Genomic DNA, 70,026 nt, shown 5'->3' with positions numbered 1-70,026 from the left:
CCATTGGCTGACCTTTCTCAGTTTGTCCAACCTATGGCTGTTTTAGCAAAAAAATAATAATAAAAAAGTCTATTAAAGTCAAAGTGCAATGTACAGAGTTGCTGTGATGGACGTCGCACTTGGCCAGTGCAGCACACTGACTGACCACAGTTGACTCCAGGCCACTTAGCTCTCCCAGATCCAATTCCAAGATTCAAGGGAAGAATCCTCCTGCACATTTTGTTGTATATAAATCTGAAATTTATGTGGAAAAGGAGAGGGCGTTTGGAGCAGCACAGCGCAAACATCCATCAGTTCACTCTTTCATTGTCGTTTCCACCAGAGACCCCAAGTGAAGTAACACTCACTTTTGCTTACAGTAACAATCACCATGCCCTGTTCATCCTTGCAATAACAAAGAATTATGACACGTCCGTCTGCGGTTTAAAATGAATTCGACCCCTCTGAACGCCAGGGTTTTTTGCAACTGGAGTAATTTTGTGATCCCTGTCATCTTCGCAATCCCCGTAAGAAGGCGTACCAAGAATTGTCACGGTTCTGCACCCAAGGTAAATACCTGCGCGGTGATTCCCGTAAAGAACAAAGAGGGCTGAAGAAAAGCCGAATCGAGCACTTTCTCTGCGCCGAGCCCACATCGGACACGGCTCTGGGGTGAAGCGGCCTTGACTGGATCGGCAACACCTGCTCCTTAACGCTCCTGGCAAGTCATTCTGCACCTCAGGTAAGAGGAACTCTGGCACCCGCCCCGCAATGCAGGTTAACCCTCTGAGGTGTAAAAAATCTCAATTACGTTGATTAGAACGCTCTTAACTGAACATTCTGCTGCAGATGTCACAATCACTGCTGGTGATGGCACGGCAATGGGGTTCTAGAACACTGTGCATTGTGGGTGGGTGGGGAGGGGGTGCATCACCGGGTGCATCGCCTGGTTCAATGCATTGCCCTGCTGGGAAGGAAGGATGGAGGCCTATTAGAAAGCAGGAGGAAGAAGGCATTGCTCTATGGTGCATACGTATAAAGTAATGCCGCACTGTGAACTGGCAACCGCCTTGACTGAGCTCCCCCCACCACAGTGTGTGACTTGCTACAAATGAGTTCAGTAACCATTACACTGAAATGACGTGTTAGTGGAGGTTGTAACGGATTACCATTGAAAGGCTGCATATAACTCAACCAAGGCTCTCAATAATTAGTTCTGATTTCTGTCATATTGCAGTCATATTGTAGTAGTTTGGTTTTTGTAGGATTCTCATAATTATACAGACATGGGGTTGTCGGGTGGCTCATCCTGGTAAGGGACTGTTCTATGGCATGGATGGGCTGAACAGTCTGGTATTAAATTCGGACAGTGGCCTACAGCGCCCCAGGGTGGCGCATAATTGGGTGCTGGCCTCACCCAGGCAGAGAGGGCGGCTGTGTCTCAGCATGCTCCAGCAATGGCAGCCGGTCGATTGAGACTAGCGACCTCTGCTGGACGATTGAGTGATTACGGTTCAGCTGTTGAGCTACATATGAAGTTTATCCCTGTGACTCGTGTCTGTGTCTGCAGTGCAGATTACAGCATTCAACAAAAAGACAATAAATAAATCTGCTGATCATATCACGCTCATCTTTAGGTCTGTTCAAGACCACTGTGGGGGGATGGAGGGGGGGGGGGGTCAGGGGTGTGGGACTGTTTTCCAAGGATATATAGTCACATATATTCACAGGACAGATCAATAAATAAACCGCAAATTCAGTTGTGCAGCTGATTTTAGCTCTAACTCAGGCAGAGTTTTAAAAATGTCACTGTTGTAAAACAAATCAATGGGAAACACCACGGTTTAATTAACGTGAAGTGCTGTTACATCTGATGTTAGCATTGTTTTAGGGACTCTGATTGGTTGATTGTGATTTTGTTGCATGGGATTCATTGAAGCTTGGGGGCCTTAGCGTTCCTGGTTTAGTGATTGCCTGTCCAGGACCAGCTGGAGTTGCCAATTTATAACGCTTAATCCATGCCTGAATGGATTCCTTGTTGCTTGTGTATTAATTTACAGTGGCCTCCAAATGTAATGCCATAATTATACATTTTTTAGAGCTCAAGAATGGCAGCATTCATTATTTTTTGTTTATTTTGTGTTTTGCTCACATAAATTCTGAAAATGAATAGCATGGCATGTGAGCTTGATGAGATTTGGCTCCAAGCATGAGAACAGACAGGCTCTGGAAATTAGTTCTGACAGGGAATTTTAATCCATTTTCAGTACAGCCATTTTGGTTTGTGCATGTTGATTAAAACTAAAAAGCCCTAAAACTGAAGGCTGTAGTTTCTACTAAAGAGACCGAAAAGGAAAACTACTACAAAATGGAGTAGGTCAGGCTTACACTGCAAGAACATAAAGCTCTGCTACAACTACCCTGTACAAAGGGAAATATAGTTATACACAGGGTATTTGTCTAAAAATGCTGACCTGATCGTTAGCCATAATGTGCCCCCTTTGAAAATGGAATGGGAGACCCTAGTTCAAATTTCTTTCTCAAACTCTGTAAAAAAAAATAGTTGTAATAAATTTCAAAATTTTTTAAACATAACAAAAAACATTTTCCCCTAAAGCTCCAGGGCCCTTTTGTAGCCATCTGAATCAGCATTGTGTGGGAGAAAAGGAAGGACAATCCTAGAATTATACTATGACACTGCATTATGTACAAGAGCGTTAATTTAATTTGCTGATTTTAATGCTGGTCAGCGCTAAGAAATGTCCGGGCAATTAGTTTTCCCCGACCGACAGCTCGGTTCTATTTGTATTTATCTCAGCGGAGCGGCCATTGCCAGGCTGTTTGTTTATTTGTTACTCTATCGACGGCAAAGCTGAAACAGTAAGATGGGTTTAATGGCACAATTAGCCGTTACTTTCTCACTGCGCTGACAGCAGGCCTCGTTCAGTGGCTCTTTCAGCCCTGCTTCTCTCCGACGTTTCCAGCGGTGGGGATTATTTTTAAACCGGCCCCTGAGTGCAGCGCCTGGCCCGGGACTGCATCCTTGGCACCGGGGGGGGCAGGCGTGCCGCCCTGTCGATCTTCGCCAGTGGCCGCGCGCGTCAGCGCCAGGGGCGAGAGCCCCGACCCAAGTCAAACACGCGAGGAACCGACCGCGTCTCCTTCAATTAAGGCTGTTTGGTTTAACGGTCGACCCCCCCCCCCCCCCCCGAGCCCACCCCCCCCCCCCCCCCGCCGAGATCCCGCACCAATATACTGTATATATTTTTTTTTTCCCGCTGCGTCAATAAACGCAAGGGCCTCTGCCGGTGGCCAAGTGGACAGGGCGCCCCCTAGGGGTCGGAGGGATTAGCGCGTATTTACTACTGAGAATGCAAAGCATGGCGTTCCTGTCACATAGCACACGTCCGATCTGCCGGATCTGGGCCGGGTCTGCGTCGATTCTGGCCAAAATCAGCACAGATCCGGCCTGGAGTTGTTTGCTATCTGGCTCTCCTGCTGGAACAGCAGTCACAGGAGCCCCCCCCCTCCCCCCCCCTTTCCCCAACGCACACACACACACGCAAGAGGTGGCAAAATTAAACACACTTTCAGCTCCATACATCTCATATGCAGCTAATACGGTTTTAGCTGTTTAAACAGTACGGTTGTTCATTCATTTGAATCGCACCTGCATCCCAAGTGGCTCATAAAATCCGCAGAATCCGTTTATTCAGCTGGGCCTTTTCACCGGAGCCTCCCAGGTAATACAGCGTTCACCTGAAACACTGGCCCCCCACCCCCCCCTCGCCACCCCCCCTCCCCCCCAAAACCTTGTGCTCACGGCAACTCGATTGTTCATCCGGGGAGTGGGGGCGAGTACGTGTTGAATTTTTTCACACGTTTTTTTGTTTTTCCTGTTTATAGCGGCTTCTTAAAGACTGCGTTCAGTTCAATTCGATTCGATTCAATGCCCGCGGGGCGATCCCTCGTTCCCTCTTCTCCTGGTTTTAAATGAGCTGGCTGCGGCACTTCATCCTTCCATTTCCTCTCTCCGACGGTCAGGTTCAGAGAAACAGATGAGATGACGAGGGGCCAGTCTCCTGGGCCCATGTGGACAGGAAAGGGGGACGGGATTCGGGATTTTGTCGGAGGACCCATGTGATATCTCTCTTCCACAGGTCCCTCTCGCTGCTGACCTTAATAAGCTGCAATGTCTACATTTGGATAACACAGAAAACCTGGAGGACTTGGGAAGGAATTAGAAAATATTAATAAGAACCTAAATAACTGCAAAGCGTAATTTATCGAACGATCCAGATTTACTGTCAACACCGACCCCAGCTGTGCCACGTTTACGTTTAAATGGAAAAAGGAAAATGAAATAAAAATAAAACGTATGCGCGTAAATTCTGCTGGCCTGTGTACGGCGGAGTATTGCTGATGTGACGATGTGGTGTGTTGAGCTAAACGCCGCTGGTTTTATAACCTCGCGAACGCGAGCCAACTCTCCAGAATGCGAGTATTGTTCACATTCTCGATGTATGGAGAGTTGTGACCAGCCAGTGAAACAGAATACTGTGACTGTATCAGCGCGTAAGCAGCTATACAATGCACAAGTAGCCCCGGACAGAAAATTTGGGGGATGGTTTGGGTCCAAATTATACTCGCAGAGAAAAGAAAACAGTTGATTTGTTCCTTGTCTCTTTATTTTTTTTTTTTAGGGGTGAGAAGGTAGGGGTGGCCGGGGGGGGGGGGGGGGGTTGGGGTTACAGAGGGAGGGAGGGAGGTGGGCTCAGGCAGACTGACTCCCGGGCACTTTGTCTGAAATATTTAGGAAATTATCGATTCCATCTAAACTAAACCGGTGTCCGCGCTTCTGCGAGCGTAAATATCGCGCGTTGGCCCGGGACGCTAGCGCCGCTGCTCGCCGGGCCTAAGTGCCATCTGGCCGCTGCCAAAACAAACAGGAATAATGAGGAGCAGCTCCCGGTGAGGGAGAGACCGCCCCCCCCCCCCCCCCCCCCCCCCCCCCCCCCCCCCAAAAAAAAGCCCCGGGGCTCGCCAGGACGCGCACACACTGGCGGGGCTGTCCGGCCGGCCTAAAAAGAGCGACTGTTCCCTCGCCCTCTGCCCGAGCAGTGGCAGGGTGGGGGTGGGGGGGGGGGGTGGGGGGGGGGGGTCGGTGGGGTGGCAGGGGCGTGGGGGACAGCAGGAGAGGTGTAGCCGCGTCCCAACAAGCAGATGTTGTATTTGAACATCGGCTCACGGGAGCGAAACTGAGGAAGTAACAAGTGAAGATTTATTGGCAGACGGTTTATTCGTTATTTTATTTTTGTTTTTAAAAAAGGGGGCTTCGGCCGAGGGAGCGTTTGCATAACGTATATTTTAAAAATGGAGGCCGGTCTTTACCACACACATATCAGGTCGCAGCTCACAGGTGAGCCTCACTGACTGTGGATCACGGAGTCGCCGGTTCAAGCCCAGCTAGCAACGACAAACATTCTTTAGCCCGTTTTTCACGGCAGGAGCTGCGGGCTGAACGCTTTTCACGCGGCGTCGCCACGGAAACGGTCGCGGCGGGACCCGACCACGTCGCATCAGATCCGCGTAACGCCACCGCGTACGCCGCGGGAACATCAGCTGCTTTGAGCAGACTTTCACTAGCGCTGCTGTCGCTAACTCCCCCCCCCCCCAGTCTAAATACACCGCTAGCGCTGTCGCTAACCCCCCCCCCCCCCCCCCAGTCTAAATATGCAGCTGATCGTTTTACGCCGGCACGCGTGTGCAGCGCGGTACGGTGTGTGTCCAACGCGCTTCGCCCCGCTGTTAGTTTTAGGGCGAGAGGCGCGCGAGCGCTAACGTTGAAATGTTTTCGCAGGCCGTCGCTCGAATTACACCGTTTCTCCCGGGCGCCGGGGGCCGTCTCTGAGAATAATAACAAGCACTTCACAATTATCATTCAATCTGCTCGCAGCTCAGGATTCATGTTTACCTTTCTGGAAAAATGCCACACACTATTTCTTTTTTTTTATATTCATATATAAATGGAAAGTGTATATTTTTCGTGTTCCAAGAGCCCAAAAAAAAAAAGAAAAAGGCTTACAATATTACTGATTTATACTCCGAAGTCTCATTATGAGCAACTAAACACTTTGGCTGGGGTTTCGCGTTACCTTGGAACAACCCGGCGTATTTTAAGCCTCTGCTAAAGATCCAGCTGCGTAGCTCACGGTTACTGTGTGAAGACGCTGTCAAAGCCCTCCTGTGTTTTTCTGCAATCGGCGGTGTGGCCGTCTCCCCCCCCAACCCTAACCCCACCCCCCCACCCCCGCCCTCCCCTTCGAGTGCGGTGAGGGAGTGTGAGACTGCTGTCTGGGGGGAAGAAAAAAAAAAGTCATCCCACAAACTCGGGGAGAAGGGGGGAGGTGGGGGGTTTGGTGGGGGGATATGGGGGGGTATGGGGAGGTTGCGGAGGGTGAGGAAGTCAGCTGTGTTATGTACAGCCACACACACTTCGGCAGATTAGTTTCCCTTGCTGACAGAGAGCAGCGGCAGCTCACGGCACGCTAAACAAACCGCTGGCCCGTCCTGCGTGCGCACTCCAATGGAGACGGAGAACTATGAATACCAGAGGGGGGGGTTTATCTGCAAGGCCTCTTGGGAGGGGGGCGGTGGTTTGGGGGGGGGGGAGAGACGGGAGATTACCCCTTAATTCCCGTGGAGACCGGGAGGATTCGGGGGGAGCTGGCGGCCTCCTCTCCTATTATTCGGCTGCACAAACGGCACTCGCTCCGTCCCGAGAGAAGTGCGGGCGGCGGCCTGGTCTGACGGTTGGGGAACTGGGAACTCAAAATGGGGGGCTGTGGGTTTGATTCCTGGCCGGAGCTCTAGGGAGCCAGGTGCGTTACCTGCGTGACTTGTTCAATGGAACATCCGGCTGTACCACGGATACTCAAATCCGGTCCTCGAATCCAAATCCAGCCCTGGTTTTCCTTTCCCCCGAAGGTAATTAACTGAACAATTAGTGCTACTGATTGGCCGCTGATGCCTCTTTTCCACCAACACGAACCTAGTTCTGGTTCTGGGCTGGTGCTAGTCCCGGTCCACAGTTGGTTCAAGTGTCTTCAGTGTCTTCACACCTGACTCCCAGGTAAAGGGAGGGTGGAAAACCAGCAGTTCTTGGACCTTCGAGGGCCGTGATTTGAGTAACGGGGGGGCTATACCAATAGGATTGTACGTGAGAATGTGCAAGAGACGCTCTCGGATAAGAGCAGCTGCTAAATGTCAAAGCGTGATGTAACGGACGAGTGCACCTTGACTCCCCGGGGCTCGAACCCTTGCCGTTTTAAATGTTGGGTCCAAAAACGGTCCTCCCCTTCCTCATATCACGTTGAAATATAACTGCCTTCACAGCTCTTTTTAATTGTTGAGACACGCTGTGCTATTTCCCCTTATCTCTGGCTGATTTGCCCCTGCAACTTCTCCGGTATGAGAAGCACCGCCTCAAACCGGCCCCTCTTGCCCCCCCCCCCCCTCGCGAATAGCGATTTATGGGTCATTATCAACACGATCGCAATCTCATCGAGGATGAATGTGTTGTCGTGCTGGAGTTTTTTTTTTTTTTTACTGGTGCTCTCATGCAAATGTCCAGACATTCCCAAGTCATGAGGAATGGAGGAGGAATGCTCCTTAAATTTATCTAACTGTCTCAACTAAAACATGAAGCGGTGTGACAGCACACACAGAGTACAGCCACCTGTTGGACACTCTCCACATCAGTACCCCCCCCCCCCCCCGTTTGATGGGGATCTGGATACAGTGCAAGATGTCTACATTGAGCTCGCATCTCTACGGCGGCCATTTTGGCTCTGCTTTGCTGAGCTGCTGCAAGGGTGGTCATTTTCACCTCGCTGCCCGGCTCGTGCAGTGTTCGTCTTCCCACAATGCCTCTGTTTTTTTTTTTTTTCTCACCAGAGTGTGCAGGGCCTGGGTCAGCCTTCTCACCACAGGTGTGTAAAAGAAGACCCCAGTCCGCAGGCTTATTTTGGGTTTCGGGAGGTGAGCTGCTATTTTTAGGTCGAAAAGTTCAACGTTGTGCCACATTTATTCGGCAGCGGGGAGAATCTCGCAAGGCCGCAGATTGAAAGAACGTTCAGGGCTGAGCTGAGGAGGCCCCACAGTGCATAGATTGTCCGTTAAGCACTGTAAGGAGAGTCTGTTTCACTTCATTTTATTTATAATCGTAAAGCCCTCTCTATCCAAGGCTCTCCCTGTATTTAAATAATCCGCGGGTCTCTGACTGTGAGTGTGTGCATGTCTGTCTATGCTGTTTGTGTCACGAGAAATGCTTTTTTTTTTTTTTTTTTTTTTTGGTTAAATGCAAACATGGACACAATCAAAAATGTTTATAAACTCTCAGAAGCAATTTCCCGTGCTCTGTTTATGAGTAAATGCATGCATGTGGACAACCTTTTTTAGATTAAATGCAATTAAAAGTTTTGTTTTTTTTTCAGTTGATAGAGATTTAGAGTCAGCTGGCCTTAAATCGTGGCATTGTATAGCACTGAATGACATCCATGTGTTTGTACAGACCTGGAACTGACTGGGATTAACTGTGTCAGTGGCCACACATATAGCCGTCTTAGTATAGAGCACATCGAGGTGTCTTTCAGATGGTTCATTTTACACTATTCAGCTTAAAATGTGACCATGGAGGGAGGGAAGAATTCGTCCTCCTTTCTATTTTACCAACAGTGGAACGGCGACAGCACTTTTCCCCCCGATGAAACCAGACTTTCCCCTCTTATCCCATTAGGTTAGGGTAATATGTAATATCTTCTCCTAACAGCGTTGTCTGCAGACAACTCCATCTTGAGACGTTTTGCATGTGTTTTTTTTCTTTTCTTTTTCCACGATTATGGGCTGGATTTTGCCACAGGATCTGGTGTCTAGGAGCGTCCGTGTCATTAATGCCATGTGGAGCTGACTAATCACACTTGGTTGTATCTAGCAGGATTTTTTCAAACATCTCCCCATACCATCCATAACAATGGCTCCTCCCCCTAACCACCTCTCCCACACATACACACACACACACACACACACGCACGCACGCACACACACACACACTCACCCACACACACGCACACGCACCCACACACACACCCACACACACACACACACACACACACGCACGCACCCACACACACGCACACACACACACACATACACGCACACGCACCCACACACACACACACACACGCACACACGTACGCACGCACACAAACAGACGGTTCTGTTTTTCCTTAAGAGTCAGAAAGTTGCATTAAAGTCGGCCTGCGGAGTGGGAAGTCCACCGGAGGGGTCTGTTGTATTTAGGATCAGCTGTTCTTTTCCTGGTTATTATTGCAGAGCAAGTGCAGCCTGTGAAGGGGGGGGGGGGGGTCGCAGAGGGAGGGAGGGAAGGAGGGAGGGGTGGATGGATGGATGGATGGAATCCAGGAAAAACCCACTGGAATGCGGCATGATAAATCTCAGGTGGCAGTGTGACCCCAGAGGGCAGGAGTGCTCAGAAACCGAACCGCCAAAACAAAAAACACAAACAGCGTCAGGTGTGATGATATGGCATCCAGGGGCATCCAGGGGCATCCAGGGGCCTGAGCCTTCTAGACATGACAGGACAGAGTGTAGCACGGTGGGTAAGGAACTGGGCTTGTAACCGAAAGGTCGCAGGTTCGATTCCCGGGTAAGGACACTGCCGTTGTACCCTTGAGCAAGGTGCTTAACCTGCATTGCTTCAGTATATATCCAGCTGTATAAATGGATACAATGTAAAATGCTATGTAAAAAAGTTGTGTACGTTGCTCTGGATAAGAGCATCTGCTAAATGCCTGTAATGTAATGTAATGTAATGATCGCATGACCCATTACACTCATGGGGCTGTACGTCCTTAGCGCTGAAACCAGCCAGGCCTTAGGCCACAGTCTGCAGGTCTGGAAGGCCGCAGGACTTCAGCTCAGGAGAGTACATAGCTCAGGAGGTTGTCTGGCAGTCGGAGGGTTGCCGGTTCGATCCCCCACCCAGGGCGTGTCGAAGTGTCCCTGAGCAAGACACCTCACCCCTAATTGCTCCCCAACGAGCTGATTGGTACCTTGCATGGAAGCCTTTCACCGTTGGTGTGTGAGTGTGTGTGTGTGTGTGAATTGGTGAATGAGAGGCAACAATTGTAAAGCGCTTTGGATAAAAGCGCTATATAAATGCAGTCCATTTACCATTCAGAGTAATCCTTGGATAAATAACAATAGTGACTGCACTGCTAAACCTAGTGTGACTTTGCATAAGGCAGAACGAACGCCACTCAGAATGCCTTACGATCTCCTTGCGATCGGCCAGCATGCAGCGCTGCCTCTCGTGTTGATAAATCCTGAGATGCTCTTTTCAACAGTCGCAACGTCTAAACACAGCGTTCAGCTCCACGCGTGTCATTTGTGGGGGAAAAAAAAAACAAAAAAAACGCTGCCCCTGTTCCAGCTCTTCCACAAAAGTCACTTCAGTTGGAACGATTGACTTCCCGCTTTTCTGTGGCATTCAAAAACACTTAATCCTACGGGCTGTGGTATGACTGCTTGTTTTATGCTATAATGTAATGAACTACGAGATTATTTGCGTCTGCCTATTTTCTACTTCTTCACCCTTAGATTTACTGTGGGAAAGTCACTATCGCACAGATCAGCATTACTGCAATTTCGAAGAGGATTCGTCCAGTAACTTCACTCCCTGTTGGATGTGTTCCTTTAACCTGTGCTCGCCATTATTTTCAGGTTTCAACTTTGTGCCATATATTTCTTGGAAAGGAAAAGAAGTGGAAAGGAAAATACCACTTTTTCCTGGGTGGTCCAGGGTCGCTTGAGCATCTGTCACTTAATTAATCTGTGTAATTATCGCTGCCTCGCTGCAGTGTCAAGAGACACATGAATGCACTTGCCATCCGATCTCCGGGGATAACAATGGCGGCAAACACACAAGATTGGCTTTTTGTCAGGTTCTCACTTTAAATATACATCCTTAGAAAGACAAACATCCTCAGCCTTAAAATGAAGCCAGTAAATTATGTTACCTGAGTAATTCAGTGGAAGTACTGTAATACATTAAAATGTCAAAATGCCAGGAGAAAGTCCTTTTTCTTGTTTGGGGGAGTATTTTGGTGCGAATTCTTTGCATAGTCAGAGGACTAAGTTTGATTTTAAAAGGCCGTGTTTCAGGTACAAGCAACTTATTTGAGCGCATAGTACAGAATCCAGATGCTGACAAAAAGTAAAATTAGTTTGATTGTCTGGATCTGCCTCCAGTCTAGCTTAATTAAAAGGATATTTATAAAAATAATGTATAGTAACCTCTCTTCTTTTAAATTTTACTGTTGATTTTTCAAATTAAGAATTTATTAATTTATTTAAAATGTCATATTATGGTTAAGCCAAGCATCATCTATATAATTAAATAAATAAATTGCTTACATATAAAATCTGAATCGAAATTGTGTAGGACAATGCATTTATTATACAGTATGTCGTAGAACATAAGTAATACTGAACGTTACAGGTGGAACTTGTCTGATAGAAGAGCTAACTTTTTTACGATGAACAATTCAATAAAAATCTGCCTTTCTAGGAGAATGAGATATTATTATTATTGTTATTGTTATTATTATTAGAAATAGTTAAATTAAGCGTCAGGAAGATTGAAATAAAGGCTAATGCACATTTTATGCTGTAGGCGATTTGCCAGTGAAGCAAGGGCGACCTCATGTGATTAGATTTAAAGTAACCCCCTGATGCGTTTATCAGAGCGGCGGGATTTTTTAATGAATCGCTCGTCTAGTTTATGTTGAGATTTTTTTAAAGTATTATTATTATTATTTATTATTATGTACACTTAGTGTTTTTCCTTTTTTTAACAAAGTGAGCATAGTTAACTACGATTTAAGATAATTATTTTGCCACCTCTAACACTTAGTACATTGTTCCGTTTTATACGCGGCTCTGAATGAATAAATATTAGGGAGGCATTTCCAAACTTAAAAAATGCATCTTTATTTTTTTTAAACACATGTCCGTGAATACGTTTGTTTCACTTGCGAAATGGAACAGTTAATAAAATCCGTTTCCTTTTCGGAGACATTCAATTGTTACACCAGAAAACACTTCCGTTGTAACCAAAAAAATAATCCGATTTAGAAGCGTTTGAGTGTAATTCCAGTAGCTTTATGTAGTACTTCGCTAGATTGCAACGTTTGATTTAAAATTTGTTTTACGCGGTAACGTACTTTTTCTAATCATGTTTAAACGTATTTACCTCCCTTCATTTCAGTGCATTTATTTGTAAGCGTGTAGGTAGCTGTACGCATAATTTATTACAAATTTGTGTTAGCTAGCCCGTTAACATTTGATTTATTTAGCTAATTTATCCTAGCAACTAGCTAGCATAATTTGAAAACTAATGAATAACTGGTGACGTAGCAAGCGGATTGAGGTTTTTATACGTGTAGAATAATCATTGAACAGCCAGGGTCCAAATTAATTACTGTCGTGTTTGCATGTTTCTAGGTACAGTTCTGTGTAGTTTGCTACCAGATACACGAGTAAGCCACGTTAGAGAAGTCGAAGAGGCTGACTAAAGTCATGGAGCCGGCGTGCCGCAAAGATAAACAAAAACAGAAGGACACTCCGAACAGAGGGGACAGAGCCAAACAGAAATCTGCTCAACAGGAGCTGAAACAGCGACAACGAGCAGAGGTGTGGGCAGATGCATCCAACCGTCTAACAATTACTCCGTGCACACGATTCACTTTTCATTAGCAAACTAACCGATCGGCTAACATTAGCTATGGCCACACTTATTGGATCTGTATAACGCTGCTGACTATTCAGCCCCATCAGTTGCATTGGCTGCACTGTAAGTCGTTCTGGGCAAGAGCATCTGCTAAATCTATATGAAGAAGTTCTTCCGTATTTCTTAAACATATCTTATCACAGTGCAGATACAGCGTGTTGCCTTGTGCAATGCCATTGGACATGTCATTTTCCATTTATGGTATGGTTTCCGTTACCAGTATCCGTTTGTGAACAGTGAAATTGTTGGCATCTCTCAAGGAATATTAAAAGCCCTGGTGTGTGAATATTTGAACATTTTATTCTTTATGGTATACAGTACTATTTCTGACATAATGTGCCTGTAAGAAGCATTGAAATAGTAATTAAGAACAATTAACTGCTTGACACAGTTCAGAGAGTGCAACAATTGTGATTGGATTTAAAACAAGCATACACATGGGTTGCCCAGGACCGAGTGACATTCCCTGTTTAATGCTTTATAGCAGCTAGCTGTCGATGGGATAGCCTGTTGTTTATGAGGCCATAACTACTGTGGTATGCTTGTGTACAAGCACACCTCTATACACACAACTTAAGTCTTCATCTCTGTGAGTTATAAACCTCGCTGGTTTTTTTTTTTGTTTGTTTGTTTGTTTTTTTTTTCCAGATTTATGCCCTGAATAAAGTGATGACAGAGCTGGAGCAGCAGCAGTTCGAGGCTTTCTGCAAGCAGATGCAGCCCCAGGCAGAATGAAGCTGCTTCCAGGAGCTCTGTCTTCATTCACAGGCTGTGACATCATCACAGACAGGTGAAAGCAGCTGCCCTGTATTTTGCCTGTACTGGATACTAGTGTCCTTCACGCGTGTATTCGGAAAATAAAGCTGTTCCGTGTTTCTGTTACACTCACCTAAAATGACCGTCACATCCGTTAGGTTACTGAGGGTCCTAAATGCCTTTGGTTGTGTATTTTCAGCTGTCGTAGACATCACTACATCATCAACTCTTAATCTGTGGGGATACAAAGAAACTTTTTGTACGTTAAATGGTTGTATGCAACACAGATACTGGATTTCCACAGGCCATACGACAGGTGTTCCTACTGTTAAAGAGAATGTCAAAACTGTATTTTTGTGAAATCATACAGTTTCTGTTCAACGTAGGCTACATCCAGCAATAAGAAATGAATAGCCCACTGTTTTATAGTTGAAGGCCATGAGAAAAAGTGCATCTTTCTTATTGTTGGAGTTACTGTTTGTTTTATTCGTGTTAAAACCTCAAAGACAGATATAAATATATTAACATACAAAGTAAGCAATTTCACACTGTGTAGTATACTACTACTGATATTGCTTGAAAGTATTAGGGTCACCCTCCAGGGCAATGCAAACATCAGCATTAGTGTGTGTGTGTGTGCGCGTGTGTTATCGCAGTGTTATGATCCTCTGTTTGTGTCAAGATGGTCTCGGGTGCACAGCCGTGTAATATCCTAGTGTTTACATTCATACGCATTTGGTGTGTTTAGCCGAGAGTGGAACGATTGCCTCCGTTTCGCTGAACCGTCACCATACGCTGCATTCCTGCTCTCCGTGGCTGTTGTGTTATATTGTTGTTTGTTGCTTTTTCAAAATTGTATTTGTCACCTGAATGAATGTATTGAATGTATCACACATTTTACATGTGACATGCACTCTATGACCAAAAGTATCTGAATGCCCCTGGGGCTGTTTTTCATAGTTTGGCCATGTAGTGTGTATGTGGACACAAAAGGTTGAAATTTTTAAGAGCTGTAGAATTTTTTTTTGTTTGTTTTTTATTTTCACTTTTATCATTTTAAAGTTATATTCTGGAAAATTCCTGCTTCTAAAAATAATTTTCAGTCAAAGGTCTGACCAGACAGTGATGATTTTTTTTTTTAAATCCACGACAGCTGTGTGTAAATTTTGTGGCGGATTGTGATATTTTTCCTAAAGAGCAATAAAAAAACAATGCGTACACATGATGTTATGAAACTTTACTCTTTTTCTTTTATTGAACCACGATGGTGCTTTTTGGTGGCTCGTGATACATTTTTGTAAGAGAATTACTCTGTCATGGTTTACTTTTCCACAGCCTGATATGCAGAAGAAAACCCAGTGTCATTCAGTGTAACTTCTGAAAATCAGTAAGAGTAATATATGGTATAGCCTACATTTCAGGCAGTCGAAATATTGATCTCTAAACAATTTTGTTTATGGATAATGGACAGATAATAGATAATTTCAAAAACATTTATAGCTGCATCAAATATTATTTGTGGCGTAAATGTATGAATCTTGTTTAACAACACTTTATTGCAGTTTGTGCTGAGTCATAAAATATGAATGCATATTGTAGCACTCGAGTGAACATAATATTTTTCTCAATATATTTGAAGTTTTTTACTTGATCCTGGAGAAATCCCTGTGAATAACATGTGAGTAACTTTTGCATGCCAGTCCTTATTAAATCTCTGATCTATGATATTTAAATGAATTCCTTGTGGTCGGTGTTTAAGGAGATGCTGACTCTTGCACGGCATTTGTACTCTGAGGATACATTTTTTTTAATTCATTGTGTGAAACCGCATTGTGCGAGTTCCAGTGTGGTCTCGCAAGATATGAGGCGCGATTGCCAAAGCCGTGGCATTTTGACTCGCTTGCCAAGTGTCCTCCTGCCCTCCTCGTTTCCCCTTCAGACTTCGGTTAGTGGCCGGGCTGTGTTGTGGAGAATTTTCACTCTATTCTCGCGATCTAGCGACTCTTTCTCGGCCGCGCGGCTGTCCGAAGGCATTAATCTTGTTCTCTGGAAACTCGCATTTTTCATCGCGGCCGTAATTCACGAGGCGCGGGAGTGCTCGCTCGCGGGAGCGTGTTAGCTCGGCTTTGTGCTCGACTCTCGCGAAACGAAAGCGATGTGGAAGCGTTTCTGGGAATCTGTTCACAGGAGTAGAGTAAAAAAAAATAAAAAAAATAAAAAACAGAATGTACACCTATGTAAATGCTTTGCTCAGGTGATCCCCTCTCATGCAATTTTATAGAAAAAATTAGCCTATATAGCACAGCACACAGTATTTATTTATTGTATTTTTTTTTTGGCTGGTTCAGATATGGTACATCAAGAAACCAGTAAGAGGAGAGTGCACATTGTGTGCAAAGACTTCAGTTGAGTCTTCTGGTGCTGACGAAGATACTTTTTTTGTGGAGGCCTGTGAGAACACTTCTCCATTGACGCTCAGTTAACCATAACCTGCCCTATTGAGGTACAGAATGTAAAAGTCAATGAAAGTCAGTGAAAGTCAATGTTAATATTTTGTTAATATTTTTGTAGCCTACAAAACAGAGGCTGCAGATGTTGAAATGCAGACGGGGCAGGCCAGGTGCCCTTTTTCTTAAGAGAGGACACTGTGCACGCTGCACTGTAATGGCTGTCATCTTCGGCTGGAACATTTCTGAAATACACATTTTGGAGGTGAAGTGGGATGATTTTCAGATGCTGAGGTCTTGGGAGTGGGTGAGTGTGCTTGCGGCACCGAAGGTGCTCATCTCGAGCCCCGGTCCTTTCTGCCTCTCAGATCCCAGCTCTTAAGACTCCAGAGCTTTTATTTTACAAAACCCCATTTTGATGCAAACAACTGTCCTTGTTTCCTGGTATTACTAAGCACACAGTGCATGCTAATACGTACTGGTGGCCTGCGTGTGATGTGGAAGGTCACGTTAAGAAGGCCCAGAAGCACGGTCTGAAAGCAAACATCCAGACTGAAGTTTCGAAATGAATTGAAGTGAAGAAATATTTATTTTCCCATGTGGGGAATCATTTCACAACTCGTCCTTCCTCTCTCATTTTGAGCCTGGAAAAGTGATGTTCTGGAAACCCTATACATTGAACACAATACTCTCAGAAGCTATGCTTTCTTTCATTGTGTTGGCTTTGCTAGCTTTTTAGCTAAAGCACAAATGTGTGTTATCAGAGTGTGCCTAACCTTGAGTTGGTGCTTCAAATATTTTGACCAATATGTCTTTCTTTCAGTAATTGAGATAATGTAGATTATATTATTTAGGTTTGCTAATCTGGGAACATTCTACTTTTTTAGAAGTTAGTTATTAAAGTAAGCATTACTTTCCCAAACAGTGTGAGCTGTTAAACACATCTGAGTTGTCCTTAAATAGAGCAGCAGGACTGTTTGTACTTAGGTCTTTGAAAAAGCCCTTCTCTTCACTTGAACACATAACGCCGATTAGAATTTCTAACGTCAGAACGACCCACATATACAAGCGATATAATACACAAGAAGCCCTTCTGAGGTTCACAACACGGTCAATGGGATATCCAAAAATGAGAAAGCGGAGCAGTTCTTTGGAGTGTGACTCACTTCAGTTCAAAAACGTTTATTAAACAAAAGATGCTGATGCGTTTCAGACACTAAGTCCTTCAGCAGAGCAATCGGAGCATGGAATAGTGCTTTTTTTTGTGTGGAAATCCACTTTATAGCCCCTGCTGCAGACTGAAGATAACAGTGCTTTGGGTCTTCCCTGTGAAATCATCAGTGAAGAGGAGTACACACTTGACAGTCTGTAAGGAAATAGCTTCTATATAAAGGAAGGGGAAAAAAAATTTCCCCAATGCAACCTACTTCTCTTCTCCTTAGATAATTTTCAGCATCAAAATAATATCAAATTATAAGCTACTGCCACCTATAGACACACTGTATTTTTGGTGGTGACCTCATTTGCATTTGAATATATGGAGCAATTAACTTGTATAACAAATGCCCCAACTACCTCCTATCATAACACTGGCTTAAGTACAAGTTTAAACCATTCATCAATCAAGAATATAACCTAAGGGGCAGAACAGAGCTGCACTATTGCCGGCTGTGATTGGTTGGGAAGGGGATGCTGATGCAGTCTTGTGCTTGGTCGAGATGCTGATGCAGGCTGTGATTGGTAGGGAAGGGGATGCTGATGTAGTCTTGCGATTGGTTAGGAAGGGACAACTACAGTCAGCACATTTTCAGCCTTTCTTTATCCATTTCCAAGTAATATTATTTTTAACTACCTTATTCATAGCTGCATGTCACACAGTAAGACACACTGTAAGGATGTGCATAAAACATTCAGCCACCAATCAGATGTATGTTTATTTGTTTATTCTGTCATCCTCCTTACACCATGACAAACTCAGTAAGTTAAGGTCCATGTCTTCAGTTAGTAACATAAGTTGGAGAACACTGCGTATTGTGTAGCTGTTGTATACGTAAGGTCTTTATACATTTAGTAATTTTTAAAATACGCGTTTGTTAAACCTTAATTGCAGTGTAGAGGTAGTGGTCAGTGTACACACAAAAACAAGGGTCCAGTGGTATATTTAGGAGCATGTGTATACGACGAATGGGAATATTCAAAAGTAGTTAATTCCTTACTTGGTACTGTTTTCTGTGGAAGCTTAGCTAGCATTCAACATTTGATCTATTTATCATTCATTCAGCCTAATGTATGCACTGAAGCAATTCACAGTGCATACCTTGCTAAAAGCTACACAGCAGCATCCCTGCTGGGATTCAGACCTAACACCCCCTGGTTACAAGTCCTTTTCCCAAACCCCTGCTCCGCACTGCCACCCTTAACAAGACAAGCGTGGGGATACTGTTCACATCTTGCCACGAGTTCCGACGCTGCAGATTGGCTGGAACAAAGCACAGGCTATACATGTCCTTTATGACATCATCTATTACGGGTGCATTGTGACGCGTGGTTTAAGCGGCAGCTCATGCAGGGCTGGGTCTCTGGCTCCGCCCCCCTCAGGCCCCACCCCACCCCCACCCCCCCCTCAGGCCTGCACTGTGACAGAGCTTCCGGTCACTCTCACCCCAAACCAGCCATCCCAGTACTTGGAGTCCTGACCCCCGTGCTCAAAGGAAATGAAGCGGAGACCTGGTCCGTAGTCTGAGAACGTGTGCGTCACCTTGGAGAGAAAAATAAAGGGGGGGGGGGGGGGGGGGGGGGGGGAGCTGGCCATGATTGCAAAATAGACGACACTGGAGAAACTCCAGTGTCAGCACATCACATCACATTGCCTAATTTCCCAACCCAGATTTGCACAGAAACCAGGGACACTGCTAGGAATGTTCCAGTGGTGCCAATTATTCTGTCACCAGCGCCCCAGATTTGAGTAGCCACCAGTTATATTGGACTTTTTCTGTTTTCTTCTTTTCCCTGATTACAAGGTCACAGGGTTTTTACGCAAAGACATTAACTATACTTAAGAGCAGGGGTTAAATTGGGGGTGGACATGGGTGGACGGTGTCCACCCACCTTTGGTAAATAAATAAATAATTTTTGGCCGGCAGTTTTGCAAATAACTATGACTATCCAGTCCATTTTTCGTTGGCTCCAGGCCATGTGTTCCCTCTAGCCAGTTACGCGCTCAACCAATCAAAAATCCGAAAGAAAAAAAAAATCAGTTAAAAATTTATTCACCAAGTAGTCTACACTTAACAAACAAGATACACCAGTCTATTATCTACCATGTTGGCTTTCAGAATAGCCAGCAAAAACAAAACCTGCACTTCAATTTTGTTTACAATCTACACATTGCAGATATTTGCCATGAATACGAGTGCGGAGAAAGAAGTGCATGTATCCACGAATAATGTTGCTAATCACTGAAAATTAATTAAAACAGTTTGAGATCAATGATTAGTTTAAAGGAAAGTTTTGTGCCTCACCAGTTTAAGAAAGATGGATAAAGGAGGAAGAAAGTGAGGACAAGAGGAGGATGACTGATTATTTTTGTGGGTAAAAAAAATTCTAAGCATTAATGACACTAAATAAACTTGAAATATATTATGTAAAAGCTTGCATCAATAGTATACATTCTTTTTAAAACATTGTTTTCCTTAATACAATTATGTGCACAATACATTGAAGATACAACTATTTTGAGCTGAGACATTCATTGGTTTGTACCCTTTTCACCCACCTCCCACCGGATCTCAGGGTCCACCCACCTCCCAAATCCCAATTTAACCCCTGCTTAAGAGTGATGAAAGAGAATCACTTTTGTACTGAGGTAGAGTAAGAAAGTCAGACACCAACACTGAACTGGATTAATGTGTGTTGCTCAGACTCAGCTCATGCCTGTTGTATAAGTAAGTGGCTACATTCCTCTGTGCCGTTTCCTAGACTCAGTCTTTGGCGTAGCTAGCAGGTCCCAAGCCAGGTCTGCATAGTCTCCCTGTGCAAATTGCAGATTGCAGGCTTTTACTGGGTTTACCATGATGTCGTGCATTGTTTTGCGAGTGTACAGTGCTTGCATGTGAGAAACGGACGCCCAGACTGGCAGGCACAGAGCTACCTGTTTCCAAGAGCAGTCGTCATTGTCAGGGTCCAGGGTCACAGGATCGGGTTTAAAATCCTGGAGGACCTCTTGATTTTCATCCAAGAGACGGACGTCCAGCTGATAGGTACATCCGCAGTCTGACCGGCCACAGTACCTGTATACACATGCACGCACGCACACACACACGCATATGCACACACACACACACACGCGCACACACCACGCACACACGTGCACACACACACACACACACACTGCTCATGGGTGTGGATTCAGAGAAGCCACACATTTGGAATCAGGGTGATGAATGGGGCCTGTGTGGCTGTGCATGTGCTTGGCCATGTCATGTGACAGTGCTGGGGGAGGTCAAAGGTCAGAGTCTCACCAGTCCTCCACAGTGACAGCTGGCTGTGCGTCCAGAGCGTCCGGCAGCAAGCCCTCAGCCAGGAGATCCACCACCTGCTTCTTCATACACAGCCTGGGGAAGAGACCACAGCTTTCAGATACACCGGTGTACAAACGCTAGCACAAAGGCACATTCACAGACAAACACATACATACACACATTCACATACAAGCACAAACACACAAGCACATTCACATACAAACATATACACACACACACACACACACACATTCATATACAAACACACACACACACATTCACATACAAACATATATACACACACACACACACATTCATATACAAACACACACACACACATTCACATACAAACATGTGGACACACGCGCGCGCACACACATTCATATACAAACACACACACACATTCACATACACACACACACACATTCATATACAAACACACACACACATTCACATACACACACACACACACATTCACATACAAACATGTGGACACACGCGCGCGCACACACTTACTCAAGTTCTCTCTCAGGCACCCGCTGAGCACTCACAGCTCTTTCCTAAACATCCGTTAGCTCTGACTCATCTGTCTCGCCTGTCGTTCATCTCCACCTCTTCAAACCCGGAACCTTTCGCTGATCATCATCATCATCATCATCATCATCACCCATCCCCTCCCCCGGGTTCGTCCCCTCTCCACTCCGCCCCGTCTCTCACTCGAAGGAGGTGGCGAAGTATTTGGACACGGCCTCGTCGCAGAAGGCGTAGCCGCAGTCCCCCGGCATCTCCTCCACCCGCCATTCGCTGCCGCCGTTCTCCGTCAGCTCCCAGAATTCCAGCTGCTCTGCAGGAAGCACAGGAAGCAAGCTCACGGTAAACGAGGCTCTGAGGTTATCTGAGAATCCCACGGTTTTCAGGAAGTTGTGTTTTGTAGCTATTATACTGCCGTTGAAGGGCACCCTCAGGCTCTTGGGGAAATTTATATTTAATTTGATATGCGTGTATTAACGGTGAATGATATGTCTTCCTGGAAAGATTGTTTTCTATTTTTTAGAGTATCGCACCCCAAGGGAATGCGACTTGTCAAGTCTAGCAAATGGCCTGTTCCTGGTTAATTGACATGTTTGTTGAGCCCAGGCCAATTTTTTTCAAAGGTTTCGTTGTCTCGCTGAACAACTGCCTTTCATTTATGTACTTCAGTGAGTGACTCAAAGTGACAAGGAACATCTTTCTGGGAGTAATTGAGGTGCATTGTGCTGGATTTGTCTTTTCAGAATCATTTAGCAATGCACTATTTATATTTATATATTGTGATAGTTCTCACTCAATTGCAATCATGCAGAACTTATGCCACAAATAATGGCATAAGGAAGAAAACAGAGAAGGAAGAAAGAAAAATGATTCAGCACGTGAGATTTTGATCGTAATTAATGTTTTGTAAACATAATTAGCCTGCCTTACCTTCTCCGCAATTGTTTTTGAGAAGGTTTGTGGCCATTGTTGAATTGGACAGTGTACCTCCACCTGTGTACATATACAGAAACACACAGACAAACCACACTGCAGACTGAGCCTCACAGCTTTCATATTAATGAGCACATAGTGATCTCAGAGCAAAATGAGCCAAAAAAAAAAAAAAAAACTGAGCTGTGCAGAGATTATTAACCTGACAACCCAGTTTACAGCAATGTGATCATGTGACACTGCTTCATTTGCATAAGATAGGCAGGGCTGGGCTGATGGTGTTTACAGAGCCCACTGGAGTACCCCGCTGTGCAGGTGTGGGAAGGGGGGCTCCAGGTGCCTGAGCACCTGACCCTTTTGCCCCAAGTGCCCGATGTGTCCCTTTGATTTCATTAAAAAAAAAGGTAACATTTGTATTGTTGTAGTTGCTGTCATTAATACTCATTCATTCATTTGGGTGAACTATTTTCTGTACAATCACTGGGTGTCGTGAAACAGTTGTTCTAGGCCGGTGTTCCCTCTCCTCTCTGTGAGCAACTGCCCCTCGAAAGGTCTCAGCACGTCCCTGCCGCTGTGGCGTTAAAGACACAGTACAGTAATGAGAGCACAATTTCTCAGCCAATGTACTCTAGCAAGATCTATATATTACTCTGTCCATCCAGTGCATTTGCATTTTGATTATTCAGAAAACGTTTACCTGTGATGTTCCTATTGCTATCAGTAGTGCTGGCAGTAGTCCTCGTTCACAGTGGCAGTAAGGTAAGCATCTCCAGTTTCAGTTAAATTATTTAGTCACTGCTGCTGTGCAGTGGGAATCCAGGTGCAAAAATGGCTGGTGATTAGAACTGTGCCAGAGGCACCAATGTTGGTAGACTTCCCTACCACTGCACCGATCTTCGCACGGACATTAGAGGAAGACGATGGTTTGGATGCGCACGGGTCTCAATGTAACAAAATGGACACTGCACATTGCTGGACACTGCAGGGTGGGGGCCCCACCCATCTCCCCCCCCCCCCCCCCCCCCCACCCCAGCCCAACTAAGGCTGCATTCAATGCACCCCCTCTCCCTGCCCAATAACATCAATACCTGAAACTGAGCCAGCCACATCGCCAGGGTCCAGTTGTCCACCCACCCCAAATACCAGTGCAGTTCACTGGACTAAACTGACTATGGTTGCCTCTCCTAACACTAGTTTTTTGTTGTTGTTGTTTGTTTTTTTCTACAGTCGAATAATGAAATGAAACACAAACATGTCACTTTCAAAGAACTGACTTCCGCATTGTATGACAAAAAAAAAGTGTGTACGAGGCACAAGCCATAGCTGTAAGAAGTAAACAAGGGTTCCTGTACGGGTGCCAGATTCACCGCACTCTGCGAGATTCTGAAAGGCTCAGCCCTGCAGCTTCCTGCACCAAGGCTCGGTCATCAGCGATGTTTACTCTCCTCCGAGCTCGTTCTGTGAGCCGGCAGAATGTGCTGACTCATCTACTGTAAGGACAGGCAGAAACAACAGGACACACAGCGAGAGCAGACCTGTGTTTTGACTTCGCAGAGAACATCAGACGGGAGAGAGAGAAAAAAAGTAACAGAAATTTTCACTTACAGACTCTGCAGCTGCTGCTCTCTCTCTCTTTTCCGGAGTGCTGTTCCTGTGCCTCGCTCTCGTTCTCGCTCTCTCTCTCTCAGGGTAGTCTGGGTCCTGTGACGCCTCCTCTTTGAACACACTGCACACCCCTTTGCACTCTGCGATATATATATATATATAGAGCATGCGCACACGCGCGGACACACACACACACACACACACACACACACACACAGACAGCAGTGTCGTCAATACACTGATATATAGCTGACTCGCACTCAAAGCAGATCTGCTCAGTAAAGAGATCATGGAGCAGCTTCTCTTTCTTTCTTTCTTTCTTTCTTTCTCTCTCTCTCTCTTTCTCTCTCTCTCTCTATCTCTCTCTTTCTCTCTTTCACCCTCTCCAGAAAACCTGGTGATGGCCAATCAGTTGGTTGTCCTCTACCCTCTTTGCCTCTCTTTCCTCTGTTTCACACCCAGTTTGTCAATGACAACAACCTCATCCTCTGTGTTCCCAAAATGAATCATTTGCTTCACACATGAAGTTACACTTTGGCACTTTCTATTTCCAAACTCACAGACCAGTTGTGATTTTCAGTTTTAGTATTTACATATTCTGCACACTTAATGCCATATAATTAAACATTTTTTTATTTTGGAAAACAAATGATCAAAATAAAATAAAAACTTCAGCAGTGAACAATATTAATGTTCTCTAGTTGGAAATCGGAAGAAATTCATAATCATCAGTCACAGCTTTGAATCAATGAATCAAACTAAAAATAAATAAAAATACAACAGCAATCTTCAAGTAAATTTAGGAAAGAATATGAAAATAATTCCAGGTATACAGTTTAGTGTTAAATCGGCTCTGATGGTGTAAATTTCATTTTCATTACCTCTACCAGACTCATATAAACCCTGGTAGAGCGTAATATATAATCAACAATTTATTCTGTATATTCCTAAAAATCCGCTAAACATCAGAAGAAAAAAAAACAGATGTAAATGCACTTTGTGTGTACAATAGTGTTACGAACCGGCTGTCTAGGGGTGCGGTAAATGGGGTGTGCAACATTAAATAGAAAAAAAAGTGAATGTTCGGGGCAGGGAAAGAATGGTGAATTCCAAGACAAGAATAGCAATTCACATAAAAAGTACAATGAAAAAGTCTTTACTTAATAATCGTGATGACAAGTGACAGTTGTGCAGATAGTGACAAGCTATAAACAGTATGTGCAATATTTACACAGACATACGCACACACATACTACCAAAAGCATTCCTCTACTCAGCATCTCCAGTGATCGCAAGTGTGATAAACTGTTCAAGAAAAAACTGCAACCATCAATCATAATAAGCAGACATTTAGACATTGATTACCCATATAAATAGTAAATCTGGGATAACAATTTTATTATAACTTTTAACCCCTATAGTAAAATGATTAGTATACAGCATTTTAAGTAAGTAGGTTATATATGATTGGCTTTATATGTTTTTATTCATTTTGTTTTCAATTTAGTCTGCTTGACACAGTACATTTTCAAGTGATATATGGGAAACAATATGCATCATTTTTGACAATGTATTCATATGACTGATCTAATGAATATTGATCCCCTGTTCCGCATACTTATATCTGTCTGCATCTGTTTGGATACTCAGAAGTCTTGAGTAGGCACCAGAAACTAAAAGTAAATACCAGATGTAAGAATGATGCAATTGATAATGATTTCATGATTTCAAATGATGATTTCAATTGCTTATTTCAGCTGCTCTGTGGCCTAGATGTTATGTGCAGTTGGCGAAGGTAGTTGACTATGTAACTTGGCGTTACCACACTTTCAGCATTGGTCTTGCTGTGAGTCATGGTTTCTAGGCAGCGATGCAACATTTCAGTGCTGCGTTCAAATGGCGTCGGTCAAAGTGACACCATTTTAATGCGGACACCGACCAGACACTTTGTCCCTGGCCTAAATGTGACTGTTGTCAGCAGGCACACAAGGAGTTTGAGGTACATTTTTGTATAATAGCCTGACAATCTAGAGAGATTGCACTTCAGAAACAGGGACAGCGGCTGCATCCAGGGTTACTGGTCAGCCAGGGAAACTGCCATTTTGGAATGTTCTTGGTGCTACAAGTATTGTAAGAGCTGTGCAGCGTCCACTGTAGGCTCTTGCCTTCTGTTTCAAAAGTGACCAGCATCTACTATCTTGCAAGGTGGACAACCGGCAAAACAGCCGATGACTGACAGAAGAGTTGCTGCCTTGCTGCCTGCCCTGGGTGTAAAACTTTTCAGTAATGTTACTGACACTGCCACGCTAACCTCCGCACCATGCTAAACCGTGTAGATTGCGATTAAGGTGCATCATTTGGGGGAATTCACCATTTTGCTAGTTCCTTCCACTAGTTCATTGGCTCTTCCACACACTTGCTGCCCACGTGTTCTTTTCTGCGGGAACGCCTTGTGTATATCTTAACCAATTAGAGGCGACTGTGCCTTGTGTGCGAATAGAAAAACTGCATTAATATGTAAATATATTGTTTATATTTATAATATGTAAATATCGGAAGTGGTCCGTGCCTCCTGCTGTCGTCACAGGTTGAGATACTGTTAGGTAGAGACACAGTTAGTCAGGAGTACAGCACTGTGATAACGTTCGTTGGCTTGTGTGTCGAAAGGTTACAGTCGTCGTGTTGATTAAAAGACGTCTAGTTTTGGATTGCTGTTATGTGATTTGAGATGACCAGTGATATTTCCAGGGATTCAATAAGAGGTAGTCTAACGTTCTTCTCAAACTATTTTTTCCTACTCGGAGAGTAAGCAGAGGTTGTAGCTAGACTGACGTTAGATAGCCGTAGTTGTAAAATGAGGTTAATGCTAGCATATCGTTTCCATCCATAAAACAGTGAGATTTTAATTTCTTTGTAGAAAAGTGACTTGGTCTGTAGCTATGTAGCAAGTTTAGCTAACTCTGTGTGTTCGTTTAACCAAAGCTAGCTGTCTGCATAACCTAACGTTAGCTAGGTAGTCTAGCTACCATACAAGTTAGCAGGCTATCTAGTCTAGCAAGCTTTTGGCTTGTTAGCTAGCTGGCCATGACATCTTTTCATTAAACTAGTCGACGTTAGCTTCGCCCGGTTTCAGAAATAGCTTGAAACTTGTTTGGGAAGTGTAAATTGTCTTGCTTTTTTGCTACTTTGGTGTATCGTTTCTGTGAAATAACGTCGTAGTTTACGGAATATCCAACGTTCACGACTGTAGTCTAACGTTAGACTACCGGTTTGGTTGAAAATGCAGAAATGGACTCAATGCACTGACAATCACTGTTAAATTTAACTTGCTAGCGCTGACAAGTTGGTTGGTAGCTAGTCTACCTAATGTTGGTCTTCCTCGAAGTCCTTCATCATCGAGAGACTAGCTATCATTAGCCAATTTGCGGTCTGTTATTTTGTCCTGTGGGCAGTTTGTCTAGCTATCGCAAAAGTGCGAAACTGAGTTCGTTTAATTGTGACTGCAGTAATGGGTAACATTAAATGTGTGTAATTAACTTCATCCTTTCCATTCCACCTGTTTTTAGAAATGGACGCGTCATCTTCCTATACATTCGGTTCAGAGGTAAGCGACATGATTTAATCTGGTTACTACAAAACGTTAGCAGGCTAGATAACATTAGGTTAATCTAGCGAAGTTAATTTATGTGTTGTTAATCTCAACAGTTCATTGGTTAGCTAATGTTAATCACCAAAAATGGAGAGCAAGAACATCGGGGTTAACGTCACTTTAAAACTCCTAGACTAAGCACAGTTAAGTTGACTTTGGTATTTATCGAGTTTATCGAGTTGTTTGTTGCTATTATTAGGGAGGACAATCGAAAAAATTATTTCCGGAAATTAGCATAAGTATTGTGATTAAAATACCAGTTTAGCCTTAAATTAACGTATTGTGAACAGCGATCGTACATATATGGAATATTAATGTGATATATTGGCTGTTTTGTGGCCTTTTAGCTCGCACTTTCCCAAAATTCCATCAATGATAAGATCGGGACTCAGACGGCACCGAAAACCGATAGATTTCACTTAACATTCGACTGTTTACATTTATGGGGTTCTGAACGAGTGACATCATAATAACTCTTACTGGTTGATTTTACGCGGTCATTTATGGCAGTTGGTTCTCTCAGAATTCTGACTGAGAGCCAGGTCAGTATTTTCACTGGACACTTGATACATCCCGACTTATAACTTCAAAGTCCCAAGTCATTTGTGAATGGTTTAAATGGATTTTGAAAGTAGACACTTCATGCTACAAGCATGCTAAGGGATTTGAGTGTGCTGTGAAGTTTAGGTAGCAAACAACAAGGCTGAATCCTTCTGACGTAATTTACATAGCGACTATATGCTCAGATCGCCTAGTTTCACTCACTACGGCCAAGCGGAATCGATAAGCCTTCAGAAAATATATAACTTTTAAAGATTTAATTCAGTCTTCTACTGGGACTTTTGCTGTTTATCGAGGGTGTGACAGAAAATTTCGGTGCCGCTGACTATAATCGAATGTTTTTCACATTTACCGTTCGATTGACCAAGTACCATTCAAAGTATATTTTTATGGGTTAGTACTGTCAGATTGTGCTAGGTACTTCACATTAACCTTGTACAGCGATCAATAAAGGCTAACAGCACAGTACCACTTAATTCTAGTAACTTCTATCACCACTGTAATGAACTAAAAAAAGGTAACAAACGACCTTTTCTGTGAGAAATGTATTGTCAAGCTCACGCGCATACACTGCTGGCGACATTCTAAAGCTTCGTTTTGCCCTCCCTACTATTATTGGTACATTTTGCACAAACAGTATTTGGTAATCGTTCGATGTCAGGATTCTTATTGCACATTACGCCATCTTGTTTACCACACTGTCAAAAGTATTTGCTAATGTTTTAACTAATGTTTTTTATTTATTTGGCTTTCATTGACAACTCTGTTTGAACTTAGGGGACATATACGCCCATAATAAATTGTTTGGTCTTCACAAAATGTAACCGTCCTATGTTATGTTTCCCTCGTTGCTCAATCAGGGTTTTGGTAAAGGGGGTGCAGTGGCTAACGTTGGTTTCGCAGCTAATGGCTAACTAGCTACCCAGCAGCATAAAAGCGCCATCTTGTTTTTGATTGATAGCTAGCATACTAAATACTCTGCTGTTGAATAGCTAAAGGTTTCGGGGGAAACTGTCCCATAGATAACTGCTTGACAATTAACTCGGAAGTCATTCTGGCTTGTGAATTAAAAACTCGCTAGTTATGCCACCATCACTGAAACGGTCAGCTGCCTGTTCTGATAAAAAACAAATGTTAGTCTTTGATGGCTAGCAGTATAGTTCACTAGTTTTTTAGGACCCTCAAAAGTTTTTGAAAGCGTTGAACGTTAAAATGCTTGTTTTTTTAGTAAGGTAAACTGGTCAACTAAAGCAAATATGTAGCTATTAGGAGCTAGTGTTTTTTAGGTTGACTATTATTATGACATGCTAATAAAGCTGGTTAGCACTAGCCAGGGTTGGTTAAATCAGGTTATGCGTAACGTTTCTAGCAGAGTCAAGTGTCCGTTTAATTCGATCCTCACACTCACAATATCTCTAGTTAAGAATGACGACGAGCTAGCTGATAGCGAGGCTATGAAAACAGAATGGAGGAAATCTTTCTTACTAACTCCGTTGTTTCAAACGCTGTGTGTTCCTGCAACGTTAGCTGCGCTCATTGGACGAAGAGTTTACTGGGTTAAGTAGATTTTGTCATCATAAGAATTCTAGCCTGTTGGATAACACGAACTATTGGCACTTTGAAGGTGAACTAGTGTGACTGGGCTTGTATGCTCAAAGATAATGTGGGTTCGTTTCTCCGCTGAGGCGCTGCTGTTTTAGCCTTGAGTTAGCCTACTTACTGTAACCTGACATGCTTCAACAACCAGATCCAGCTTGTTTAAATGGATAACATGCAGCTGCTAGCCGGCAGACCTGCAACTTATTTAGCGAATCAAGCGATCTTACGAGTAAGCAAATAACAATTTGGGAACATGGGAAACGGACAGTGACAGCCAAAAGTTAATCATGTTTCGCGTGCATAGTAAATTATCGTGGGTACTGTGATTTTTCTTCAAATATATGCCTACTGTTTAATCCAGTATTACGTTTTATACGCTTTGGTAATAGTTTTGCTGATGACGGTAATGCTATTACTGGTAGTACACTCCTGGGCAAAAAAAGGGGCAACAATATTTTTTCCATTCCATTTTTTCAACAGGAAAATTAATCAGGAGAAACAATGCTTGTAGTATCTACTGCATATCTGGCAGCAGCACGGTGGTTTGAGGCTCATTTGATACCTTAGACCCTTGACGACTTAAAGCCATTTAACCAACAAATGTGTTCCATACTGTATCAGCATAATTTACAGCTGAATCTAGTCCCACCCCCCAATTCCCATAGAGATCCATTCAAATGCAAAGAGTTTTTGTATTGCTTGAAGGACAACCTGAAAATAAGATATCCAGTCTCTGATGATGTTGATAGGTCACAGACATCAGGAAGTCATGGCATGCAAATGATATGCGACCAAACACAAAACATGACTCTTTTATTTGACATTATGTTAATTTGTCTACTGTATAAGTGAATTTCCCTGTTTCTACCTTTTCCCCAAACAGTTCACTGCAGCAAAATAAACGAGCAAATGGTGGCACAGGAGGTCTCAGGAGTGCATTTGTTTAATTCTTACTGATTTTCTGACCAATGATATGTTGTTAAGACCATTAAAAGCTTAATTTTTTTGCCATTTTGGGCTTGGCCCATTTTTCTCTTTTTTTTTTTTTTGCCCAGGAGTGTACATACCTAATAATTAGTGTGAACAGACAAGATCTGTTATCCTACAGAATGTTTTGGTCATTCTTAAAAATAACGAGTTATTACCTGCACCGCTTTATTGGATTAAGTGTTTTAATGAACTGCGCACACAGACATGAATTTTAAAAAAAACACTCTGCCAAGAATAGGTATAATAAAAACTCGGTTAAAAAAGTGAAAGAATTATAATTGGATTTTGTTCAGGCAGCAACAGGGCATATTTGACTTTCGAAGAGCCAACATAAAATGGGAAATCACAGTAAGTGATTGGCTCCTCGAAATGTTTCGTCCTTCTTCAATGTTTCTCATTAAAGAAGGATGAAATGAATTTGGGGTTTATGCAAGAGCTATTAAATTCACAAATTCCTTCTTTAATGGCTGGATAGTTGTTCCTGGCGTGTTTTGTTCCTCACCTTCCTGGTTGAATGGAAGAGGCTGCTGATTCCTATCTATGGAAGGTTTTATATAATAAGGGGTTGTATGTTAGAGATTTGTGAAACGCAATGGTGTCGGACCATGGACGCTCTCAGCATTCATGCTTGGTATTTTCAGACATTCTTGAAAAGGTAATGGCTAATTCTCACCGATTCGTACAATTTGCTTTGCTGGAGGGCAGCATTTTTGTGAATTTCACAAGCGTTCTTTCAGATTCACTGTCCCCACCATGGCCTTTGCACACTTTAATGTGATTAAAGTGCTTTAAAATATTTTCCTGCAGGAGTTTTCAAAACAACTGAGTAGTTCTGGGTTTAAGCATTTACACCCTCTTATGAGCCAAACATAAACGATGAAGCAGTGCTGATATAATTTGTTGGCCTAATTAGCTAATCATAATTGGAAAATGTAAGGGATAAATGGTGCCATGTAAAATGAATCGAGTGATTAAAAAGTCTCCTGCTTTGTTTCTTTTTGACATCTTTTTAATGCATGTCTGAATGGCATCACATGTCAGAATTCCCTATTGTGAGCAGTCCCCCTTTTTTTTTCTTGTATATGCACTGTGGTCACTGGTCAGTGGCCAAAAATGATGCTTCTGATGCCCTTTCTGGTTCTTACTCGCTTGTTGATCCTGTTCCCATTCATAACCTTTGAAATGGTCTGAAGGTATCCTACAATATTTGTGTTTTTGCTCAAAGTTCTGTAGAAATCATTATAGCCAGAGGTATCTGGAAAGCGTTTCTTTGCAGAGCACACATTGCGTGATCAATACGAGAAAGCGCAGGTCAAATCCTGGCATGTCCTTATTTCCTCACTTCGATTTTTGCTGGTTTGTGGCACATGTCACAGTGAAACAGGCAGTCTTTGATATTGAATAGCCACGCTAAAGACTTTGCCAGTCTGAACCAGTAGAGAGCCTCAGTTTGGCAGCTGTTGCACTGAAGTACGGTGCATCATTAGGTGCCCCACAAGAGCTGTAAGGAGAAAGATAATTTAGCTCCAAGTTCGGTTTCTTAATGAGTAATCCTACTTGAATGATTTTTTTGTTGTTGCACATTCTAATAGACGTTTCTGTGTTGCAGGGCTACAGCCCGAGTTTCAAACGCCGTCGGACCGTAGAGGATTTTAACAAGTTCTGCACCTTCGTGTTGGCCTACGCCGGGTACATCCCCTACCCTCAGGAGGTGAGTGAAGAGCCTTCTCCCGTGTCATAACCTCGTATCGCTGTCAAAGTGCCTTCCTCACTGCCGCAGGCCACAAGCAAGGACAAAAGACCGTTGATAACTCTTTATTCCTCCTCTGTGGCAATGTTGCTCCCGTCCGGAACCATGTTAAAAAGAGCCTAGGAACAGGGTGGTCCAACGCTACCCAGAGGGCCATTTTAATAGGAGTGCACTGGGAAAGGTGCCGTAAGTACCAGGTAGGGGAGGGGCCAGGAGTATAATACACAAGGTGTTATTGGCCAATGGAAATTTCATACCTAACAGAGCAATGCTGCAATGTGAAAAAGGTGTCTTGGAACATGGGTGTAAGACACAGTAAAACTGTAGCACAGGCTTAGCTAATGTAGAGATCCATGCTGTCTGAGTTTATACAGGAGTGGCTGACTAGTGTGAGCATGTGAGCTTGGAGGTCTCTCAGTGATGGAGAGCACCAAGCTGGGTTCCTTTGTCTGCTCTGTGGAACTCTCAGAAGCAGAGGTACAGGCAAATATCTCGAGAAGGTATCTTTATTACAGTATATCCCAAGAGCGTTTGAAGGTCTGAATATGGCAACCTACTCAGCATATTTGTTCCTTAAAATGACTGGGAAAAAAGTGTACTTTATAAAACCCCCAAATAGTAACAAGCATAGAGATCTCAAACTGGATAGCACTCATCAAAGTGCAAAGTGAAGTAAAACAAGGCAGAAATACTATAATTTATTGCAATGTGTGGTCAATTATTTTCCACTGTAGATGATTTCAGATGGTTTTCTCTGCAGCCTTGATGAGTATATCAGTCAGTGCACCACTGTGCAACAGGTGGCTTCAGTCAGAATGTGCTGCTTCAGTTCAGTATGGGGTCCACACACTCCCATTCACACTCAAGCAATGCATTACATTTGTAACTTCAGTGTCTTAAGTTTAAATTGTAGTGGATTGAGGCATAGTCCACATATCAAAAAGCGCTTTACATGTGTTCAAGCTCATTTCAGTCACATTTCATAACATCTAAAATGTGGAAAGTCCAGGTGTTGGGATAAGTGGAACACATGTAAAAACTTTTTTTTGAGAAATCTTTATTCAATACAAGTGTTCAGATGCTACATTTTCACAGTACCTACAGAAAAGACATAACTCCCTTAAATTGCATTGACATGCACAGATGTGCTGGACAAACATCACATGTCTGTGTCAGTTCAGAAAGTCTAGCCCTTCCATCTCACCTGCTATGATTTAGCTGTAGACAGTTGTGCCACACTGGAAATGACAGACAGCTCCACGGACAGGTTTGGTTTGCAGTGGATAACCAGGGGAGGGGGAGGGTAGTGGGTGTGTAGAGTAGGAAGACAGAAAATGGCAGTTGGTCTGGAATGCTCTGGGTGACCCGGTGTCAGAAGACTCTGGCTGGGAGGTGAATTGTGGCTAGTGTAGTAGGAAGACAGAAAATGGCAGTTGGTCTGGAATGCTCTGGATGAGCTGGTGTCAGAAGGATCTGGCTGGGAGGTGAATTGTGGCTGGTGTAGTAGGAAGACAGAAAATGGCAGTTGGTCTGGAATGCTGTGGATGAGCCGGTGTCAGAAGACTCTGGCTGGGAGGCGAATTGTGGCTGGTGGTACAGCAGCAGTGAAAGCATTACAGGGCCAGGGAATGGTAACGGTAGCTGTGTAATGCAGTGACTTTCATGCGTGTCCTGAAGGAGCCAGTATGTAGGGGTTCTGAGATAAAGATGTGTTTGGTCCTGGTGATGGTAGCACCAGGGTTTTTGTGCAGCCTATGAGGAGGTCAAGGCTGTTCAGTCTTGGGTATTTATAAGGTTCAGGGCGGGTGCAGAGCTAAAGGGTGTCAGACATCAGCTGGTGGGGGACTTTCCAAGAAAAGCTTTATGCAAGTAATGGCTGGGTTTTCAGAGAGAGCCTGTCTGTTTAAAGCGTCTGTCTGTAATTTTTCAGTTTTGGTGGATTTGGCGACACCTGTGGTGACCGGTGGTCACAAGAGTTTGTTTTTGCACCTCAAATATCAGCGTTCCATTTTAAACAAAGCAGTTCACTGAGTGCCAATTTTTCTTCTGATCTAGCGGTAGCGTATTTTGAAAGAGAAAGAAGACACAACCAACAATGACGTCTGACACGGTAACATTGGGCAGCATATCAAACCTCATTTTAAAGACACTCTCTGGATTTTCGCTTTCGGCGTGGAAGTTCCTTTGCGCACTTCATCGCAGTTGAATACTTGGCGGGATTTCCGCTTTTGACACCGCCGGTGGAAAACCGCATGCAGAGGAGCGATTGCAGACCGCAAATGCGTTGAATCGTTACTGCTACAAAAATGGCATCATGAAAAGGTATCTAATGTGGCATTTTTAATGGGAAAACGGAAGGATTGACCCTGCAGGCTTAGCGGTAAGCGAGCCCTGGAGAGAGGCTGTGATCGGCCCTGAGCGACTGAAGCATTGGCACCGGAGTCAGGGTGAGCCCCAAGGGGGCTTCCCCAGGACTATCGCCCTGGGACTATCGCCCCGGGACTGTCTGCCCAAACGGGCCTCATGTCTGTGTGTCCCGCGATCTGGCTCCGTGTGTCCCTCTGTGTGTGTCCCACGGTCCTGCTCTCTGTGTGTCCCCCCCGCAGTCCTGCTGTCTGTGTGTGTCCCCATGGTCCTGCTCTCTCTCTCTGTGTCCCCGTGGTCCTGCTCTCTGTGTGTGTCCCACGATCCTGCTCCCTGTGTGTCCCCCTTGGTCCTGTTCCCTGTGTATCCCCCGTGGTCCTGTTCCCTGTGTGTCCCCCTTGGCCCTGTTCCCTGTGTATCCCCCTTGGTCCTGTTCCCTGTGTGTCCCCCTTGGTCCTGTTCCCTGTGTGTCCCCCTTGGTCCTGTTCCGTGTGTCCCCCTTGGTCCTGTTCCCTGTGTGTCCCCCTTGGTCCTGCTCTAAGCCCCTCGGTCCTGCTCTATGCCCCTCGGTCCTGCTCTGTGTCCCGCAGTCCTGCTCTCTGTGTGTGTCCGACGGTCCTGATCTGTGTCTGTCCCACCCGGTCCTGCTCTGTGTCCCGCAGTCCTGCTCTGTGTCTGTCCCACCCGGGCCTGCTCTGTGTCCCGCAGGCCTGCTCTCTGTGTGTGTCCGACGGTCCTGATCTGTGTCTGTCCCACGTGGTCCTGCTCTGTGCCACTGTCGCTCTGCTCTGCTTTATCCACAGATTGGAGCGTGGGCGGCTGGGCGGGGCCTCCCGAAACGCTGCCGCCCCCGCCTCTGCTCCTCCCTCCTCTCTGCCCTGGAGGGACCGCCCCTCTCCCAGGGTAAGAGGGACCCTCCAGCCCCCCGGGCTCACCCATTGCCCCATTGCCCCATGCCCGCGCCATGTTGTGTACTGTAGCGCCCCCTGTGGCGCGGCCATGTTTAGCTTGCACTGTGGGCGCGTCACACACCCCTGTGAGTCAAACGCTCGGGTTGGAGAAGAGCAGGAGGATCTCTGGAGCTCTATGGCCTGTTGGCTCGGCCTGAGTTTCGCTTCCTTCGCACAGTATCCGGCACGCGCTCCGGGATCTGTCCACGCCTTCCTTCATCGGTGTTTAGAGGAGGCGGTGTGTTTCGATGTCTGTAATTAATAAGTAATAAGTAATAAGTAAAAAACTCTACAGGGTTGGAGTCCTGATCGATGTGGTCACTTCTGGCACTACGATCCTTACTTCACTCTCGTGTTTCTTTTGCACCTCTACATCATGAACCTATGCACTTGTTGTACGTCGCTCTGGATAAGAGCGTCTGCTAAATGCCTATAATGTAATGTAATGTAATAATCCATCCATCCATCCAGCCATTATCTATGCCCGCTTATCCTGGGCAGGGTATCTCAGCATGCATTGGGCGAGAGGCAGGATTACACCCTGGACAGGCTGCCAATCTATTTCAGGTTAATAGTAGTAGTTATAATAATAATAATAATTTAATCTTATTATTAATTGTTGTAACTGTTGTTATGGTCATGTCACTGTGCTCACGTCTGGTAGTAAACAGTCACTTGTAGTGTGTGGGTCCACGGTCCAGGTTAAATTTGGAGATTGCATCAGCTGTGGAATAAATACAAGCTAGTGACAGCTGTTATTTTTAACTTTTCAGAAGTCATTCACAAGTCCACAGTGCTTGTGGGTTGATCCTGGAAGTTGTGAGTAGTTAATATGAGACCCACGATGTTGTAGAAAGTTGTGGGTAAAAATAGCCGTGGAGCTGACTGTGTGGTGTAAGAACCAGGATGATGGAGGAGATGACAGTTTCAATGGCAGCTGTTGTAATTCAGCTTTAACAGGGGGACTTGGCATTAGCATGTACCATGCTCTGCCATCTTTGTTGGTCTATCACTGTAGGATCTGTCTGAAACATTTCCTATCACAAATGCTAATTCTGGCCTTTATTGCATTATTGCGCTGTTTCAGTATTAATTATAAAGCAAGCGCTTGCTGAGTTTTGTGTTTGTGGCTCTACTGAAATTATAATTTTTTTTTTTTTTTAATCCTTTGAAAATGCCATTGTATTATGAAGCAGTGTGTAGCAGCATAATGTGATTGCGTAGCAATTTAAAATATTTTTTTCTCCACCCAGGTGGTTAAGTTGTTCTAAAAATGTTGCCGTGTGATTGTTCAGCTGTGGGGAAGGCGATTTGTCGTGCCGCTTGCTACCGGGTCATGTAGGGTCGCGTGAGGTCACCGTGGACTCCTGACCCCCCGGGTCAGACTGCTGATGAGAGCAGAGCTCTTTTGTCCTGTAGAATCCCCTGCAGTGGGGGGGTGGGGGGGTCAGCGGGTCGGCCCTCTCACACAGGACATGCAGTGTGACAAATATATTTTAGGGACTGTGGAAGTTTTGGCAGCGTAACAGTAGACTGTGTGGGACACGTAAAGACGTCCACCTGGTTCTGCTTTCAAAGAGTAGCCCTGCCTTAGTACTGGAACATTTTTCAATGTAGTATTTTGTGTGTAATGAAGGCTAGAGAGAGAGTGTGGATGAGAAGTCACTGAAGTGTTTTTGTTTGTTTCCCTGTCTCAAATGTGGTGTCACTTCCTGGGTTGTTTCTCATGTACAGCTAGGGTGCTAGAGCTAAACGTTGGAATTATTACGAACGCTACGCGCGTAAAAATGTAAGGCAAATGTGCTTAATTAGCAGTCCTTCATTTCTTTATGTCCAGGGTGTTTGCAGTATGAGACGCTATCGGTCAGTAACGCAAGTCATTAGTTACGTGGCACATGGTGACAGTGCAGATGAGTTTATGTATTTTAGCCCCTCTGTTTCATCAGGGTTGGCTGAAGCATTCACACCATTGCTTTCCACCACGAATCCACCCAAAAGGTCAGACGCAACTGACTAGAAGGGGCCGATCTTGATGTGAGATTATTCGGCATGTACCGTGCAGTATTAACACAAGCAGTGAGGCTGCTGGGTAAAGTTGGGCCTGCTCTGTTACAGCATTGGAGTCATTATCCTCCTTCAGACTTATGTTTAACCTCGTATGGTACATCAGCCTAATTAATCACCCAATTCAGGAACATTATTTTGGGAGTTTTTACTAATTTTGTGCTGATGTCTCCATCATTATCTTTCGGACTATGATTTATTCGTTCATGTTTTTAAGCCAGTGTCCAATGGTCTCGGGTAGTTTTAATTGATTGAAATGGTACATTGGTTATAGCTAGCTCTGACTCAAGTTAGCTGGAGGCACTGTTAAGAGTTTGCAGGGTTTCGCACAGGAAAGTAGTTAGTGGGGGGGGAAGTACCTCAGAGGGCGTGCAGCGGCCATGGTGTTCACACGGTATCACCTACGCCTGACCTGCTGAAAACATGACTACACACAATGCCAGTTTTGTTAAGTAGCACACATTTTTTTGAATGCTTCAACATAAGATGATGAAGATCTGAGTCTGAGGTTTTTATCGTTTTTTCCCCCCTCTATTTGTGTAGGCACATGTGAATTCAGCTGTCGTGTTGGATAACTGAGGAACATGTGAAGTGCTTGGCTAGCTAAGTGATAAGACGCAAAGGAAATCGAGCAGCTAGCGAACTGAAAACGCTAACGCTAATAATGCTAAAATAGCGAATGGTAGTTATGCTCCGCAGCTAGGCTCAGAATTTCATTGATTGTCGTAAATGGGGAATACCGAAGTTGCACTGCACTGTACCATTGTGCTGTAAAAAGGCTGAAAACGGGCTGTGGAGTGTTTAGTAGTTCCTGGGGAAAGTGTAAGGGATAGAGGAGAGAGTGGGCAGGCTTTGCTCATCTCACACTCAGCCTAGCGAGTGAACGGCATGGCGCTTTGTGCTGTTCTGTCACGGCCTGCATTTCAGCTCACGTCACGCTCTCGAACCCGCGCCACGCCGTGCGTGTGTGTGCGCGTGCGTGTGTGTGCGTGCGTGTGTGTGTGTGCGCGTGCGCGTGTGTGTGTATGTGTGCTCACACCGATGTGATTGGAGCACTGCCACGAACCGGTGACTGGCGGGCTCAAACAACACCTCTCCCTTTCACCCCCTAGGAGGCGCCACTGAGGAGCAGCTCCAGCCCGCCCAACAGCACTGGCAGCACCGCGGACAGCGACGGCTGGGAGACCCCGCGATGCGACCGCGACCCTGACCACGACCGCGACCCCCCCTCCGGCAGCGACCCGCCCCGGCCCAAGAAGTGCAAGAGCTTCGGCAGCGGGCCGCAGGGCCCGGAGAAGCGGGCCGGGGGGGGCCGCCCTGCGCCCGTCAAGCGCTCCAAGCCCTCGGGCCTCCTGCTGGACGGCAGGCAGAAGACCGACAAGGTGAAGAAGAAGAAGAAGCTGAGGAGGAGGGAGGGCGGGGAGCCGAGGACGCCGCTGCCGCCGCCGCCGCCGACCGTCAAACCCGAGGCCAGTCCGCCCTTCACGGGGCGGCCGATCAAGGAGGAGCCCGAGGACGACTTCAGCACCTCCACCCCGTACGGGCGCGCCCACGACCCGCACACGCACACCCCTGACCCATACGCTCGCACCCCTGACCCAGGGCGATCAGGGGCGGCGGCAGGCTTCGGGCCCAGTCCCATCGGGCGCTTCGCCCCGGACACGCCCGGATTCGCCGTTCGCTGCAAGGAGGAGCCGGACGCGGAGCTGCCCTGCTGGGAGCCCAGCACCTCCAGAGGTCTGGAGTCTCGGGCCGCCGCCCGGGAGGATGAAGATGAGGATGACGATGAGGACGAGGACGAGGGGGTGGCGGTGAAGGTGGAGGGGTTGCCCGGGAAACGAACTGTGATCCGACAGGGCAAGCAGGTGGTGTTCCGGGATGAGGACGGCTCTGAGGACGATGAGGACATCATGGTCGACTCGGGTACATGCACTCGCCTTTCCCTTAACCCTTTAAGGTGTAAGATCACGTGTGCGCTTAGAACGTTCCTAACCGAACATTCTAATGCTGATGTCACAGTCGCCACTGGTGACTGGAAGCAATGGAATTCTAGGACACTGACTTAGAATTTTGAAAAAACATTCCAAAAAAAACCTGCTCTTCAAAGGGTTAAAGTCTATGTAGAGTGGGTTCAGTCTATGGCCATGGCTTATGTGACATTACCAGTTCAGGTTAATGAGCGTCATCCAGTGCATGTTGCCTGTCAGTAACATACCTGCAGGAATTAGGAGTTTGGTGGTCATTAATTAGAAAGTCGTGTGGCTGGGCTTCCTGGTGGCATATCCAGCTTAAGTCATTTATCGTTGAAGTGGTGGCTGTCCAGTCTGAGTGGAATGCTGACTGTGTCCATGACGACTCCATGGTGGGACCGTTGGGCTGTATAGTAGGTCATAGCGCTGCTCAGGGAGGGGGGAGTTTCAGTCTGCAGGGTGTGCCCAGTCCGTCCCCACTGTGTCAGTGGCTGCAGTACCAGCACTGGCCAGCAGGTGGTCTCAAGACAGCAGGGTCTTGTGGGTATGAGTGTGCTACTGTCTGCCCTCTTGAAGTGATGGGGAAGAAACAAAGTTGTTTATAATGATAAATCTAGAATGCAAGGCATATATAATAATAACTATAACATGTAAAGGTAACTTGTGCTGTTGTGCTTTTTTTGCCTTGACTCCTCACAGACGACGACTCCTGGGACCTGGTGACCTGTTTCTGCATGAAGCCCTTCGCTGGACGGGCCATGATCGAGTGCAACCAGTGCAACACCTGGATCCACCTGTCCTGTGCCAAAATCCGCAAGTCCAACGTCCCCGAGACGTACGTGTGTCAGAGGTGCAGGGACGCAAAGTTCGACATCCGGCGCTCCAACCGGTCCCGCATGGGGTCCCGGAAGCACCTGTTGGATTGACCCCCCCCCCCACTTCCCAAACGCTCCCTGCCAGAGTTTTGTACGTACCTAATGGCAGGGGTTGGGAGAAAACAGACTCCACAGTTTAGACTGAATCAGCCACGCATTCGAGCACACGAATCGGTGCGTGAGTGTTTTCCTAAAGACGTTTGTGCGCAAGGCAATCAGTACTGGTCAGATGAAATCTACAGCATTAAACCAGCCGGCTTTGACTGTTGAGGCGGATGTCTTGAATGGACTCCAGGAGGAGTGATGTAGAGCAACTCGGGTGGATGTGACCTCTGGTACAGAATGGAGGGGGACGGCTGGAATCGGTATGGTGGTGATTGGTGCACTTTTTAAGAGGACGAGGAGGGTTGGTCACAAACTCCTTACATATTGCGGTTTCAGTGGTGCCGTTATCGGATCCTTGTGTTAATAACTTAGTGATGATAACTCGAGACTTGATTCCTTGATACTTCCAAACACCCCAAATAATTCTTGCGTATCCTCTGATGTTCACCTTTTTGATGGATTTTCGTCCCCCTTTGTCTTTTCTCCTCCCTTAGTCATAATCATAAAAAGGAGAACCTGTTTAATACATTGTTGGATTTTATTCATTTTTTTGTTTTGTATGGATTTTGAAAATGTCTTGATTCTAAATGCAAATGCTTTGTTTTTAATGGTAAAGCTAGTGAAGAAGCAGACTGTCAGTCTGCCCTGAATTTGATTGGTCCGTTTGTGACAGCTGTGAAACTGAACTGATGTCATAGCTGGTCGTGGGTGCAGTTGTGCCTTTCTTTAACCTGTGGAGTTAGGCGTGGGCTCTACCTGTGTGTATCTTTTTCCGTTTCCTTACATTGTCTTGCACGCAGTGTTCTGCCATCCAGCCAGAAGCTTTAGTGTAAACTTTAACCTTTTCAGAGATTGTTCATGTTCATTTTTTGTGTTCATACTGTGTTTTTTTTTGTTTTTTATTATTCCCCTTGTTTTTGTTCAGCCAGGCACTTGAAGCTTGTTCGCATCACTTTTGTGTCTATAGGATAAAGATTAATGAGCCTGTACTGGGGGAAGGGCTAAATTTCCTGTTGTCGGTTTGTTCTAGAACCACACAGCTGTTGAAACGTGTAAAAAATGTATAAAATCTACTGCAGAACGCATTTTAAGGAAACTTTAAAAAGGATTAGTTGCCAGCAGCATATGCTTTTCTTCTTTAGTTTTTATTTGCTTATGTTTTTTTCACCCACAACACTGGACAGCAAATGTGTCATTTGGAGTGTTAATTGGTCAGTGTTTATAAAGGACGCCTGTGGTTTAGTCAGAGGGATGGGTTGCCAGGTGATTCAGTTCACACTACTTTTTATGGGCTGCAGTGGGAGCACCTGTTGCAAGTATCTTGGTGTGTGCAACAATCTTGGGTTTGTCATTTTACACAGTAGCACATTGGGGGGCTGGCTTCTTGCCAACAAAACTGGAAAGAACTAACTCTGCTGGGATGTAAGTCTTGTTTTGGGTGGGTGGCTGGTTAATCTAGAGGACCACTCAATGTAACCCCCCCCCCCACATCAACGTTTGCCTTTCGATAGACAGCCACAATACGTCTTGTCAGCACACCCTTCCCATCAGCCTTGTTAAAACCCTTCACTCCGAGCTTCCAGGTGTTCTAATCTCCGCTTTGGCGCTCGGCCAATAGGAAGAGCCAGAGTCGTCTCTTTACACGGCGAGGGAGATCGCAGCGTCCAATCGCTGCTCGGGAATCCGTGTGCTGAGCCTATCAGCAGTCACCTCTCTCCCGTTGGCAGGAATTTGCTTATGTTCGTTTGCAAGCTAAATGCTGCCATTTTTAGGTCAGGCGTGTTCTGTTTTCTTATAAGAGAGTCTTCTGAAGGCAGTTCGTATGGGTGAATTCTTTTTCTCCTCTTTTGTCATTCATTTAACAGGATAGTGTTGGTGGGCGTGTGCATTGTTTTGAGCTGTCTGATATAACTGGATGTAAATTAGGACAAACAGGATAAGTTGATTTTCAGTGGTTAAAGTGTAAAGTTTATACCGTGTCATTTGTGTAATCTACTGTCAGGTTTACCAAAAAGGACATTTTATCGCTTTCTGTTTTTCAGAGAAATCATGAGATGTTTTGTACACAGTGTGACAGCACAAATGAGGAGTTATCTGCTTTCTAGTTAGATTGGAAAAGTGGGGCCATGGAGAGCCGTTTCTGTGAAACTGCCTATTGTAATTTGTTGTAAATAAAGATCTAATGATTTTAATCAACAACAAAGACCAAATAGTTTTACTAAGATGGACTGACATATTCCTGAAGTAATGGTACATCTGCTTGCTGAGTAATCTTCCTGTTGCTGCTGTACACTGCGAATGTGTTGTTCAAAGAACATTACACCCATATATGTGTGCTAATTTGGTATCCTGTGAGAAATGTAAAATAGTACTCCAGATGCCTCCAATAATTATCACACAAAATACAATAGCAAATATCAGAATATTCAGTATCTGCATATGAATGTCAAGGATTAAATTTGGATGCAAAAATGTAAAAATGCATCTGAAAACAGAATTCCGTACTAGTATGCTTAAACGATTGTTCTTCATTCCTTTAATTTGAAAAATTATTTGACACAAGCCAGTTGACTTCCATATATGTGTACTTGATGAATATGAGTTCTGAAGGTCAGGTATTTGACCCCTGGGGACAGACTGCAGTTTCTTTTTTAACCATAAGGGGAACTAGTTTGAAAAGGGGTGTCTGTCTCAACTGGCACAACTAGCTATCATGAGTACATTTGACAATGCAACCACAAAGAACATGGAAATTGTAAAACTTACAGAGTACATTTAAAAACTGGAAACCATACGCCAGAATAAAACATCCTTGATTTAAATAAAATTGGAGTAAAAATCTTTCAAATGAGATGGATCAAAATACAAACTCACTGGCCACTGAAGGTCCCATGGCAGTTCTCCATAAAGAGTAGCAGTGGTAAAACCATGTCCTAAATAAAGTTCAGTTTAATTTTCCTATCTTATTATAGGCCAAAACCATCTGCCCATCCCAGCTTGTTATCAGGAAATTAGAACATGTTTATCTTCGACCTTTATAAATGATTTCTTCTAAATCTTGAGTGACTAAATGCACTGGGTGGACCTATTACGCAATGGGGAATCCTTTATGCCAGAAATATTTATTTCAATTTGATTGTATATTGCAGACCCTCCCAGGGACATGTTCTGGGTCAAATCAGCCCCTTTTTTAATTTTGGGTATCCACTTCCAAAATGCAACCGGTATGTTCAACCCAACACAGCACTTTATTCACAGTTGGCCTAGCAGCTGACCTTGGAAACCCTGACCTTAGAGACACAGACCTCAGAAACGCTGACCTCATAAACGCTGGCCTCAGTAGGCCTCCCTGGAGCTCAGTGCAGACACACATACGGTACGATTACTAAAGACCAGGCTTCATAGGGTTTTTTTTTTTTTTTCCCGGAGTCACAACTCTTCCAAGTCAACCGGCACTTTCACAGTAACAGAACGAATATAGACTACGACAACAGCTGTTGACCAGTACAAGTGAGCACAGTCCTCTGGACGTCAGAGGTGGTTTACGGAAGAATGAAAGGTTTGGCTGTTCTGTAAGAAGTTACGATGTGGCACATGAATTCAACAGTGGATAGGGATTCGGGAACTGTGCAAATCTGCAGTACAGCAGAACTACCAGGAAGTCTCATGACTGCATCCAATGTGCTTTGTCACATTTTTGTCGCATGACGGCACACCAGATTACCGTCTGTAAACCAGCTTGCGTGTAAATAGAGTTCCCCTAAGCTGGACGAACGCAGTAACGTTTGCCATACAGCATCATGAAAACATGGTGGATTACAGAGTTCCAAGCTTGCTTACTCCCAAGTACTTAACTGTGTCTTTACTAAGCTTCCGCTTGCAAGCAATCAGCTTCAGACTGATTATGGCTGATGAAGCTGAAGTAGTAACAGGGATTATAGGCTGGACAGACATTTCAGAAACAAACAATCGACTTCCTCCAATTAGCATGTTTGTATTCTGTGCCTCTTGATGTGCCTCTGCAAGTTCCCATCAACAGGTGTTAATTGCACCGTGACACAGCCATATTTCTACATTAGTTTCATAAAGGCATTGGACTATACTTTTACCCTCTTGCTGTAACTTTTGTCAGAAATAGTTCTGGCTCGTTCAGAGTGGCATCAAATTCAAGCAAGAACTCTGCTAAGGAGAAGGCGACGCAACACAAAGGACAAATTCTCCAGTAAGTAGCATCCTAAGAGTATTTCCTTACCATGTTAACAAGTTAATACAATGCATGTTTGTCCAACAGATGAGCCATTTTTATTGGCTACAGTCCTGAAGTAGCACCTGGACCAGAGCTTGCTGCAGTTCTTCCTTTCCTCCAGCAGGGGGCTTCTCCGCACAACCTGCTTCAGGTAAACCCCCTCTGAATCGACCTGCAGTTATGCATCGCCGCCACCCAGTGGCAGCAGAGAGCACCCTCGAGGGGAGTGGCTGAGGGCAGTGCTGCCAGGTGTTGACTGGCTTGAATGGTTTAGGTAAAAGTTTCATAATCATTTGGGGGTGGAACATACCAGGAGCCATCATAAGCGGCATAATCTGAATGGTCAAAGAATGCATTGGCAAAGTATTTTCCAATACCATTACTGGGAAGTGTTTCATCACTGCAATCACAAAATGCAACAGACACACACAGGAGGGTGCAGGGGGCTGTATACAGGGCCATTTACACTAGGGCCGAAATCAATACGCCTTCTTAAATCGTTATTTAATCAGGTCGGTCAACTAACTCGGGTCTCTTTTGCAGTGACAACCTAGGGAATTCTGGGTAGGAATGTAAGGGATTTTGTGGCCAATTGAATGCATGAAGGCCCAGTCTTCAGAGCAGGGTTAACCATTTAAAAGGTAGGTTTTTTCAGAAAAAAAAAAATTTCAGTCAGCAGCAGTGATTGTGACATCAGCATTAGAATGTTCAGTCAAGAACATTCTAATCACATCTGTGACCTCACACCTTCCAGAGTCTGTTGTGTCCTTGGGTTGCTGTGTATGCGGTATCTTGTGGCACACACAGCATCTTGCAGGACTGTGGGTCATGCACTGGTCTGCACCAGGAGGTAAAGCTGGGCTTGTGCAGCACCGGCTTCTCTAAAGACAGGCTGCCGTACCGGCTGAGAGGTTCTCAACAGCGGTGTAAATAATGAAGAGTTTACAACAAAAAAACAGCTAACGGAACCACAGCGCACGCTTGTGTAATCACGCCCTCTCTCACACGGGCGTGTAACACCAGCGTGCACTGTCACACACACGTATACATGCACGCACACACACACACACGACACCTCCGGACACTTGTAAGTTCATGACATGGCTGCGGTCACCAACACTGTTCGAAACACGGCAGGACTGTTAATAGGTCGTGTACGTATATGCAGGATAAGAGGACGGAGGGGTGGGACTGGGAGGGTCTGTGATCCGGGTGTGTCTCATCCGTGAGGTCAGCCCATCCCCGCCGTCTCTGCTTCAGCGTCTCTCGGTTGGTCAGTCTGTCCGTCTGTCGTCCGTCCGTCCGTCCGCTGGACAGCAGCTCCTAGGTGTCCGCGTCGATTCTGTGTGCTGCACGGGGGAAAGTGGCAGAGTTGGGAGTGTGGGAGTCCATATTGGTCAAAAACAATTTAGGAAAATTTAGTTCTACCTATTTTAATAACATCCTAGTGCAGTGTACCTTTTTTAACCCTGTGAAGAGCAGGTTTTTTTGGGAAGTCAGACTCACATTGTTTGGGTATCCTGAGCGGTTCCGTGTCCCCGGAGAGGACCTGGTGCATCACGCCCCGGAACTGGTACAGCAGCTTCAGGCCCTTCTCCTCGCCCACGCAGGGGTCGTAGAACCCCGGCAGCCCCGCCTGCGGGGGGGGGGGGGCGGGGCCTCGCGTTAATCTCGCGACCGACACCGTGCCCGTCGGCTCAAATGGCTTTCCTACCCTGGAGGCTCGGTATCAAAGGTGGCTCTAGATTCAATTCCAGCCGTTTCTTTTTCTTTTTAACTCAACAGTATTTATCTGCTTCATTTTGATCTAAGATCACTATCAGTTTTAATTAAAAATAGGCTTTTGGACCGTGGCACAACAGAAAGGTCACAATTGACCACCCCCTTGTGTTAATCGATGTGTCCAGCCCTGATAAGAAATGCCTGGCCAGCACAACCATGTTGCTGCTTGGGTTTGGCTTTTCAACCTTCCAGGAACAAACTAATAAACTCACCCCCTCCAATCAGTCCACAACCCTTACAGTGCATTCTAATGACCGTAGGTAGAGTTTGTAGTCGTGGGTGGTCAGCACGGTTGTGCATTACCTTCGAGGTTTCCGTGAGAATGAGCTTGGAGTCCTTCACCAGGCACTGCAGGGGCACCGTCACGTCGATGACCTTTGCCCTTTCGTGCCGCCTGCTGTTGTCAGTCACAAACTTGCCGTACCAGGCGTTGAGGATGATCAGACCTGAACGGAGAGGACAGCAGGGCAGTGGCAGCGCCTGTCATTAATCTAAAAACAGTTTGCTCAGCTTAAAGCAGTTATGGAGGAGTTGTATCACTTTAAAAAGTTGGTCTGATGCTGTGTACTCCATTATTAACCTTTAGTTGTGCCGTCCTTTTTTAAAGACGCACAACTAAACTAAGTTTTTTTTGTTTGTGTCCTTTGGTGCTCTTCCCCCATGGTCATCAGTGTTGTTCTTTTTAGGTAACCTTTGCTTCGCCTTCAGTTCAAAAAAAAATTTTTTTTTATAAAAAAGCAACTGAACTCCAACTGAAGGTGACGGGTCAAATCTCGGCTGAGCCGAAACAGTGTTACTCTCGTGCAAATTAACAGGGACTATTTCTGGAGTGTAGGTGTGAGGTGTGGAAATGTGTAAATCTACAGAGAATCTGCCCTTTGGGGGGAAAAAAAACTCTCCCCTCACCCATTTTAGATTCCTCTGCCTCGATGATCCTCCGCACGGACTCCTGCATCAGCAGAACCTGCGGGGAGAGAGACGACCGGTGATGTCACTGTGCTCGCCCTCCCCTCCCCCTCCCCCTCCCCCCGGCGTCCGAACGCCGCCCACACAAAGCCTCGTTCTCTCCTGAACGAGAGCCCGAAATCAGCAGGGAAAGGCCAGGCCTCCTCCCGGTGGGACATCCACACGCGGTCAGTCGCTCTGAAAGGCCGCGAAGGCCGCCGACGCCGGGGCACTCACCGCCGTCTCCGCCTCCTGCTTCCTGCGGGCGATTTCCGAGGCCGCGTTCTCCTGCTGCTTCTCCAGCTCCCTGCGGGGGGGGGGGGGGAGAAAGGACGACCGCGTCCCGTCAGGCGTTAGCGTGCCAAGGTCAAAGACCAGCGGGCTTCACAGAGACCACGGGTCACGTTAGAGACCCCCCCAAAATGGACTAAGCTCTTCCAGGGAGCGTGCAGAACCATACTGACGGACTGTACACGTTTACATCACACAGCAGATGCTCTCATTCAGAGCAACTTACGTAAGTGCCCATATGCTGGTGTAGGCAAGACACAGCGCTGATGCCAAGTCATCAGCCTCACATCTGATAGTTTTCAATACACAATCTCATAACATACAGTCACATGCCTTGGGTGGAAGAGAGAAATAGAGAATGTAGTATTATGAAGAAAATAGTTTAGGGGATGGATGGTTTATGTGAGCAAAAGTGCAGTTCAAACGGGTGCGAGTTCAGGGTTGTGTAGGTCTGACCACACAGACTGTGAGAGAGACAGACGGTGACACAGTGTAGGAGTGTAGCACAGTGGGTAAGGAACTGGGCTTGTAACCGAAAGGTTGCAGGTTCGATTCCCGGGTAAGGACACTGGCGTTGTACCCTTGAGCAAGGTACTTAACCTGCATTGCTTCAGTATATATCCAGCTGTATAAATGTATACAATGTAAAATGCTGTGTAAAAAGTTGTGTAAGTCGCTCTGGATAAGAGCGTCTGCTAAATGCCTGTAATGTAATGTAATGTAATGACACAGAAAGACAGACAGACAGACGGACAGATAAGCGTTCTCTCTTACTGCTCCTTCTGGGCGCGCACGTAGGGGATCACGACGAGCCGCTGCATGGCCAGGTAGAAGACCAGCGGGCCCACGGTGGCGTAGAACACGGCGCTGGGCAGGAGCTGGTCCGTCAGGTGGATGGGGAAGAAGTAGGTCTGGCTGGCCCGGTTCAGCCTGCAGCCGGGGGGGACGCTAGCATTAGCCGCGGCGCACGAACGGCGCGAGCCTCCTAACGGGACAGCTTACCGTTTCCCGGGCCAGGAACATGGCCGCCGGCCACCTGTTCTGCGCGGCTGTCGTGTCCGTTTATTTTTGTATTTGTTTTTTTAATTGAATGTTTATTATTCAAACTTTATTAGTGGTAAACTGGAGAACAGAACAGGGCATCGGGGGAAAGCAAAGCAAGCTCGCTGGGCCCAGTCATAAAGTAGGACACGTTCTGATAAAAAAATTTTTAAAAACTAAATGAAAAAAAGGGAAACTAAGGTTAAATGAATGGAAGTCTAAAGTTTAAAATGTGCTAAAATCTCCTCTGTTAAGTCTTCCATTCAGAGTAAAGAGTCGCATTTTTGCAGAACATCTGATAAAAGCGGGCCCTTATTATGGGATTCTGGTGAATCATTATAGTGTCTCTTAACAAGCACGGGGAAAACGAAGCACTGCAGCGTGTCATTTCAGATAAGAGCTCCTGTAATCTGACTTTCAGCACAAAGTAAAGATTTATTAGTCCGGGAACTCCGTCTGTTCTTAGACTGACCCGACGCCAGCGAGACTCTTCAGTTGTTTAACCCTTTAAGGTGCGAGATCACGAACGTTCAGTGAAACTGCAGCGTTCTTAACTGAACGTTCTAATGCTGATGTCACAGTCGCTACTGGTGACTGAAAGCAGTGGAGTTCTAGAACACTGACTTAGAATTGGTTGACTCTAAAGATACTGGGAGAAAGGTGGTCAGTGTGAAAAGCGTTGTTACTCCGCGATCCTGACAGCACAAGGGGCCCAACGCTACCTTTGGTGACAGTCAGAGAGCATTTGAAGAATCTGAGGTCCCTCATCTTAATTCAGGCTAAGGGCATCAGCCCAACAGCCATGTTCTCGGTGTGGTTCGGCTTTCTCTTAGCGAAAACGTACTTGATTTTAAGGGAGACCCCTTGCGGGACCCCGATGCTGACCGTGGCCCCGAGCACGCTGTGCTGGCTGATCTTCCTCTCCGCGCCGTACTCCACCACCGTGCCGAAAAAGCCCGACCTGCGCAGACGTACAGAAACCAAGTCAGGGGTTCAGGGGTCCGAGGATTCCCAATGTCAGGGGTTCAGGGGTCAGAGGATTCCCAATGTCAGGGTTCAGGGGTCCGAGGATTCTCAATGTCAGGGGTTCAGGGGTCAGAGGATTCTCAATGTCAGGAGTTCAGGGGTCCGAGGATTCTCAATGTCAGGAGTTCAGGGGTCAGAGGATTCTCAATGTCAGGGGTTCAGGGGTCAGAGGATTCTCAATGTCAGGGGTTCAGAAGGTCAGAGGATTCTCAATGTCAAGGGTTCAGGGGTCAGAGGATTCTCAATGTCAGTGGTTCAGGGGTCAGAGGATTCTCAACGTCAGGGTTTCAGGGGTCAGAGGATTCTCAATGTCAGGGATTCAGAAGGTCAGTGGATTCCCAGAGTCAGGGGTTAAGGAATCAGACGATTCTCAATGTCAGGGGTTCAGGAGGCCAGAGAATGCTAAATGTTACAGAGAGTGCACAGGGACACAGAGACTGCCCTGGACAGGGCCGGAGGTACGTACTTGACAGAGCCCTTAATCTTGGTCTGGTCCTCGTCCTGAAACTTGTACTGGTAGCTCATCATCACGAAAGAGTGCGGTATCCCCAGCTGTGAGGAGAGAGGTCAGGCAGTACAGCTTCCTCAGCAGGATCAGCCAAAGTGGCTCTGATACGAATTTAAAACGTTTTACTCCGCATCATCATTTCATATTTTTTACCGGGTCCGAAGATCAAGGACTCAACCTTCAAACCGTGACTAAACGGCGTATATCCCACACTGAAATTTTCTTGTACCGTTTCAAGCCGGGATCTCGGACTGAAGTCCTGGAGGAGAGGGCATTGGGTCTGCTGGATTCTAATCTGTTCCAGCACCTTAGTCCTTAATGCAAGTCACTGATTGGCTAAAGGGAGTCTGCCCACCTTGTTTCCAAGGCCTAGGCTGGCTGCTGATGAAAGGGAAAATCAGGAAAGCAGTGGAGACTCCGCCCTCCAGGACTGGAGTTTGAGACCCCCCGGTTTGAGGTGAGCTTTAACCCCGGAGGTTCCCCCACTGCTCTACCTGCAGGGCGAGGGTGAAGTGGCTGGTCTTGGTGTCCCTGACGACGCTGGTGTTCATGGCGGACTGCACGCCCCAGCGCCACTGCAGGTAGCCCATGGTGTTCTTGTCCAGGTGGCGAGCCAGCACCGTGGTTACGCCGGGCCGCACGCCGCGCGACGAGAACTGCAGGCCGCACTGCGCCGTCACGAAGCTAGCGCAAAAAACCGCACATTAGCACACGGAGTTAGCGCAAACGCACATTAGCGCACGGAGTTAGCGCAAACGCAGCTTACGCCACAAAGCTAGCGCAAACGCACATTAGGTCACTGAGTTAGCGCAAGCGCACAGAGTTAGCGCAAACGCACATTAGCGCACAGAGTTAGCGCAAACGCACCGTACGTCACAAAGCTAGCGCAAACGCACATTAGCGCACAGAGTTAGCGCAAACGCACATTAGCGCACGGAGTTAGCGCTAACGCACCGTACGTCACAGAGTTAGCGCAAACGCACATTAGCGCACAGAGTTAGCGCAAACGCACATTAGCGCACAGAGTTAGCGCAAACGCACATTAGCGCACAGAGTTAGCGCAAACGCACATTAGCGCACAGAGTTAGCGCAAACGCACATTAGCGCACAGAGTTAGCGCAAAACGCACCTTACGTCACAAAGCTAGCGCAAACGCACATTAGGGCACAGAGTTAGCGCAAAACGCACATTAGGTCACAGTTAGCGTAAACACACATTAGGTCACAAAGCTAGCACAAACGCACATTAGGTCACAAAGCTAGCACAAACGCACATTAGGTCACAGTTAGCGTAAACGCACATTAGGTCACAAAGCTAGCACAAACGCACATTAGGTCACAAAGCTAGCACAAACGCACATTAGGTCACAAAGCTAGCGCAAACATCTTCAAACGCTTTAACTGGGGTGTTTGAGGAAGATGTGCCGAGTGATCGTATGAGGTGTTCGGGACTCACCAGCGTGGTGTCAGGTTACGGAACAGCTTCATCCCAAGGAGGGGTCCGTGTGTGTCCCCCGCACCCAGCTCCAGCTGCGCTCACACACACACACACACACACATCACATCAGAGACCAGAGCTATGCTTCGCCACACACACACAAACACACACACATCACATCTGAAACCGGAGCTATGCTTCACCACACACACACACACGCATGCACGCACTCACACACACAAATACACAACACATCTGAGCTATGCTTCGCCATGCATTCATGCACGCACTCTCAAACACACACACACAGTACAATAACTTCTTTACTGGCAGTACTGTAGTTTGAAGCCTGATGTCAATTTGTATGTGTTTTGCGCATATGTGTATGCATGCAAGTATTTATGCATACGTTCTGTGCGTATTATGTGAGTGTGTGTTATGCATGCGAGTTTGTCTGCATACATTCTGTGTGGATTTGGTTTGTGTGTTTTATGCGTGTGTGTGTCTGTGTGTGTGCGTGTGCGCGCCCTCACACACACTCCTCACCTCTCCCCAGCCCTTGGCAGAGATGACCCGGCGCAGCGTCAGGTTAATGCTGCCTCCTCCGTTTCCGTTGTGCGTGGAGAGGGAGCCGGAGAGGACGGCCGTGTCTGCAGTGGTCAGGGGGGCCTGGAGGCGGTGGGGGGGGGTTGGGGGGGGGACTAGAGATTAATTACCCCCCCAAACCACTGCCCACCACTGCATAAGGTAAACATTCACTCTAGAATACACTTACATACTGGATACTAAATGGATCTCTCTAGGTGCTTGCACACACACTTCCAGTTCCGTCAACCAATGGCACCATTGCCTACTGCTTGCACTTTCCACAAACTAGGCACAAAAAGATGCTCATTTAAAGAATAGCTACCCTGCTCTGCTGCACAGTGAACAGACAATGGTCGTGCGTGCAGGTTTGTCCATCCTCTCCATAGCCTGCAAATGCAGCTGCAGCCCTGTAACAGCCATCTTTACCTCAATGGACTGCGAAATGTGCATCCTGTTGATTTCGATTTGGGGGAAGCCCCCGCTGGGCGCGTCCTCGTAGTCTTCTTCATAGCGGTCGAAGAGGTCGGTGGCGTCCACGCCCACGCTGATCGTCCCCTGTGCAGAAAGGCACGGGTCATACCATCAGCTAACGCGGCGCGGGGAGAAGCAGGTGCAGACAGCGGTTGCGGGACAGGGGCGGGGGGGGGGGGGGGGGGGGGGGGGGGGGGGCGGGACGGCGACCGGGGGTGTGGGATGTCGGCAGGGAGGTGTGTGATGGTGACTGGGAGGTGCGTGACGGTGACCGGGAGGTGTGTGATGGTGACTGTGAGGTGCATGATGGTGACCGGGGGTGTGGGACGGCGACCAAGGATGCAGGACAGGGCCAGCTGGTCACCTTGGGGTTGGTCCTCTGCTGGAGCCGCCTCTCCTCCCTCTCCCGCTGCAGTCGCTCAAACTCCTCCCGGATCTCCGCCGGCGTCCTCTTCCGCTCCACCACCTACAAAACGGACCCTCTGCTGAGTGACGGTAACCACGACGCCGTGCGCTGTATCCAGGGAACCACAACAAGACGGAATTCTGCAGTCATGGCAGCACTCAACGTCATTCTAGAACACGAGGGAGGCACGGCATGCACGTCCACTGAGTGCATCCATTTTGAATACCGCACTAGAAACCACACTGTGCCTCAATTAAACAGAACCATTGACTGATCTGGCAATTCAACGGCGTTATGCATCAGGCCGGCAGTTTCCCTACGTCTCCAGAACTGCTGCAACTCTAGTACCCCTATGTCTCCAGAACTGCTGCAACTCTTCCTGTGTGAATGCCTCAGACCCCATAATAGCCTGTCCACTGTGAAGGAATACACTGCTACGATAGTGTCTGTCACTGATCTATAAAACGACCCACAGCCAACTCGGCGCGAGAGAACTTACCTCCCATCCTTCCACCTCCAGGCCCTTCTTCCCATAAATGTCATAGATGGCTCTGGACTGTGGATCGCTGAGAACTTCCGTGAGACAAAATGAGACGGCTATCAATTAAGGGAACGGTCAAGAACAGGGAGTGCCCATTACTGTTGACAGGCTAATGGAAGAGCAGACGTCTGTCAGCACTTCACAAGCATTTCCTTGATATGCAGCATATCCGTAACTCACACAGTTCCACAGGCGAAAAAGAAGCAAACACAATCCCAGAATTATTCAGCAACATAGGAATACAGGTCGTGACCACAGATCCACAGAAAATATCATGGCCACAAGCAACCTCTATGTTTCCCTCTAAAAAAATATAACTGGTTTGTCAGCGAGCACAATTAATGGTGATGTTTCACAGTGCTGCTTGGGGGAGCCAGGGGTGATGGGCAATGACAGTTACGTTTAAATTAGACTTGGATTACACCGTTAGAACCACAGCGAGCAAGGCTACAGCTATTACGTGTCCCCCGGGAGCATGCTGAAGACTAAGGACTCTTGTGTTGTACCTTCATAGGCCTGGTGGACAAGGTTAAAGAGCTGCTCTGCCTGTCTCTTCAGCTCTGGGTCCCTGTGCTTGTCGGGGTGGTAAAGCATGCACAGCCGCCTGTATGACGCCTTCAGTTCCTCTTGCGTTGCCTGGAGACGAGAACGGCAAGGAAGAGCGAGACGTCGAAATGCTCCACGAATCGTTACATTTCCACGTAGTAGCAATGGGGAGACCCTGTGATTTATGCATGTACGACTGCTCCATCGAAGCGCTATATAAAAAATGTTAAGGTAAAAACGTTTATCAACAACACACGTATGTGCAGACCCAAATTATTTTCAAAGTACAAAGTAGGCTGAACGTAAATTAGGTGTAAAAGGCCGGGTTTAAAGTTAGCATATTCCGTTTCTGATGACAGCAACATGAAAATGTATTACAGGAACAGCGGGCACTAGCGGTTTATTAACGGTCGTGTTGAGGTTTGACTAAGATGAACTTTAAAACCTTTCATCGTGGCAACGATACACAGCAAGCTCTAGTCCCATTTAGTAGCCGGCTGCTTACGTGCAGTTTTCAAGCATGTTGTTTATGGCTAATTTAACTGGACTGTAAAGGATCAAAAGAGACTTGGATTTTGAAATGCAGCGTTTTATTTATTATTAAGGCTGACACGGACTATGACTATACGCCGGTTTTGCTGTCAGATGCTGCAGGTTACTGTCTTCATCAGACAGTGCAATGTCTGCAACCTTTGAATGGTGTGAGTAGTTGACACGTGTGGCTACAGCACAATATCTCACAGTTCGTTAGCTAGTTATTTCAGCAATTCTGTATTAACATAATTTGCACTGACTGAATCGAGCGTAGGGAAACCAGTAATCTACAATGAATCAAAACAAACCACGGTGTACTATTATTCAACGAACACGATCGGAATGATAGGCGAGGGTCATCTCCTTGGCGGACAACTTCAGCGGTTGCCGGCGACATTTCAGTCAAACGGATCAGGAATTCGCCGCGCCCGGTGCCTCGCCAATATATGCTACGAGACTACGGACTGCCTCACCTCTCTCCTGGCGTTAAGCAGAGAATAATAATCATCGTTTTCGATTTCATCGTCTCCCAAGGCCGCTGCCATGTTTGCACCCTTTCAACCCCGCCTTCTTGCAGTGTGTCGCCTACTTTCGCAGCGGGGAACGAACGCTTCTCAATCTCTAGCGCCGCCCCCTGGTGTGGAGGATCATATCAGTTCTGGCTGAACTCCACGTTGCGCCATGTGAAATATTCTGCCGAACTTTAGTAATATTTTTTTTTGCCACGGCGCCTAATGTGTGATACTGACAGAAATGGATTTCACATTTTCATCGCCGCGAGTAACTGTCGGAAGGCTTTTCTCAGTTAATAACCTGCTGACAACGATAGGCTGTATGTTATAGCTCGGTTTTAAATGGTGGCTAGTCACTCTTTTCTCAACAACACAAGCTGCATAGCCCAAATTTAAACGTCGGTGAATTCACCCATAAGAATTGGCAGAGATTTTTATGTTTTTGTATTCTCTGCCGACCTTGGCTTTACGTTTCCACTATTCTTACGATTTGCAGTAAATCGTGGCAGTAGGCTACATCTTACAAAATGCCAACTTTAAACGGTATTCCTTTTTAATACCAATAAAAACAAACAAACAAAAGACACGCACTAATGGAAAGCATAGCCTAGGTTGTCATTTACTGTGTTAGTTTCGTTCTAGTCCTTCTCTAGGCCTACATGTGGGAATAACTGCCTCTCTTCTTTAATGATGTTTATGACCTGCCTTTCAGCAAGGAAAAGGTCACAGTTTCGGAAAGCGCTTCAGTTGGGTGTGCGCGGTGGAGATCATTATCGCGCGTTAATAATGACAATTTAGTTGGAGCCATTCGGGTTTTGCTTCGGGCAAAGAAACAATTAATCCATTATCTATGAGTGCATTCCAATTAACGTATGTTCATTAATGCGCCAATGAATTATAAGAATTACATATTCATAGCTATGTCTTCAGCTTGCGCTGCAATTTGGCTTCCTATAGGGTAATGTATGATAATGTTTCAAATTCAATAGTCATTGGGATGGCTAATAGGTTATTCTTTAAAACGTTATTCGAGCTACATCACATTTAAAGACGTCTACGCCCCTACCATGAACGTCAATAGATAACGGCCCTGATCGATCGGAAGCTGTTTTCCGTCAGAGGTAGTTTCGCCGCGTCGCTGTTATTTTAAATGCAGTAGATGGCAATGCATTTAAAATAACTTCGACCGGTCTTCAGATTCGTTTCGAAAAAAATGTCTTCAAGCAAAACCTTACGAAACGTGACGTATGTTATCTGCTAGTCCTGTCAAATGAATGCGAAATTAAATGGCCTGGCCTCCGGAAAGAAACGATCAACTTTAAAATTTAGTGGAGGCAAACATAATGACAGACAAGAGGCTTCGACCAACAAAGTCCACTTGTTTAACGCGAAATATTAAATTATGGAGAAAATGAAAGTCAAAAGACGGGTTCATCAGCAATGCCAAAATGACGAAGTAACTATTTGATGTTAAAATATATCGCATTAGAAATAATGTAAACTCGTTAATTTCACAAAAGGCAGTTCCACTAACTCAGGGTTATGGCATGCATAATACCTTACATTTCTCCAAGTTTTGGAATTCGAAAAACTGTAGTCTAATGGTGACTAAAATGTGATGTAATTTAGAATTTAAATAAGCATTTAAAATGCCCATTGGATGTTAAGTCTATTGTGTTTTATATCAGTAGGATAACGATAACCCCCATCCCTCCATCCCCTCCTGTGTTAAGGATGCAAACGTTCTAAACTTCTAAAATCAAGACCGTGAAAAATATTTTAAAACAGTCCTATAGGCTGTAATGTTAAAATATGCTTGGACGCTATTGCTTTTAATTCAGAGCAGAGAAGTGCTGAAAGTCATTTGCTGAATCACATTTATGTAAATCTCTAAAGTTCACCGTAATCAGGTTCTTGAATATGAGGCGCTCATTCTGAAGATGGATCGTTAATACCGCGAGCGCGTCCGGGGGAGTGGAGCTGTCTCTTCAGCACCATGGCTCAGCACTCTCTGGTGTAACAGCGCTCAGCGTCTCATGCACGAGCCTCCGAATCTAGGTCCGTGCGCCCTGTCCGAAAAGCGTGTTTGAAATTTAGTAACTGTCCTCATTGTATTAATTTAGCATCTCAGAATTGTTACTTGTTATCAGGCGCGCGCGCGCGTAGGTGTATGTGTTTGTGTGTGTGTGAACGCGCGTGCGCGTGCGTGTTGATAAAGTCGCGAAATACTTTTCCAGTAAATTGCCATTTTTAAACCGGGTCTGAGATTACGTAATTTAATATTATGAAAACCCAGACACCTTTTCACGTGGATGTTTGATTGCCATTGACTTTTGTCAATAATATCTTAGATTTAGACTGAGGACAAATATTAATTGAAGTAAACCTACAGTTATTAATCAAACGATACAACGATCGACAAACGTGTGTCCCACGATTTAAGATAAATTGTAGGCAGAGGCAGAAGCAACAACAACAGCTGGGTTTTCATGTGATTGTGAATTGGCTTAGGTCATGCACTTCGGCCAATAAAGGAAGCGGTGCATAAACCCAAGGAAGCTACATCGTTGCGGGCAAATGGGCTATGAGTGCGCGCGCGTGTCAGCGCTCATCAGTTTTCAGCTCCAGGCAGAAACCTGTGATCGCAGCTTCACTCTTCACTCTTAGTCAGTTTCCTGTTCTTCGAGACGAATGGCCTGTCTAGACTAAGCCGTTGGCCTCCTCAGATTGCGACAGCACAAGTCCTGAAGCCTAAATAGGGTTTGATGAAACGTAGCAACCACCGTTCAATAGCCAACCCAACTAAAGCAAGATGATCTTACGGTAGAATGATCGCTTACATTGAATATCTCCCGAGCATAATAGCATTATGCAGTTTATTTCGTATATCATATGCAAATTACCTTTATATTGGCGTTGCGCTTGAAAAGATAGGCTACTCCAGGCTACTTATACTTAAAACACGGAATAGAGCGCTGATCAGCTCTTGCCAGGGACTCGGGGTTCTTCATCTAGACAGTTTTTAAATTACACGTGCCTCTTGAGCGCAGTCCTGCAGTGGAAACTACTTTGGCGCTGATGTCTACATTTTTCGATAGAGGTTTTTGCGTCGTGGTCCAGTTTACGCGTGTTGACAACTCGTAAATACCTTGGCAATAGTCTGTATATTCAATATTCAAGTATATTGGAATATCGCTTGGGTCTGTGCAAGCTAGATGGGCATATTTAACAGTCGGGCTGAAATGGCTGGAACAATTTCAAAATTTACAATGCACGGAAAACCCCCGTCATTGTCAAGGTATTGCAATTAAAATGTGTTGGCTGGGCGGTGCATTGCTCCAAGTGCAATTTCATTCGTCGCTAAAACATGCAATGGGCGAAACGATTTCTGTTGGTGGTAACAATAAATACTACAAACACAGGCTACGCTACATGAGAGCCACCATTCCAATTATTCTCTCCAAAAATCACGGTCACGAAGCATTCCGGATTTCGAGTGGGCACGGCTGGAATCTCACAACGCTTATTGGCCGACAGCTTGTCAAGGTGTCCCCAAATATTAAGTTTTATCCAATGGTATGCTGGGCTGGCCGCAAAAAGGAATTCTTCTCCTGATTTCACAGAGCATTTTAGAGTTTCATTGTCACTCATCTCTCTTTTGACCAATGGTAACGGTGAATTCTTTGGGCTCGCCTGCTGCCCCCCACCCCCCTCCTTCAGTTGTCCGCATCGTGCACGCGCGTGGTTCCCCCGGTCGCGAGGAGGAGGAGGAGGATGTGGCGCGCGGAGGGGAAATGGCTGCCGAAAACAAGCCGGAAGGTAAGAAAGAAATAACGGGATTAATTTATCATTTTTAACAAAATGCAATTTTTATCGTTTTGAATCCAGATGCGAGGGAGACAGGTCGTGAGTTGCGTATACCTACGGAAACCACCATTGTTTTGTTATTTAGCTTGAATTAGTGAAAGCTAAGGAGATATAGCTAGCTAGGTAGCTAGCTGGCTATCAATGCCAGCTATCTGATAGCTAGCTAGCTAGGTAGCTAGCTATTAAAAGCGGGGGGCACAAACAGCAGAATTAAAATAGCCACCTAGATAGTTGGCTGCAGTTGTCGTTTTTACCGTTCAGTATTAATACGCTATGCACAGTGCTATGATGACGCTGCTAGTGTCCAACTTCTGTTTTATCGCACTAACTGGCTTGGCAAGCTGGCTACGTCTATAATTAAAGAAATGTTTTCTCGCTACGTCCATACAACCGTAGCTCTACCTCGGATCACAGCGAAAACTGTAGCTTGCTCGCTAAACCTGCAGAATTTCCAGTTTATGTGAAATTCCTCTACACTGAAACTACCGCTGCCAACAGAAGCAATAACATTTGGAAGGGAAATATGACCAGCATTCGCCAGCTATATTGTCTGTTTATGAGATGTGTTGTCTAATAATAGAGAGTAGGCAGTCAGCTAGCTATGGATAAGCAATTAATAGTGATGCTAGAAATACAAAACAGGTTTTTTTCTCTCCTTGTCACTTGTCCTTAACTGGACATCAGAGCAGATAGCTAGGTTCTATACTTAAAATGTTCTTGCACGCAGAGAAAAGATGAAATGTTATTAATCGCGATTCTTCTTGCTGTTCATTTCAGGGAATACCCAGTGTTTTATTTTAACTACACAGAAGCTTGCTTGTGATATAAGTTTTGGCCAATTAAACGGGGTGTTTCGTTTCTAATGGGATCCAATAAAATAAAATTAGACAACCAGTAAACAGCCGGGGACCAGATCAAATGCAATGTTTGAAACAGGATACATCTACCAACTGTATACAGCCAGCTGAAACGGGGACACAAATGTGCCTACATCGTGCAATAGTCAAAACAGACGAAAATTACTTTATCATTTCAAGTTCACGCCGTAATCTGTGTTCGCGTTTTCGCCACGTTTAAATGTGGCACGATGCAAACGCGTGACTTATCATTCATTAAATCAGTTTAGTCAATGAAGCGGGTTGTTTATAATTACACTCGCACTGAATGTAAATTAAGCGACGGAGATTTACGATACAGTGATTTAACACCGAGCGTTTAACTTCTCTCATTGTGAGCCGGGGTAACTCATTATTAGAGATCATAATTATGGATTTGAAATCTAATTGAAAGCGTCTACAATTGTCAGTTATATTTTCACGCTTTCCGTTGGTTAAATCAATGTGCGAGGGTTGCTGCAAGGTTAGTGTTCCATGCGGGTCACTGTGTTTATGTGCGCGTGTGACAGTGTGTGAATGAGCCCCAGTCTTTGAATTCTGGCAAACGGCGCGTCCTTTCAGACGGCCTCCATATTGAGTTGCTAAGTCATACATAAAATAGATAGTTAAGCAGGAAAGCTGACAAATCCCCGGAAAGTCGTCCTTCTGTCGAGCTGTCTGTGAAACGCTCCTCTTTAGAATATTTATTGCTGTATTTACGTAGGTGGCCACGAGGTGGAGACACAGGGAGTAACAAAATAGACTACAAACGTAAGCAAAATCAATGACCGTAATTAACCTGAATACAGGATCGTTTTGACCAAATGGAGCTGTACTAAGATTCGAACGGATTAGTCGAATTCAGGTAAATTTATAAATGAATACATTTTCTTTTTAAAAAGCGTGACACAGGAGAGGGACGCGATTTCAAAGTGTTTAGTATTCAGAAGATACGATGACAGATATGGGTTTACTCTGCTGTCCATTTTAGTTAATTGTACTGACGGTTTGAAACTCCTTTTGAGTCATAATAATATAGGCTTTGTGTGAGTGCGCTGTCTGTGTGCGTGCATGCTCACGTAGCATATGTGCACATTTGCTGCATAATTTTTAGGTTTTAAGCAGACATGAAAGGTGGTTGAATAACACTTATTAATGTTGTCACATCTTATGTGTTTGTTTTCTAAAACTAACTTCGCACTATTCTGGGCAGCAACAGAAAGTTCTGAAAAGCTCAGAAGAAAAATGTAAACATGACTTTAAAAAAACAACAAGTAGCTCCACAAGGGGGCGGTGTTGAGCTATTCAGTGATCGCTGATGTGGTTGGCGTTAACCACGAACGTAGCATGCTGACTAGAAGAATTCCCCTTGAAGTAAAGATATTAAAAATGGCTTTGCTCTCCATTTTTACCTTAATGATAACTTATCCCTCATACCGTGGAGATATTTGTATGTCCACACGCGAGCAGATGCGCACACGCACATGCACACGCGCATGTAGACGCAGATTGTCACCTTGAGAGAAATTGGCCACATGTTCCGTGCAGCCTGCAGTCGACCGCAGGCTCTGTGGAAGCCCCGACTGTTAGACGCTCGCCGCCGAGCGGATCGAGCCGTTCCCGGGAAATTGCGTTGTGGCGCGTTCTCGCAGAACGCGCGCGACTTTCCCGCGGCGGCCGGCGCTCGAAAACGAAGCGAGGCGGCCTTCCGTGGCGGCGTCCCGCGCCTCCCGTGTTTTCCGAGCGCGGAGGCGGAGCGGAGCGCACGGCAGGGTAACGAGTGCGCGGGTGCGCCGGCTCTTTCACTTCCTGTCGGCTGAGCGGTGCGTCGTACGCTGTTCTGTAGCCCCCATCGGTACCACCCCCCCCCCCCCCCCGTCCCCGTCCTGACCTTGGCTGTGGTGTGCCCTAGTCACCTGACACACAGTGCACAGGTCACCACTCAGAGACAGGAGGACGGAACCAGCCAGCGTGGGCCCTCTGGATTGTACCATCTCCGTCTCAGAGGGGATTCCCAGCTGACATAAATTTGCCTGTAGAGTTGTTCATAGACGGGGTGGCTCTGGAGCCCACCTGACACCCCCCCCCCCCGCTCCCTCTGAGCACGTGGCCGCGTCAGACCTGAAAAGTAGCACACCTGAGACAGCCCTCCCCACGGGCGGGATGAGCCTCCAGCTGACACGTTTTCCCTGAGGGGGGCGAAGCGTGTTCCCCCTCCACCCGTGAGAGTGGAGAGAGCCGAACCGAACCGAGGTCCGTAACTCCTGGCCATCGGAGCGTTCAGCGCCTGCGTGCGTAAGAGAGAAAGCGCCTGGATCAGCACTCGCACGCGTACGAGAGTAAACGCCTTTTCTCAGACGCCTCCCGTCAGGTGATCGGACGCAACCTTCTGGCACCTGGGCGCAGTGCCCTGTGTGCCCGCCCACGCCCGCCCGCGCGCCTAATTAAATTAGCGTGGCAGGGACAGATGAAGGGCGCGCCCCCGGCTCGGTCCTCTGGCCCGGGTCGGTCCCGTAATGAGCCTCACCTGCCTCAGAACTGCCCCCGGGATTGATCGGGTCTGGCTGTGAGACGGAGTGCGTGCGGAGCGGAGTGGGAGCAGTGGAGCGTCGTCACGGCGCCCGCCTGACGTTGCCCTTGGCTCCTCGTTAGAGGGGGCGCCTCTCTGCGAAACGCGTCGCCCGGCTGCCACCGGGGGGCGCCACAGAGGGGCGGCGAGGGAGCGTGCCTGCCGCTCGGTGCTCAGGCAGAGCTCCTGTACGCGAGCTCAGACTCCGCCCCCACGCTAGCGCTACCTCAGGCTGTTAAACGGGCCGCGGGTAATGAGCGCGGGGGCGAGCCGTCGCCGTGGAGAACCCCGCCAACACGACCGAGTCTAAAGGAGGCGCCCTGACCCCCCCGGCCCTGGGGATGCTGCTAGGGCTCGGTAATCCCTGTGAATGTGCTGCGGGAGGGGGGGGTGCTAGCTCAGACGAGACAGGAGGAAACGCTGGTTCATGTGGGGGGGGGGGGTGTGGAGTTTTTTGGGTGTTAGCGGGAGGGCCTGGCTGTTGGGATTTTGGTGGGGGAGTGGGGTGCGTGAGGCACAGCGGGGCGGGTGGGCGCGGGGTGGGGTGATAGCGGGGTGGGGGAAAACTGCTTCTCTTCCTCCACTTCTCTCTCTTCCTCTGCTCTCTGTCTCTTTGCCCCCTGAAGGACTGAAGAGAATACGTAACCCGGATCGAATGTACCGGTCAGCCGTCAGCTATGCCGGCCACACTGCTGCTAAGGGTGTCAGCGACGACACGGAAGCCAACAGTAAGAGCCGCTCCTTAATACTGCACCCCCCCCTGGCACCGCTGCATCGGGCCCGCCGCTGGATCATCTGCTATTCATCCATTCATTTATTTACTCTGCGATTTCACCCCTTCTTCTTCTTCTTCTTCTTCTTCTTCTTCTTCTTCTTCTTCTTCTTCTTCTTCTTCTTCTTCTTCTTCTTCTTCTTCTTCTTCTTCTTCTTCTTCTTCTTCTTCTTCTTCTTCTTCTTCTTCTTCTTCTTCCTCCTCCTCCTCCTCCTCCTCCTCCTCCTCCTCCTCCTCCTCCTCCTCCTCCTCCTCCTCCTCCTCCTCCTCCTCCTCCTCCTCCTCCTCCTCCTCCTCCTCCTCCTCCTCCTCCTCCTCCTCCTCCTCCTCCTCCTCCTCCTCCTCCTCCTGCCTTGCCCCATGAGTGAGCTCCGGAAGGTGTCTTGTGTTGCTTGAAGTGTCTGGTTTAACAGGGGCATGTGGTCAGCAGAGGAAGTGATGTCACAAAGCGAGAGTGATTGTTAGTAGGCCGGGTCCAGGAGCTCAGGACCGCGCGTGACAGGAAGTGATCGCTGCTTTTGTTTGCGCTGGGGCTGTTGCGCTGGCCTGATGTTGATTCTCATGGGCCACCAAGCGATGACGTCTGTAAGAGGAGAGTCGTTGACATCATCACACATTTGTCTGCGGTCCTGCGCATGTGCTGCATGCATCAAACCCCGCAATCCTTTTTTTAAAAATATGCACGTACATTTGCATTTCCTTATTACTTATTCCTCCTAAAATACTCAAAGATCACATCACAGCCCAAGCACATACTGGATACACGTTAAACAATAATAAATGCAATGGAGCAGTCGTTTGTCACAGCACAACCCTGTGTGCGCTCTCTCTCTCATGGTGGGGGGTGCTAAGAAAGGCATTAGATCCTCACTTGCGCAGCCTTATTTTTCCGTGGTTATTTTGGGAGCTGCTTTTCGAGCGCGTAGCTCAGCTGTGAGAGGCGCGGGTCCCAGGCGTGTTTAGATCCATCACGGGTCGTGTTTATTCATGCGCCGTGCGGCCCAATCAGCACGCGGCACGCTTGCGGCGGTGCCGCGCGATTGGTTGATCTGCGCTGCACGGGGGCCCGCCCCATTGGTGTTTCTCCTTAGGGTAAAGTCCCGCCCCTCTCTCTCTCTCTCTCTCTCTCTCTCTCTAGCGCCACTCAGTTGTTACGCTGCGTTTTGTCGCGGTGTAGTGTATGATGCTTCAAAGCGTGGCCTTTTTTAAGGAGCACGGTTTCGGATGCGAAGCTCTCGTCTCTGGCTCAGTCTGATAGAGTCTTAAGGAGCTCTCTGTGGCCGCGTGCAGACTGACTGCCGTTCCAAGGTCTCTTTCCTGCTCTGCTCTGTCTCGCTTGAGAGCTGTGTTAACGGCAGGTTCCAGGGGCGTCGGGTTCCCCCTTGTTGTCTTGGCGATGCGTTGCCTTGGCGACGCGGCGATCGCGATCAGAGGTGCGAAGGCGTGAGCCGATGTCATCGGGTCCAATGAGTCTTAGTTTCGCCACGTTCTGAATGGAGCGAGGGGAAAGTCAGCTTGTGCTCGGTTTGCCTGCGCCAAGTTAAACTGCAACTCCCAGCATCCTTCACGGCTGAACGCACATTTATGTTCGGAGTGTGCTGAAGCGGTCTTGTACTGGGCCGGCGCACATATGGCATGTCTAATTTGGGGGACGCAGAACAAGGAGATTGAGCTCGCTCCTCGAGCGGAGCCCTGGGAAGCTGTCGGGGAAACGAAAAGACAGCACTTTTGCTTTCGTTTGTTTCTTAACGCGCTCGTCTGATTTACACCTGCATTCCTTGTAAGAGCTTCTTGTTGGTGAGTGCACACCAAGTAATGCTAAATTAACCCCAGGGAATGTGTGTAGCTGTCCCCCCCCCCCTCCCCCCCACACACATATTCAAAGCATTGGACCTTACCGTGTGCTAGAAATGCTCTGATACTTTGCATTGGATTTTTGTTTTACAGCAATGCACATTTAAATCTCTCCTTCTTTCCCTATCAAATAAACATTAAATAAATATTAAAATGAATATTAAAATGGGCTGTAATACGCTGGCCTCTCACAAAGCCGATTTGTAAACGCTTGTGTTTGTCCAACCAAGCCCTTTCCCTGGGTTGTAGTGATTATTCACGGGTCTGCTCGTGCTTGGTCCTGCTGCCTGCCGCACACGAGCCTCCCCCTCACCGCACACACGCGGTATATATATGAGCCAATAAAGCTTTCTGCTGTACTACCAGCCCGGCGCTTCCACAACTATGATGTTCGGCAATTAAATTCCGCCCCTCCTCTCCTCTGTGTTCTTGCGAACATTGCGGCTATCTGTTCTTTATTATTCATGCGTTGTTCACGTCAGGGACGCAGCGGCAGCGGCGAAGAAAAGGCCTGACCTGGAGAGCGGTCGGGGGGGGGGGGGGGTGTGGGGGGGTGGAAATCGAGCCTGTTTATTTATATCGGGTGGAAATATGACTCCGCACAATTCGGCCTCCCCTGTAGTAACCCCCCCCCCCCCCCCCCGCAGATCTGGTTTCCTCCCGCGCGCTCCGCTATCGCCCATCGCCCATCGCCCATCGCCGCGCTGCCGGAGACGCGTGACACTACCGCGGCGACGGCTTCGCCTCCCGCGTCTTCGCCTTAATTAGAGGAGATAGAGCCTTAATTGAGACGCCGGGGTAATCAAAGACGACATCTCCGGGGACGACGGATTTTGAGAGACCTCTCGGATAACGGGGGGGGGGGGGGGGGTTGGGGGGGCAGGACCCGCGGGTGGGGGTGGAGGGTGGAGGGGTGCTTCTGGAGGTGTCGCATCGCACTTGCACGAATCTGCGCAGGTCCTTGGAAGCCCTCGGGAATTCCGGAACTGTCTGCAGCCTCGGGTCATAATCAGAGATGGTTTATTGTCAGGAGCAACAAAGATGCCCCACTCTGCACTTAACATCTGAAGATGTTTATGCTGCGGAGGAGCCAGTGAAAGCAGCACTTGTGCATATTCATTAACAGCGAATCAGTTGTTTGATTTATTCTAATTATAATTATTATGGATATGTGTATAATCACTGTCAACAGCCAGACACAAAACATCCAGGAGCCAAACATCGCGGGTCTGTTTTCACTCATGAATATTCAGAGGGGTGGCCTCCACAGGAGCACTTTTTTTTTTTTTAAGCCAAGGCGGGAAAGAAGGTGATTGATGTTGCTATGCTGTTGCTATGTCCGGGGGTCACAGCTTTGGCTACTGTGACATCATCACGCTGACCGACCTGTACGTTGCAGCGCTGTGTTCACAGGGACTTTAAGCGTCGCTGTCTGTGGGTACGGTCATCGGAAATAAACCTGTGCTCTTTTGCTCAGGCCTGAATTTGACTTGCCCTCGTCTGCCTCTGTGGCCTGCTGACCTGCTACAGGGAAAGCACCACGTTCACGTAGTAGGTCAGCAGGCTATGGCGGCAGACGAGGGGAAGTCAAATTCACGCACGCGCGGAAGAGCACAGATTTATTTCCTGCTCACCGTAGCCGTGCCCACAGCTGTTGATGCTTAGAGTCCCCATTGATATGGCGCAGAGACAGACTCCTGTGGTTAAGCTGTATCAGTCGCCAAGGCGTCGCCTGGTGATTTCAAATGAAGGGTCTAGGGGCGGAGTCCCCCGCTGTTCCCGCTGATTGGCTGGCGTGGGAGGAGTCTTGCTGAGGGGATCAGGCTTCTCCAGGTGGGGAGCGGCCACCGGTGAGCGAACCTGCGATTACGTTCCAGCCGAACGTCTGATTTGTAGCCCCGGATCGATCGGCCGGGTGTCTGGGAGGAGAGAGTGAGAGAGAGGCGCTCGGCGGGGGGGGGTGGGGGGTGGGGGGTGGGGGGTGGGGGGGGGGGGGGGGGGCTAGGGGCTAGGGGTCGCTGGCAGCAGTTGCAGTTGAGCCAGCTGTTTTACTTTTTAAGGGCGGGACACACACATCCCGGGTGACTGGATTGGCTGTTTTACTCTTTGTGGGCGGGACACACACATCCCGGGTGACTGGATTGGTGTTCGCTGTGGATCATCTGCCTGCATGTCCATGGGCCTCGTGCTCCAGCACCTGCTGTGCTGTGCCTTACTGTGTCCTACCTGCATACCACAGTATGCGCTGTATGCTGTGTAGTGTATGGTGTACACTGTGTATGGTGTATGCTGTGTGATTTTCTAGACTCAATGTGTGCTTGAGCTGTGCTCTTACAGGCTTGTGTAATGGTAAATGGTAAATGGACTGCATTTATATAGCGCTTTTATCCAAAGCGCTTTACAATTGATGCCTCTCATTCGCCAGAGCAGTTAGAGGTTAGGGGTTAGGTGTCTTGCTCAAGGACACTTCGACATGCCCAGGGCGGGGTTTGAACCGGCAACCCTTTGACTGCCAGACAATCGGTCTTACCTCCTGAGCTATGTCGCCCCTTGTGTGTGTGTGTGTGTGTGTGTGTGTGTGTGTGTGTGTGTGTGTGTGTGTGTGTGTGTGTGTGTGTGTGTGTGTGTGTGTGTGTGTGTGTGTGTGTGTGTGTGTGTGTGTGTGTGTGTGTGTGTGTGGACACCTGTGCGTATGTGCGTGCATGCTTGCATGTGCATTAGCATGTGTGTGTGCGCACGGATCTGCGCATTCGGTTACTCTTTGACTGTGTGTTCATGGTGTTCATGTGGTCTTGTTTGTTTGTGGTTGCAGTTTCTGTTTGTCTGGGGCTGCCAGTTACAGTGTTGCCATTAATATTTGCCCTGTACTGTGTTTGCTTTTGCCTTTTTGGGGATTTGTTGGTGTGTTTGTGCACACAGATTAGCCCAGTTAATTTTCCCATTGCGGTCTACGCAATCTGTTTTTTTTTTCCCCCTCAAAAAGCCTTTTCCGATGTGCGTATGATGGGGATGCTGAGGGAGATGTCCGCTGCGGTGTTTGTACGTGTGCACACACGCGGCGTGCTGTAGAACCCTGAGCCCAAGCCCCTGATTGGCTCTCCTGTCACACCCCCCGTTTGCTGTGGCCAGTGCAGTAGCCGCCCAGGAGAGCGTGCTGTCATTGAGACTGGATCAGGGCAGCCGGGGGGGGGGGGGGGCGGTAGGGTTGGTACAGACTGCAGGTTTGAGCTGTATTCTCCTCGGCCAACGTCACATACGCGTTCAGTCAGTCTCTCCCAGGGTTTTAAAGCAGGTTTTATAGCGGGGTTTATAGTGAGTTTCATAGCGGGTTTGGTAGCGGGTTATGTAGCAGGGATTTTTGCGGGTTTTGGGGAGGCGCTTGTAGCGAGTTATATAGCAGGGTTTCTAGCGGGTTTTATAGCGAGTCTTATAGCGGGTTTTATAGCGGGTTTTATAGCGGGGTTTCTAGCGGGTTTTATAGCGGGGTTTCTAGCAGGTTTTATAGCGAGTTTTATAGCGGGGTTTCTAGCAGGTTTTATAGCGAGTTTTATAGCGGGGTTTCTAGCGGGTTTTATAGCGGGGTTTCTAGCGGGTTTTATGGCGAGTTTTATAGCGGGATTTCTAGCGGGTTTTATAGCGGGGTTTCTAGCGGGTTTTATAGCGAGTTTTATAGTGGGGTTTCTAGCGGGTTTTATAGCGGGGTTTCTAGCGGGTTTTATGGCGAGTTTTATAGCGGGATTTCTAGCGGGTTTTATAGCGGGGTTTCTAGCGGGTTTTATAGCGAGTTTTATAGCGGGGTTTTATAGCGAGTTTTATATCGGGGTTTCTAGCAGGTTTTTGTACCGGGGTTGTCTGACGCTTCGCTGAAAGGCTCACAGTCCTGACGGGGCAGTCTGCCAGCCCAGGCCACCCCCCCCCCCCCCCCCCCATCCTGCAGGTTTCTGTTCCAGACACTGTTCAGGCCTCCCAGACTAATCCATATACAATAGTCATATGCAGATAGAAATACCTTTTTAAGACTCTCCGTTACAGAGCTGCCAGGGATCCTGGTGAGTTTCTCAGCCAAACGTCCCCCTGTTGTTTAAAAAAAGAGCACTTTTCACACAATTGAACCGTTTTCTATTCATGATGATAATCTATTCAAAGAACAAAAAATCTAACAGGCTCCTCTTAGGTAGAAATGGAAACATAAAGAGTCAATGAGGAAGTTGTTTCAACAGAAACAGTTGGAAGGAGATCCCAAATTGAATTTTTATTGATTGGTTCTTTCTGGAATTCAGTGTCAACACCAAAATGGGAACAGACTGGATTGATGTTTGGGGGAGGGGGGGGTGGGGTGGGGTGCGTAATTTTGAATTGTAAATGGAATTGGGGGGGAGTGGGTAAGGGAGCGCACCCAAACTAATCTCTTGATTTCTAAAAAAGATACAGCATTGCTTTTATGCTGTCCTCTCCATCTGAAGACATTTATCTGATCGGACATTAATTTGAAATGGATTAGAATGGACTGGGCTAAATTATAAACGATGTCTACGTCAAGAGAACAAATTTACACTCAATTATCAGCGGTGCACAGAATCAATATTGCGATATCACCCCAAATGATAATTACTAGCACTGCTGCTGCTTGTGCTATTGCTATACGTTAAAATTAATTGATAAAATCACTTACTGCATTGGTTATTATGTGCAATAT

The 70,026-nt window shown here is 46.6% G+C and overlaps 5 protein-coding genes across 6 annotated transcripts in view; 3 read left to right on the top strand and 2 right to left on the bottom strand.

Annotated features, from left to right (window-relative positions):
* The first annotated feature begins 12,141 nt into the window (after positions 1-12,141).
* Positions 12,142-14,831, top strand: svbp (small vasohibin binding protein). The gene is made up of 3 exons (XM_035387770.1): positions 12,142-12,275; positions 12,565-12,753; positions 13,499-14,831. Exons 2-3 carry the CDS (start codon positions 12,640-12,642, stop codon positions 13,583-13,585), a joined length of 201 nt encoding a protein of 66 aa, XP_035243661.1. The 5' UTR covers positions 12,142-12,275; positions 12,565-12,639; the 3' UTR covers positions 13,586-14,831.
* Positions 14,832-17,979: 3,148 nt separating this feature from the next.
* Positions 17,980-23,782, bottom strand: fbxo2 (F-box protein 2). Of its 2 annotated transcripts, none has more exons than XM_035387769.1 (6): positions 23,643-23,782; positions 22,035-22,097; positions 21,291-21,417; positions 20,574-20,666; positions 20,204-20,342; positions 17,980-18,811 (listed from the first exon to the last, which is right to left on the bottom strand). In XM_035387769.1, the coding sequence occupies exons 2-6, from the start codon at positions 22,069-22,071 to the stop codon at positions 18,677-18,679; spliced, it is 531 nt and encodes a 176-aa protein (XP_035243660.1). In that variant the 5' UTR covers positions 22,072-22,097; positions 23,643-23,782; the 3' UTR covers positions 17,980-18,676. The 2 variants fall into 2 exon arrangements, with proteins under 2 accessions (XP_035243660.1, XP_035243659.1); XM_035387768.1 differs by having other exon boundaries at positions 22,035-22,133; positions 23,643-23,779.
* A 2,427-nt stretch (positions 23,783-26,209) lies between these two features.
* Positions 26,210-42,715, top strand: phf13 (PHD finger protein 13). Its single transcript, XM_035387766.1, has 5 exons — positions 26,210-26,404; positions 27,209-27,246; positions 32,051-32,152; positions 38,682-39,492; positions 40,239-42,715. Exons 1-5 carry the CDS (start codon positions 26,371-26,373, stop codon positions 40,463-40,465), a joined length of 1,212 nt encoding a protein of 403 aa, XP_035243657.1. The 5' UTR covers positions 26,210-26,370; the 3' UTR covers positions 40,466-42,715.
* Positions 42,716-45,437: 2,722 nt separating this feature from the next.
* LOC118210957 (dnaJ homolog subfamily C member 11) lies at positions 45,438-55,495 on the bottom strand. Its single transcript, XM_035387506.1, has 16 exons — positions 55,355-55,495; positions 54,308-54,437; positions 53,760-53,833; positions 53,219-53,320; positions 52,810-52,938; positions 52,342-52,464; positions 51,814-51,887; positions 50,853-51,042; positions 50,317-50,402; positions 49,669-49,785; positions 48,558-48,713; positions 47,730-47,799; positions 47,454-47,511; positions 46,851-46,993; positions 46,272-46,401; positions 45,438-46,114 (listed from the first exon to the last, which is right to left on the bottom strand). The coding sequence occupies exons 1-16, from the start codon at positions 55,424-55,426 to the stop codon at positions 46,089-46,091; spliced, it is 1,680 nt and encodes a 559-aa protein (XP_035243397.1). The 5' UTR covers positions 55,427-55,495; the 3' UTR covers positions 45,438-46,088.
* A 3,618-nt stretch (positions 55,496-59,113) lies between these two features.
* LOC118211421 (calmodulin-binding transcription activator 1-like) overlaps positions 59,114-70,026 on the top strand; it is a 154,496-nt gene continuing 143,583 nt past the window's right edge. The window contains exons 1-2 of the mRNA XM_035388615.1: positions 59,114-59,212; positions 63,331-63,432. Of these exons, the coding sequence (XP_035244506.1) occupies positions 59,188-59,212; positions 63,331-63,432 (127 nt within the window). The 5' untranslated portion in view covers positions 59,114-59,187. The remainder of the gene's footprint in view (positions 59,213-63,330; positions 63,433-70,026) is intronic.

The sequence above is a fragment of the Anguilla anguilla genome, chromosome 13 (assembly GCF_013347855.1).
Source record: "Anguilla anguilla isolate fAngAng1 chromosome 13, fAngAng1.pri, whole genome shotgun sequence".
In the NCBI taxonomy this organism is placed as follows: Eukaryota; Metazoa; Chordata; class Actinopteri; order Anguilliformes; family Anguillidae; genus Anguilla; species Anguilla anguilla.
This window is presented reverse-complemented; position numbering and strand designations above follow the sequence as displayed.

Bases quoted from the DNA above. Each gene is read 5' to 3' on its own strand.
- phf13 (XM_035387766.1), top strand. From the start codon at position 26,371: ATGACCAGTGATATTTCCAGGGATTCAATAAGAG. The intron at 32,153-38,681 runs GTGAGTGAAGAG...TTCACCCCCTAG, and splicing joins ACATCCCCTACCCTCAGGAG to GAGGCGCCACTGAGGAGCAG. The intron at 39,493-40,238 runs GTACATGCACTC...GACTCCTCACAG, and splicing joins GGACATCATGGTCGACTCGG to ACGACGACTCCTGGGACCTG.
- LOC118210957 (XM_035387506.1), bottom strand. From the start codon at position 55,426: ATGGCAGCGGCCTTGGGAGACGATGAAATCGAAAACGATGATTATTAT. The intron at 54,438-55,354 runs GTGAGGCAGTCC...TCTCGTCTCCAG, and splicing joins TGCTTAACGCCAGGAGAGAG to GCAACGCAAGAGGAACTGAA. The intron at 47,800-48,557 runs GTAAGAGAGAAC...CCCCCCCCGCAG, and splicing joins GTGCGCGCCCAGAAGGAGCA to GGAGCTGGAGAAGCAGCAGG.
- svbp (XM_035387770.1), top strand. From the start codon at position 12,640: ATGGAGCCGGCGTGCCGCAAAGATAAACAAAAACAGAAGGACACTCCG. The intron at 12,754-13,498 runs GTGTGGGCAGAT...TTTTTTTTCCAG, and splicing joins AACAGCGACAACGAGCAGAG to ATTTATGCCCTGAATAAAGT.
- fbxo2 (XM_035387768.1), bottom strand. From the start codon at position 22,107: ATGTACACAGGTGGAGGTACACTGTCCAATTCAACAATGGCCACAAAC. The intron at 21,418-22,034 runs GTAAGGCAGGCT...TGCTTCCTGCAG, and splicing joins CAAAAACAATTGCGGAGAAG to AGCAGCTGGAATTCTGGGAG. The intron at 20,667-21,290 runs GTGAGAGACGGG...TCTCTTCCCCAG, and splicing joins TACTTCGCCACCTCCTTCGA to GCTGTGTATGAAGAAGCAGG.